At 38.4% G+C, this 71,652-nt stretch overlaps 4 protein-coding genes, 1 non-coding gene and 1 pseudogene across 8 annotated transcripts; 3 read left to right on the plus strand and 3 right to left on the minus strand.

Moving 5' to 3' along the window:
* Positions 1-3,874: 3,874 nt before the first annotated feature.
* On the minus strand, positions 3,875-4,668 carry LOC149401767 (uncharacterized). The gene is made up of 3 exons (XM_089610883.1): positions 4,513-4,668; positions 4,205-4,399; positions 3,875-4,156 (listed from the first exon to the last, which is right to left on the minus strand). Exons 1-3 carry the CDS (start codon positions 4,666-4,668, stop codon positions 3,875-3,877), a joined length of 633 nt encoding a protein of 210 aa, XP_089467009.1.
* A 3,563-nt stretch (positions 4,669-8,231) lies between these two features.
* On the minus strand, positions 8,232-8,699 carry LOC149401768 (uncharacterized). Its single transcript, XM_089610884.1, has one exon. It carries the CDS (start codon positions 8,697-8,699, stop codon positions 8,232-8,234), a length of 468 nt encoding a protein of 155 aa, XP_089467010.1.
* Positions 8,700-21,266: 12,567 nt separating this feature from the next.
* Positions 21,267-25,677, plus strand: LOC149401769 (F-box family protein). Its single transcript, XM_089613670.1, has 6 exons — positions 21,267-21,447; positions 21,964-22,135; positions 23,902-24,297; positions 24,394-24,539; positions 24,748-24,866; positions 25,210-25,677. Exons 2-6 carry the CDS (start codon positions 22,009-22,011, stop codon positions 25,478-25,480), a joined length of 1,059 nt encoding a protein of 352 aa, XP_089469796.1. The 5' UTR covers positions 21,267-21,447; positions 21,964-22,008; the 3' UTR covers positions 25,481-25,677.
* A 5,752-nt stretch (positions 25,678-31,429) lies between these two features.
* Positions 31,430-31,568, plus strand: LOC149401770 (small nucleolar RNA Z247). Its single transcript, XR_016296885.1, has one exon. It is a non-coding gene; the product is annotated as a small nucleolar RNA Z247 (small nucleolar RNA).
* Positions 31,569-36,685: 5,117 nt separating this feature from the next.
* LOC149401771 (uncharacterized) lies at positions 36,686-39,204 on the plus strand (annotated as a pseudogene). The gene is made up of 3 exons (XR_016296371.1): positions 36,686-36,831; positions 38,648-38,918; positions 39,019-39,204. The product of XR_016296371.1 is annotated as an uncharacterized LOC149401771 (transcript).
* Positions 39,205-40,701: 1,497 nt separating this feature from the next.
* LOC149401772 (peroxisomal membrane protein 11C) lies at positions 40,702-43,397 on the minus strand. Of its 3 annotated transcripts, none has more exons than XM_089612461.1 (8): positions 43,168-43,397; positions 42,141-42,346; positions 41,845-41,919; positions 41,669-41,743; positions 41,516-41,596; positions 41,352-41,426; positions 41,079-41,252; positions 40,702-40,981 (listed from the first exon to the last, which is right to left on the minus strand). In XM_089612461.1, exons 2-8 carry the CDS (start codon positions 42,330-42,332, stop codon positions 40,946-40,948), a joined length of 708 nt encoding a protein of 235 aa, XP_089468587.1. In that variant the 5' UTR covers positions 42,333-42,346; positions 43,168-43,397; the 3' UTR covers positions 40,702-40,945. The 3 variants fall into 3 exon arrangements, with proteins under 3 accessions (XP_089468587.1, XP_089468586.1, XP_089468585.1); XM_089612460.1 differs by having other exon boundaries at positions 43,021-43,397; XM_089612459.1 differs by having other exon boundaries at positions 43,142-43,396.
* Between the last annotated feature and the right edge of the window lie 28,255 nt (positions 43,398-71,652).

Below are 71,652 nucleotides of genomic sequence, written 5' to 3' on the forward strand. Positions count from 1 at the left end.
GACCCGCCCACTACGACGAGGCAATGTAGCACTTGGACCAACATTTGTATTTTCTTCTTCATCTCCCACACTCACATCAGTTGTAGGTGGAGATGGTTCCCCTTGGACGTTAGTCTTTGAGGTTGGTCTAATCGTTTCCTCGAGTACAATTGTACTAAGAGGTTTATGTGTTTTAACATAATCATCTTCAAGAAAAGTAGCATGAGTAGAAACGAATGTTTTCTTATCCATAGGAACATAGAATATACCTCCTCTCGTCCATTCTGGATATCCAACAAAGAAACATAAGTTCTTTTTCGGTTCCAGTTTACTTACCTTCTTTTTCAAGATGTGAGCGGGACAACCCTATATATGGAAGTGACGCAAGCTAGGATTAGCTCCATTCCATAATTCCAATGGGGGTTTTGGATATTGATTTAGAAGGAACATGGTTCAAGACGAATACAACAGTTTGCAAAGCATAACCACATAAAGATGTTGAGAGGAAAGAATAGCTAATTTATTTTCAGGGGATATTACATATAAACCATTGTATAAATGAGCATCACATAAAATTCTTCCATCAGAAGAAATACTAATAGCATTTTCATTCATTGACAAAGAATATTTATGTTTTTGTAACTCAGAAACTGAAATAAGGTTTCTACAAACTAAAATAAACTGAATCAAGTATCAGATATTTATTTCAAATCGAAGTCGAACTACTCCTAAAGCTTTAGCTGTGACGGACTCTCCGTTCCCCACTCTAAGTTGTAGTTCATCTCCATTCGATTCCTCCCAAGAATCAAACATCTGTAAAGATGTACAAACATGATTAGTTGTACCCAAATCAATTATCCAGGACGAGAATGAATCCCCAGCATAAAATACCTCTAATACATGTATGTTTGTGAATGGGAAAATACCTCCACAAGACTCTGGGAACAAGTCTATACTTCGTCATCATCATCAGAGATGTAGATGACCAAAGGCTCTCCGACTGCGAGAACATTCTCCATGGGTTGTCTTACCAGAGAGTAATAATGAGATGGGATTGCCACTCCACCAGAGTGCAATCTATAAAGGCACTCGTCTTTTATTAAACCATCACGCTAGGCTATAAGTTCAACTTGGAACTTCTTCATGACATACTTCGGGCCGAGACCACGAAAGTATTCTTTGAAGCCAGCATACTCCTCGGCGAGGGATTCAAGAACAATTTCCACCTGAGTAGTCTCATCTATCTCAGTGCCATAGTAGCCGATCAGATTCAATCTATCGGTCATTGACTTCATGTGGTCGATGGCACACTCTTTGTTCTTCATTTTAGTATCCATAATTTATTTCAATAAGGAATAGTTTGAAGCCATGCCGAAATTAATAAAATACAAGTACATAAATAATTATTCAAAAAGAAAAACATTCATCAATATAGTTTAGGAAATAAAAACATGATTTAATAACCACAGGGAAAAAATACTAATCTCTAAAAAACCCAATTTTTATGTTCCATGATAATTCACCAATAGCCACAGTCCGTTTCACTAAGGTGATGTAACGGAGTGCACCTAGCGAAAATGAGGACCATCTCAGATTAGTAAAGCAATCGTGGTCCATGTACATTCATACTATGCTTACTTACTACCAGTTTTATAGGAATCGTTGGCCATGTGAGACAACCACCGGTCATTTCATACTTGAGTCGACCCAACATTTCAGCAGACAAAGCTTAGCCCGTGCATGCTGGGAAGCCTAGGTCAAGCACGAGATCCACTTTTCTACCTATCATCAGAAACACAATTTTCATATTGGAATGCGCTTAGACCTTCCGAAGGGAACGGACCACCATGTCTAAAAGACCGCCGGTCACGAGGCGAGCAAGACCTAATTCCGTGACCAAATCATGTTGAATAAATAAGAAAGCCTATATCATAAGCGGAAGCGTACTTGATGAATCCATGACGGTTGGTCTTCTAGATCAACACGTATACCCTAAAGAGTCTTTTATTTCTCTCTTGTTTCACTCTGACGACAGGATATCAGAAAGTGACAAATTAGTACGTGTAATCTAGGGACCAGCGCATTTATAGGTAACTATTAGGTTAACCTAGCAGACTTTCTACTTCATCTCATCATAGAAATAAAAACTATAGTAGTCTACACATTAAAGACCCACAACTTATCAGATATATTAAAACTCAATATCCGTATACAAAATTAGATCATTTTAAACGGGCTATCTTTATTGACAGTTCGTAACACATAATTATTTAATATAAGCCCAACGTTGGAATAAGGATCCAATATGGTTGATCAAAGATCCAACAATTAGTCATTATAGTAGTTATATTTTACCAACTTCTAAATTCACGAAGTCTCGTACCTATAATCTATATAGGGATAGAAATTGCCATGTGGACATGGCTTGCTTTCCGTCTTATATATTGAAGTTGATATATTTGTAAGAAGGATTAGTTTTGAAAACATGGATATATAGCTGTTACTTGTCCAATTCAATCTTTGGTTTATAACATTACAAGTCACATGCATGCTTTTCTACACATGTATGTCTGTCTATCTCTGCCACAATTATGTATATGTGACACTATACGCATGTTTCTCAGGCGAGGTTGATATAACTGAATTTATGCGCATTACATCCAAATTGTCGGTGATTATTGTTTATCTAAAGTAAATGTCTAATAAATAATAAATATGATCGCTTGGTATTTAAAAGAATTTACATGAATTTCGCATAAGGTAATTAAATTGATAATTGTAGTATTGTCAAAGCGTTAGTTGGTGGGTATTTATAAGAAGTTCTTTATTTTGTGCTCGTACATGTAGCCAATCAATTATACAAGGGAGTGGTTTACTTTTTTATGTCATAATTTGAGAAGTTGTGGTTAAAATAATATTTTAATTTAATGTATTAATCTATCTATTTAATTATTTTGTGATATGATAATGTTTATTATTATATAATGAGTGAAAATTGTTATATTGGGAATATAAATATGACATATGCTATATGAGTATATAATATATACATATACAACCTTGTTTGGTTAAACGTGTAGAAGTCTTATATCTTTTTTTTTATTTGAAACACCAGCAATTTCATTCAACAGCAATCCCTTAAGATTGCACTGCGCACAAAATGCGTTACATCAGTTAGGGAATAAAACCCAGCAGCATAATTCAAATCAGCGCCCTTACATATATTATGAGCCACTGAGTTTATGCTTCTAGGAACCCAAACGCTTTTAAAAACCTCAAAAGAACCAGTAGCTACTCTAATCTGATCAAAGAGCGGTTCCAAGTTCCAATTCGGACAGCCATCTTCGCTTCCAATGCCGTCTTCGCCGTAATAGAGCTTCTCCAAATCCAAAGCACCTTCCCCGACTCGTCTCTCGCCACCATACCCACCGCAACTCCCGTGCTTTGAAAACTTGCATCGACATTTACTTTAGTCTCACCAGGAAGAGGTTTTTGCCATCTACGTCCGTTAGTGCCCCTTCTATCTTCGTGATCATTTTGCTCAGCCGATTTAATCAGGAGATTCCACCATTCATTGCTGTCATTTCGAATCTCCTGAATTTGCCTTTCCGAGTTCTCCACTCGACCTCTGAAGAGTCGGTCATTTCTCCATCTCCACACTGCCTCAATGATAGTGGCTGAAATCAACAAGAACCATCCCTTCTCGCTACCCAGTTTCTCCGCCTCTTTGTCTCTATCCAGGATGTCCTGTACCCACGTTGTTCCACACTTCTCGCCAACAGCTTCCCAACGGCACCCACAAGACTCCGACATCGAGTAGCGACGCGCATAAGGACAAGTAAAGAACACGTGTTGTATCGTTTAAGCTTCAGTCCCGCAGATTCCACAGGTGATATCAACCATGGGGAAGCAGCAACCTCCACCTGGTCGGAAGACAATTCCTCGCCATTCTCCACAGCAACAATTTTTTATTCTCTAGCAGCTTGGAGTTCCAGATTCTTCGCCACATCTCGTCATTCGGATTGAAGGTCGCTCCCGCCACTGCTCGGTAAGCAGATTTGAGCTCAAATCTTCCTTTCGACGAGCCCAACCACACCAGTCTGTCTTCTTTTGGTTCCTTCAGGATCTTTACTTCCGCTGCGAGCCTTCCTAATTCTGGGCCCAACCAATCAGCCAGCTTCTCATGATTCCACTATCTCAATCTCGGAATTAAGAAATCACTAACCCTTGTTGGCTGCGGCCCCGCTCCCTGCCGCAGATTCCAAACTTCCGCCTCTTGAAGCCAATTTACTCCTATGATTAGGATAGATCTTCCACTTCCGATCAAAAAGCACGAATTGGTCCGAATGATATTTTGGGTTGCCATGATATCCCTCCAGCCTCCCGAGTCACCCTGCCTCAGCTCACATTGGAAGAAGCTCTTGTTCCCACAATATTTATCTTTAAGAATAGTCACCCAAAGAAGTCTTGTATTTGCCGCCATATGCCACCCTAGCTTGCATAGCATCGCCGTGTTGATGTCTTCGAACTTACGGAACCCCAACCCCCCTGCGACTTTGGTTGACATATGTTATTCCAACTAGTGAGCGCTAGGAAGCCTTTTTCTTCATTCTTCCCCGTCCTCCAAAACTTCCTTGTCACTTTGTCAAGTGATTGACAAAAGTATTTCGGTAGCCGGAATGTCGCCATCGCATACACCGGAATACTTTGGATGACCGATTTAACAAGGGTACCTCGGCCTGCCCTCGAGATAGTCTTCGCCATCCATCCTTCGAGTCTTCCGTAGACTTTCTTTTTTAGTTTGGTGAAGCTTGCTCCTCGATTTCTCCCAAGGAATAAGGGGTTCTCGAGGTAATGTATGTCTCGTTTGCATTCCACCATGCCCAACCAACTCGCAATCTCTCTCTGATGGTAGTCTGAGCTATTCGAAGAGAAAATCAGTCCGGATTTTTGAACATTCACACATTGCCCGGACCACTCTTGATACTTTTGGAGACACTTCCACACCACTTTCACTTCGTTTTCGCGGGCCCGACAAAAAAGTATTGTGTCGTCCGTGAACATCAAATGAGAGATATTTATCCCACTCCTACCAATGTTAATACCGTGGAACCCTCATTGTCCCTCTTCCCTCACTAGCAACCTACTCAAGACTTCGGTAGCTAAAATGAATAAATAAGGGGATAAGGGATCTCCTTGACGGAGCCCCCGGGAAGGAGTCTTTTTCTCAAGAGGGCTCCTGTTGAGTAGGATAGTATAGGAGGCCGTGGTGATGCATTTCTCAATGAGCCCTACAAACTTCTCCGAGACCCCAAAGCATCTTAGCACTTGAAGTATGAAGCTCCACTTCATCCTATCATACACTTTACTCATATTTATTTTGATTCCGAGAAGACCACCTAGCCCATTCTTCCTCTTCAACTTTGCCACCACCTCTCTAGCCACGATGGTGTTTTCCGCGATCCACCTCCCGGGCACGAAAGCTGATTGGAACGGCGAAATCATTGCGTCTAAGTGTCTCCGAAGCCTTACCGCGATGATTCGAGTGATAACTTTAAAGCTAAAGTTGCAAAGGCTTATTGGCCTAAAGTTACCAAAAGTCTCCGCTCCTTCCACTTTCGGAATGAGAACCACGTGCGCAAGGTTGATGATCTTGAGAAGTTTCCAATTCCGGAAAAATTCTTGCACAAATTTGACCAACGAATCACCCACGACATCCCAAAACTTCCGGTAAAAGGCCCCTTGTAATCCATCCGGTCCCGGTGCCTTCGTTGCGTTCATGAACCAAACCGTCTTTTTCACCTTTACCTCCGATGGGATCGATGTAAGTCTAACATTATCTTCCTCTCCCAGCATCGGAGTTATCAATTTTTCCAAATCCATAGGAAACTTAGGATTCGAAGAATTGAATAACTCCGTATACTTGAGATTAAGGAACTTGCCAATCTCTTCACGGCTATGAAGGTGCTCCCCCTCATCCGTCATGACTCGGCCTATGTGGTTCCTCTTGCTTCTTACCAAGGCAGCCGTGTGAAAAAATCTCGTATTCCGATCTCCATCCTTCAGCCACATCTCCCTTGATTTTTGCCGCCACACCGACTCCATTTTCCTATTAATATCCAACATCTCAAGGCTCACACTCGCTTCTTCTTCAAGGCTTTCCCTCGAAATCCCCCCGCTTTGCAGCTCCACTAGTCTTGCCTCGCACGCCTTTAGCCTAGCTTTCTCTCTGTTCCATCGCTTCGCTTGCTACGTCTTGAGTTCGCGCGCCACCTCTTTAGTCTTCATGTGCAACTTCCAGCTATGGAACCCCGAGACTTCCATCTTCCAAGCCTTCTCCACCGAATCCCTGCAAAACTCCTCCTCTGCCTAAGCCTCATAGAACCAGAACGGGATCCACCTTCTTTCTTCCTTCAAAAAACAATCAAGTAAAATAGGAGCGTGATCCAACCCGACAATTACTCGATTGCGCACCCCTTCTTTTTCAAACCTCCTAAACCACCCCGGGCTCACTATAGCGCGATCTAGCATTTCCAAAATTCTTTTTTTGACTTCTCTCCCATTGGACCATGTAAACTTCCCCCCTATGGCCCCTAAATCTATACCCCCACTATGAAGAAGAAAGTCTCGTAATATTTTCCTGGATCCCCACGTGACTACTTCCCCCCCAACTTTTTCCTCTGCGGTACCTGTAAGGTTTAAGTCTCCTAAGAGAGCCCAATCTCGTCTAAACGTACCCATTATCCCTCCCAACTCTTCCCGAAACCCCGCTCTGTCATTAGCCCTCGGTGGCCCATAGACTCCCCAAAGATCCCAATCTAACTCCCTACCTCTAACTATACCCCAAATAAAATTAGACACACCCCCCTCCCCCCCCCCCCCCCCCCCCAATAAACAAATACCCCCTGAGGACCCATTAGCTCCACATTTTAATACCTTTCCTCCACCATAAACAAATACCCCCTGAGGACTCATTACACCCACCCACCCCCCCCCCCCCCCCCCCCCCCCCCCCCCCCCCAAATAACCTAGTTTTTCCCTAACCTTTTGCATTCTACCTTCCCCCATTTTAGTTTCCAACAGTAACACTATATCCGGATTGTGATTGCGAATAAGGTTCTGGAGTACCTCATTCGTTTGGTCTCCGTTGAGACCAAAACAGTTCCATGAGAGGACTAACATTTAGGAGGTAGAGGGTTGTTAAGGCCTGCCTCCTCGGCCATGTTAAGAGATAAGGAAGATGAGTTTTCACCAATGTCTCTGGCGCCGCTCCTCCCCGGGCGACCCAGCTCCTTCTTCTCAGACTTACTTCTCCTTCCAGCCACGCCATTCTTCCTCTTCACTTGAACTTTCCTTCTTTTGTCTGTCTCTGCTGTTTCTATTGTGACTCCAGGGTGAAACGTTGATTTTAGCTGGGCAGCAAGTGCTACAACCTCATTTAGACATGTTGCTTCTGCTGTTGGTTTTTCGACATCCTCTTCAGTCCCCTTAGCCACTTTCCACTTCATAGGGTGTTCGGCCATCTCGTCCTGAACACTTTTCCGTTTAGTTCGCGGCCCAATCTCCCCACCCTTCCCATTTTGATGCTTCTCCCATTCTCCACTCTTTATTGGGACTTCTGTTACACATCAGCTAATGGGTCCTGGTCTGCTAGCCCAACTCCACAACTAATACTTCCCTGCTGTTTTATTAGGCCCAAGCCCACTTCTCCCATCATCTCCTCTTTAAACCCTAATTTTTGCCCCTACTCTGCTGCAACGTACGACTCTGTCACCATTACGCTCCTCGGCGACTTTACTTGTCCCAGGTCCGAAGTTGTCGCGCTATTATCTTTCCGCAGAAAAGTCTGACATCCTTCTGCACCTGCCACGTGGCTGATCCTTGGGACCACCCTCATCTCTTTTGTCTCTCCCTGTGTCGCTGCCCTTCCCTGTTCACCGCTCTGATTCGCCGCCAACGATTTCATTCTTGGCATCGTTCTTGCTATCGCCGTGTCTTCCCCTCGCTCATCACTTTTGGTTAGCCTTTTGCTTGACCGATCAACATCTCTAATAATCGTTTGAAACCCCGATGGGCCATGCCGAGTCCGCTCGACGGGAATAGTTCCTTTCTTTGGCCAGAGGTCTTCTGGTAACATCCAGTCTGGCAGGACACCCTCCATTTTCTGGGTTGGCCACCCATTCCACTGCCTCCGGAGCCTTCCCTCTTCCAATCAGGACATCCAGGCCCCTAAAGCAGTTCTTAATAGCCGATTATGCTCTAATCCATCCACCATACATATTTACTTCCGGGGAGTGCTTTACCATAACTTTTTTTCCACGTGTCTTACATTCATCTGTTTCATGCCCCAGGACACCACACTTATGGCAAAGTCTTCCAAGGTTCTCATATTTCCCCTGAATCCAGAGTGGAGCAAGCTCTTCCCTGTCTAGAAAAAAACCTGCGCGTAACCCTTTGCTGATATCCACTTCAACTTTCAGTCGGAGCACGTTGTCATATCCCGCTGAGTATCCAAGGAATCTTTCGAACATGCTAGCCACCTCTTTTGCACTCGCTAGGTTCACGTACCCAGGTGGCAGTGCACATAGGCGGACCCAGAACGACGATTTGTCGAATTGTATTTCATCGATTGTCAACTGAGCTGGCCAATCTTGTAAGATTAGTTGCGCTCCCTTCAATGTCCATGGTCTCCCTTCGAGCACCCTCGCTTTATCTTCCATCTCTCCAAAGAAATATAGTAGGATGCCTGGTTTACTTTCACAAACCAAGGCTTCTTGCATCTCCAAATGCCGCCAAACACTTCGTGTACTCTCCGAGCCCCCATCGGTCTGGTTGTCAGAATCTTCCCCGCCACTAGCAATGGCTCCTCTCTTTCACCGTCAGCATCAACTCTCTCAGTAAGAACGAGGTTCTTCGCCATAAAGGACACCGTCAACCCTATGTCATCCTCCTCATCACCCTTGTTCACGTTCCATGTCTCCTACCCTCTCTCTGTTCCCCCTTAGATATTCACACAACCTCACAGTGTTTCTCCCCAAATTCACAACCTCTCAACCTCACCGTGTTTCCCCGATGGCAACCCCAAACCCTCACTCCTAACTATTCGCAACTAAACTCCTAGAGAGAATAACCACTCATTAAAGACAAAAGTCTCACTCCGATGTTTTGACTAATATTTATGTAGAAGTCTTATATCGTTTACTTTATATTGTTACGTGTATATATATATATATATATACACATATATATATACACACACCGTAAGATATTAAGAGAATGAAATCACCTCAGCAAATAAATTAATGTGTATATGTATAAAGAAGGGTTACGATTTTAGTTGTTAGTTAGAAAATCATAAACGTGGAATTAATATTCTACTTCCATAAATATATATAAGAAAATGAGATATATTAGGTATTTTTCTATATATATATGTCTGTAAATAAAGATATAATATATATATATATATATATATATATATATATCTATATATTAGCTGTTAAGTTAAGTTTAACGTTTTATGTATGCGTGTATGTGTTTATATAAATAAAATCATAATAATAATAATAATAATAATTATAATAATAATAATAATTAATATATTATAAGTAGGAGTAGAATTAGGTTTGGGCTTTTAGGGTTTAATCAAGTCCTATATATAAACATTCAATCTTTTTATTTTCATACTTCCTCTCTGCTCTCCCTCCTCCGTTCCTCTTATTATTTGAAAATTCGTAGCTCTAGTTAGGCAACGCAATCCTAAAAAAAACAAATAGCTATGTATTTTTTCTATCTGGTTCGGATTCAATAAAAAATCGTTTCTTAAAACGCTTACCGTGGTTTCAAAAATCGTTATTTTGCATCGATTCTATTTGAAAAAGCTAGGTTTAAATGTCTCCTATCTAAATCCTTAATCAGATAATTTTTTTATGAAATACATAATATTTTCTGATTATTCTAAAAATAGTACGCAGATCGGTAAAACAGTTTCTCGTCAATTTTTAAAATCATTTTAAAACGCTTAGTATGGATTGTTCGTTCATCTTTTCAACTCGATTCTTTTTGTAAAGTTTTTTCTTTATTATGTCTCATGTTCAAATCAATTATTTTTACGATTTTAGAATGAATATTTATTTTAAAACAGTCGTTTCAAAATTTGGGTGTAGATCTGATTGTTTAGTAAACCCTAAATTTTTATGATTTGTTAATTTCCTTTGTTTCTCAAATTTTCAAACGGATTCTGACTTTGTCGATTCAGAACTTTGTGTTCAAAATAAATATTCCAATTTACTGGAATTTTTGTATATTTTTCCGCAGTAATTTATTTTCTGTCTTTTACCCGAGGGTTAGGGGTATTATTGTAAGTTTTACGCTAGGCCCATTTCTGAATTTTTCCAGCGACCCTCTTCAGTTTTGAGAATAATAACCAGTGGGTATTGAATCAAATTCTTTCTTTGTCCGGTTAGGTCCCGAGTCGTCTAGTATTCCCGACCCATCCACGATCAACGATTGTATTCTCCAAAGCAAATGTGATAATAATCTCACTGCAACACAGATTAGTTCAAAAATAAATTTGATGAACATATTTATGACAGGCTTGTATGTAGTTTTATATACTTAAGTATATGTTTTACTATCTGATGGCATATTTTTTCTTTTGAGGTTTGTTATTTGAGTGAGCTATGATTTGCAAGTTATGAGTTGATGTTAATTATTAGATGTAAATTTAAAGTAGTGATTTATGTCTGGTAAGCTGTGTGATGTTAAGTTAAAGTAAATTTGAGAATGTACATGTTTTATTATTTAGTCATGTTTTTGTATGAGCATATGTATGAATGTTTTTATGTACATGTCATGTATGTATGTAACGTAATTCTCAAAGTGAAAAAGATAAAGATAAGCAAGGGTGTCGTACCGCCTCGAGAGGTTTTAAGGAGAAGTTTCTCGAACCGAGGCTCAAATGGGGAAATTTCTCGGGCCGAGGCCCTAATATGTTTATTAGATAGAGCGAAGTGTGGGACCTTGCAACCACATATCTTCGTCTCTAAAGTGCACACTGAAATAGGTACGAGAACTAAAATTGGATAGAATCAAGAAAAGAAAGATCAAGTCACCGATTAATTTTAAAATACTAAAAATCGGTTCATGCATTGGATTACTCTTTTTATTTTGTGAGCTTAATATTATTCTCGTTGAGCGTTAGCTCATTTCTTCGAATATATATATATATATATATATATATATATATATATATGTCTATGTTGTAGGTAAACAACTTGCAAGGAACTAAGCAGGGCGGACTAGTGGCGTCGATAGCGAGAGGGTTGGGTTATGGTTTTCATTCAAAATAAGTCTTCCGCTACATGTCTTTAAGAAATAAATTTAAAAGTTTTATTTTCAATTATTTCAAAGTTACAAAGTTTCAAATAGTTTTATAATTTGGTTGAGATTTAAATTATGTATTAGGTTTTAGTATTTTTGCTCCAATGTTTAGTTTCAAATTCGTATTTTCAATTTTGGTTAAGTACTTCTCATGAAATGTTTGATATGCCATTTTCATATTTTACTTAAATGTTTTTATTTCTTTTTAATATCTTTAAAATTTTGGTTCGCCTTTATTCGATGTGTTTTAAAAAAAAATTCATTCAAATTTTCTAAAGAATTTTAAAGAAAGTTTAAAAGTAAGATAAGTAAGACGGTCTGAAAACCCTGGTCATCACAGTTAGTTCATTATCTCCATTAGTTTTATGATATAGATGCTTTCTAAGTCGTTTTTCATATAAAAAAAAAAGTTAGTATTAATTTTTCTGTTACGAAATCAGTTTTAAACAGTGCCAAAATCGCACCTTTTAAAAATTGCTACGAATATATTGGTTAATCCAATTTGTTTACAGATTATACTTTCACATGTTATTTACTCATGGTTTAAAATTTAAAATTTTACGAGATGAGTATTATGTATGAATTTATTACGATCCGTGCGCATACTTATTTTTGCTCTTACCTTTTTAAATTAAAGCGTCTTGATTATATAGCTACAAATTTGTTATTAACCTAAGATCTTTACAAGAGCTAGTTCTATATGTTTTTGGTATCTAGTCCAAAGTTTAGAATTTTTGGATGAACACATAATATTTTTGAAATATATTTCGAACATTGCGCAAACTCGTTTCAAAACAGTTTTTGGCTCTTTAAAAGGTTCTATATGATATATTATTCCTTTTGATTTTTATTAAATAATTTGAGAAAAATGTCAAATACGATGAGTATGTGATTTGAATTAGTAGGTTATGTGCTACACAATTGTTATTTTGTGATTTCTTGGATATGTGGAATGATTGATATGGTATGGTATGATAGGTTATAAATGATATGTTATGATGTGAAGAGTTGATGATATAATATGTTATGTTATGTTATGTTACGTGATGATATGTTATAGATTAGAATATTTATAACATGTTCTTATTTCTAGTCATGTTATCATGTATTTGATGAGTGCGTTTTATACGTATAAATCGCTCGTTCCCGGAGTTGAATCGAAGCGAATCCTTAAGTGTTTTTGATATATTTTGTGTTTTTGTTTGTTATTATAAGTTTTCATGATCTAAAAGTGTTTTGAGGGCAATGGAGCAACTTTGGGATGATTTAAAGATTTTTTCGGACGAGTTAGAGCTAATCAAGAAACGTGGCATCTTCTTCTGCATGATTTGAGATTCTGAAGTGACGATTCTGGATAAATTATTTCCATCATTGGCTAGAGCTATCTCTTAGCTTTCCAACGCATATTTATTTGCGAAAATCGGACATCGGAGCAAGAAGATACGGCCGATAAAAAAACAATGCGCGCGTCCGGAAGCATCCTCGCGCCGCGAGGAAAAAAGTGCGCGCCGCGAGGATCTCCAGACACCAGTGCGCGCCGCGAGCATTTGACGCGCGCGTCGCGCGTTCCTTCGGGTTTTGACGGACTTTCTTTCCGTTTTTGATGTTTTTGGGCTATTTGAACCATTCCAAAGGCCCAATATGCTCCGAAAATCACCCATTGACCTATATATTCGACTTTAAGCTCTCAAAAACACATCTTCCCTTTTGTTTAAGTTTCTCTTTTATTGTTTGGTGGTTCTTGAGAGCTTTTGAAAGAGGAAAAATGCGTTCTTCAACGGAATTGACTACCCGACGAGTTCTCCTTCTCCGAATTCATTCGTTCTTCTTTCTTCTCTTCTTTTATTTATTTTATTGCTCTAAATTATTGTTGAACATCAATTTTATTTAATATGAATTCTATTTTGGTTTAAATCTTTATTTTATTGCTTTTAATTATTCTATTATGTTTAGCGTTGATTATGAACACCATTAGAGGCGAAGTTTCTTATGGGTTGCGATGTAGCCGGGATTGATAACGGTTGGGGGGATCGTTAGGGTTAGATAATTATTGTTTGCTTCACTATTATGGATTGCTTGATATGAATTTTTCATTATGCTTTCTAATGCTTGATCACTATTAGAGTTGTTATCTAGGATTGTTTAGCGACTCGAGAGAGAGTAAATAATCGTGCTTTTGTTCATGTCTTCATAGTTTATCCTAGGTTAGAAAATCTAGGCAATTTATGTAATCGTTTGAACTCTTGTTTCATTGCGTGTGATTGTTTTAATAGGATTAGAAGCCGAGAGGATAATAATCCGTCAATTACATAGGTTTGCTAGATCACTCGAGAGAGGCTAGTGAATAATTTTGATAGAGTGAGATTAACATCCATAGGAGTAGATTTTATTGTTCAAACCCGAAACCCCGACATAGTTAGCTCCGGTGAAGTCGTGACCACTACTTTCTCTTCTTGCAAAACTCGTATTTAATTCTCTACCTTAGGTTTTATCATTACTCTTGTTACAAACATCTTCTTAATTTTACTTTGAGTTAATTAGCATCAAGTTCTAGGAAATCGCTGTTTCACTAGTCTCTGTGGGTACGATACTCGAATTTACGTTCTATATTACTTGAGCGACACACGTACGCTTACGTGTGCGAGTTATTTTCGCAACAGTATTTTTATGTCACATGTATGCATGTAACGAAAATAACAAAGTGAAAGGATAAAGATAAGCAAGGGAGTCGTACCGCCTCGAGAGGTACTAATGAGAAGTTTCTCGGGTCGAAGCTCAAATGGGAAAATTTCTCAGGCGAGGCCCTAGTGAGAATTGTTTTCAAAAGTTATAAGTTTAAAAGATGGAACGAAACTATGGGAAGTCGCACCCTCGTAGCTCGTTTTTAAACTGTACACTGAAATATGTAAGACTACCCTAGGGGTACCCCGATCTAAAAGAAATTAGAAGAGAAAGCTTAATATAGTTTGAAAATATTAATAACTCGATCATGCATTGCATTACACTTTTATTTTGTGAGCTTTATATTGTTATCGTTAAGCGTAAGCTCATTTCTCTTAAAACTTTTACGTTTGTGTTGTAGGTAATCACCATACAAAGAATTGAGCAGGGTGGACTGGCGGCATCGATAGTGAGAGGGTTGGGTTGTGGTTCCCATTCATTAAATAAGTCTTCCGCTACACCACTTGGAAATTCCTCACTATGCGTTGCGCAGTCTATATCGCGCGCCGCTCGAAAGATGCACCAAGTCACCGAGCGTCTTGAGCGGAACGCGCACTCTCCACACACAAGGAAGCGCGCCGCGTAACACACCTTGCGTGCCACGCAGAAGGGTAGGCGCGCCACAATGGGGCCCTTGCGCGCCACACGGATATGTTTCCAGCAATTTCCAAGTTGGAATTTTAATGATGATTTCAGACATTTGATCGAATCCAATGGCTCCAAGTGCTCTGAAAATACCCTAAAACACTATATATATTAGACTCTCAAAATTAATTAGTATATGTTTTATTTTAGAGTTTTTTCGATTTGGCTTGTTGTGAGAGAAAATGCGACCAGAGAAGAAGACCACCGCTCGTTGACGATTGACAACCGTGATTCAGGGTTTTATCTTCTATCTCTTTCCCTTGGAACTCCCGTTTATGTTTTATTGTTTTGAGATGGTTTTTATGATTTGTTTTTATTTATTTTGTGTTTCTGTTTTCGTTGACGCCATGAACTGAACCCCTTAAGGGTGATGGCTTAGCATTTTTTTTTTGTTATGGTTGTGGATTCATGTTTAATTGAATGAAGTACTTTTATGTTCATCCTCTTTATCGTTTTATTTAATTTCATGCTTAATGCTCGAGTGAGATTCGTGACCTCATTCATGATTTTTATGATTGACCTGATGCTTCAGAAAAATTAGGTTGATCATGCGTAAGATAAATGTAATATATTCCTAAGTGAGAGATAGTTAGGCTGCTTTGAAATCGTGTGAACACTCTTGTTTGTAATGTTTGTCATATTTTTTAGGGTTTGAGATCGAGAGATAAAAAAAAACCCCAGTATTGACATAGGTTGTTTGATGCTCGAGAGAGATTTAGCAATAAATTTACCTGATTGTGATTAGTGAAGAGAGAGAACCAAAAAATCGTGCGTAGTTCTAGGAATCCCGACCATATGAGAGTTTAGTGAAGTGCTCTTGTCTTCCTCATATCCGTTCACACATCGCTTCTTTTGTGTTTCATTTAATTTCTGCAATCTAGTTGATATCATGTCCTTGTTATTCTTGAGATCTAGTTAGTTTAGTTTCGGTTAAGCATAATCCTCATGGAATCGACTTGTACTTACAATTATATTACTTGAGCTACTACGTGTACTTGCGTATGGAAAAATCGCAACAATAACTTGATTTCCAAATGTGCTGACACATAGTGTTTGAAAACTCAATTTTCCCAAAGGAAACCCAATGGCACATTTATTATTATTATTATTATTATTATTATTATTATTATTATGGTATAACAAGATAGAAAAACTGCATTTCCAAGCTAAACAGATGTTGTAGTGGCCGAATTACGTTCGTAATTTTTCTTAGCGTTAAGTGTCCTACTTTATAGCTCATTAAGTTTTTGAGGAAATAATGGAAAAAGTACATGAAGTTTTACGCTAGATACACTTGGCTACCCATTTTTTTTTCCAGGTAAAATACTTATTGTTCACTTTTAGTTCCACTGTTAAATTTAACGGAATGTCACGTGTCACGATCTAAGAGGGTGTTTTTTTAATACCATTTATATTTGTTTTAAAAAAAAAAAAAAAAAAAAAAAAACTTAGTCTTGATATTAAAATTTAAAATTTAATTATTCATATTTACTAATAACTTATAAGAAAATACTCGTATGAATATTTTAGAAAACTGATTATAAGTTTTTTTTACCAAAATTTAATTTTTATCCCGATTATTTATTTATTTGTATATGAGGACTTTTTTTTTATTTATTTACAAAATACAGTTATATTCTAATAAAAAAAATACCATTTATGTTTTTTTAAACAAAGAAAACTGGATTTTGATTTTAAAATTAAAAATTTACTATTCTTATCTATTTATATATAACTTATATGAAAATACACTCTGAATGTTCTAGAAAACTAATTATAAATATTCCAAATTTATTTTCTAGCTCGATTATTTATTTATTTTTATACTTGGGAATGATTTTTATTTTTATTTTATTTTAAAATCAAAATCAAGTTTTCTTTGTTTTAAAAACAAATATAAATGGTATTTTTTTAATTACAATATAAATAGTATTTTGTAAAAAAAAAAAAAAACAGTAGTGCATTTTACCCACCGAAAAAAATGGGTTGCCAAGTGTATCCAATGTAACAACCTATTAGTAACGGTGGAACTAAAAGTAAACAATAGGTAATTTACTAGTCCAAAAATTGGGTAGCCAAGTGTATCAAACGTAAAACTTTGAATATATTTGCTGCCATTTCCTCTAAGTTTTAAATGCTTTTCTTTATTTATAATCTATTAAACATTGACAAATGTTAATATATATTTGTTACTAAGAGCATCTCCACTGGAGCGCCAAATCCCTGCTATTATAGCGTGAGATGCTCCAGTGGATCTTTATATCGTACGCTATTATAGCGTGTGATGAAAATTCTGAACAGTGCAGCGTTATTTGTAGCGCTGCACTGTTCACTGCCTTATAAGTTTTAAAATTTGCCCAAATACCCAGATTTTATATAATTATTTAATATTGACCCCTAAAATTATTTAATTTATATAAAATTTCTTATTTTGCATAATTTAAAAGACAATAATATTTTAAAATACAACAATGATATTTGCACATTGCAAGAAAATTATAAAATTAAAACGATCATAATAAACTAATACCAAACACAATTACATTAGCAATTTGGAAGAAAATCGAAAAGAAAACTCAAAAGACATTAAAAAAACACAATACAACAAAATAAAATTACAATAAATAAACTAATATTCTGGAAGATTGGTGTCGGATCCCCCGAGACCGATAAAATATTGAGAATATGAATCTGAAGTCGGAGGTGGTGCATGGGATTGCTCCAATAGGAGTTGCGAGAGAAACACCACCAACGAATGTTGAAATGGTGGTGGATGATGGCACACGATTTGAGTAATTCGTTACTCGTTATAGACAAATAAGAGATAAAAATGCACACATCACACTTCGGAATGCATTGATTGAGCACTTGTGGGAAGAGTATTCTAATTCCTAATCATAATTGTTTGTGTTAAAGTTACTTTTATTTGTTGTGTTGTAGTTTGTTTTACTTTATTTTAATTGAGTTGTGTTGTAATTTATTTTATATTAATTGTGTTGTATTTTATTTTTTGTGTTGTAATTTTTACTAAATAAAATTTTATTTTATTTAATGTGTATTTATGTTTATAATTATAATTAATTTATAGAGTAATATTTTACTCATTATCATAATTCTTCTAAGCTATCTAATTAGTAATAATAATAAAAATATAGGGGTAGAAGTATAAATAAGAGATAAAAGGGGATAAAAATAGAGTGAAAAATAGAGTGGGAAATAGAGTTCGGTTTGAGAGAAATCACTGTTTACTGAAAAATAGAGTGATAAATAGAGTGATCGGTTGGAGATGACCTAAGCTGGGATAACATCAACAAAAAAAACAAAAACAAAAATTAGATATTTCGTAATTAAACAAACAAATGAAAATATAAAATGAAATTTGTAAGTAACTAGGCTACATCAAACCTAAGAATTTCATTGCAGCCAACGTTTACGTATTCTTAAATAAATAGCCACGTTGATGAGTTGACACTCAAATCAACGTTTAGAAATGTCTGTATTATCCTCAACGTAGAAGCTTCTGTTATTTCATTTTTTCAAACGAAATATTTTTACATGTAAGTAAGGCCACGTTTATAATTTTTCCTATATAATAGCATTCAATTACTCTCTCTCTCTCTCTCTCTCTCTCTCTCTCTCTCTCTCTCTCTCTCTCTCTCTCAAGATATGGACTTCGAGAGCGGCGGAGTTCTTCGTTGGCTAGCGGAAACACTGTGCATCGAAGGAGAATGTTGAGCGTCGAGGACGTGTGTGCAACCATATTCAGGCTCCAAACGGTGTCGGACCCGTAGGATGTCGTCCGGGGGTCCGACATCTTGTCCGGTCTGTTTTTTAGTTTGTCGTCGCTACTGTCTTTTGATAATCGAGTTCGTCATCACCGTCTTTTGTTCACCATGGAAGTCTCAAAATCCCGTCACAGATCTCTAATATAAAATTAAAAAAAAAAACTTAGGATTTGTTTCATGGTTTTTTTCCCCTAAATATATGTTCCTTTTGTGTTTTTTTTTTTTTTTTCGAAATGAACGTTGAATTTGGTTTAGCTTAGTAGCATTTGTTATTTGGAAATAACTTGAAATATTTGAAAATATAGTTATTAACAATTATTAACAGATATTAACAAAATCTGTCATTCTATGTCAATATGAATGATTATTAACTATGATAAACACTACACAACTAATATGAGAATTCAATTAGTTGTCAAACTGTAAGTGTTATCTTCTAGTAATTACTACAACATGCTACAGCTCATATTGATTATAGTGTAGAGTATTTAATAGAGATATAAGTATTTATTTATCTACACATATTAACAGAATATCGTAATTAACTATTATTAACAGAAATTTACAAAATCTGTACATTGCGTTTAATAGGAAAAATATATTTTTGGTTTTATGATTTTAAAACGCGAAAGTTGATTTTAGCAGGTAGTTCTAAAAAATAGGAACCCATTAATACTTGTTATTAATTGCAAATTAAAAAAAAAAAAATTGATTTTATTAAGTCTATTATCTAGCAGGATTCATTAAAGGGTAATTTAGCCAATTAATTGTATCATTTTAGATCGTGCGGCTATTTATCCAAACGTTTTCAAACAGTTGCTTCATTAAAATAATATTGTTTAAATTGGGATAGCAAACTAGAGCGTCCCTATAAAATTGACCACAAAATGCATGAGTTCCACCGATCGACATAACAATTACAATTTCGATAAAAAAAAAAAAAAAAAAAAAAAAAAGACATAACAATTACAATAATTTTCGGTCAAAAATTGAAAAAAAAATAAAAACATAGAAATCCAACAAAACTAAAATAAACACACTTAAAATACAAAAATCGATCAACTTATGAGACATGCAAAATAATAATAATAATAATAATAATTGACAAACAGTAATTAAAATACGAAAATAGTTTTTGTACGATATCATCATCAATAATTTCATTTATGTTCTAATTAACAAAAAAACTATTCAAAAAACAACAAACAAAATTTTTTATGACCAAAAAACAGGAAAACTATTACCTATTACCTCAGGGCCGGCTAGACCAAATGTGAGGCCTAAAGCGAATTTCTAAAAGTAGGCCTTTTAGAAGAAAGGAAATTTTTTTGGGCCAAAATTTACTCATATTTGTGGGCCTACTTTTACTCAAGCTATAGGTTATTTTTTTACTTAAGCTATAGAGCCAAAAACCTGAGCTTTGTGTGTAGGCCCGCTGTCACTTTTCCTCTTCATGGGGGTCTTTTTGAATTTGGCAGTATTAGGGCTCAGAGATAAATCCCTCCCCCGCCCAGCCTTTTTTTTTTTTTTAATTTCTTCTGACATCCCTGCTCCAAGAGAAGGTGGAACCACTCCCATCAATGTTTTGGGTCTGACCTGCTATAGTTCTTTATCCATTAAACCCGCGGACAACATCTTCCTGCCCTCTTTTTCTGACTCCTCACTCTGATCCTCATCCCCATCAACGGTCATTTCCTTTCTCGGTTTGTTTTGCTTTCTGCTATCCTGACCCACGTCCAGTAGAAAGAAAGCTTTTAGAATTTGTGGGCCTTCTTCATATTTTTGGGCCTTCTTTTAGAAATTCGCTTTTTGTAGTATTGGTCAAAATTTGTAAAAGCATTGATCAAAATTTGTGGGCCTTCTTCATATTTTTGGGCCTAAAGCAAAAGCTTTACTCCCCTTAAGGGTGAGCCGGGTCAGTTACCTAGTAAGACACACATGTAAAGATGGTTCGTTGTTGTTAGTAGTTACATTGTATAAGACGGAAACCCTTTCTCGATGAAGAGGATTTGTAAGGCGATTTTTTTTTTGAGACATAAAAAAAGAAAGAGAAAATAAATGAGTCTTTAAGGCTAGGCCAAAATTTGAATTCATTTCAGCTTCCTATTATGCACTGAATCTGTTTTTTTTTTTTTTTTTTTTAATTTACTGTGGGAACATGGTTTCTAGATTTTTATTTTTATTTTTATTTTTATTTAACGTGTATGTTGAGACAGATTTCGTTAGAATTGAATACTTCCATAATTTACCCTTTAAAATTGGATAGTCAATACGTATAAAATCATTAACAAAAATAAGCATCAATACAGAGAAAAATTTGCCGCTAAAAAAATAAATAAAAGATTGCATAGTAAATCGAATCAATAAAAAATAGCTAATAAATGAGAATGGTTAGTTATTAAAACATAAAGAAATCTTTGGCTATTTCTTAATTACAACATTACCAAGTGACCTTTGACATATCTCTATAAAAATGCATATTTGTAATGATGGGATAAAGAACTCCTAATTTATATTTAAAATTACTTTTTTTTCCCCTTTTTGTTGTAAATTGTAAGTTTGTAACGAGTTGATGATTTGAAAATAAATATTATTAAATACGTCTTTACCGAACGGTCAAATTCTTTTTAAGTTTTAAAATAAAAATGAATATTACTCTTGTAAGAAATTCAATCATTTATTGTATTTATTTGTCACGTAATGTATCTTATCTATAATAAAAGTTAAAACGAAATGACATAAACAAGATGTTATTTTAACGAGTTCCCATCCGCAACTGGGAATTTGCCTTTCCGTTCATGTCCAAATTAACCGATTCCTCTCTCTCTCTCTCTCTCTCTCTCTCTCTCTCTCTCTCTCTGGGGTTTCGTTGTAAAGAGACGGTTTTTATGTATTTTCTCATCAACCAACTGATTCTCTTCTCTCTCAATCGAAGGTATGGAATTTCGTTGTTATCTAATGTCTCTCTATTATTCTTACAGTTCTCTTCGGATGTGTCGAATTTCATTGATTCAAGGCATTTTTTTCCCTTAAGAGCGAACTATCATTTCATTTCTCATGTATAATCGCTTTCGATCTCCATTTTTTTTTGCCTCTTTTGAATGGTTGAGACTTTGAAACCTTAGCGTTATTCCTCGCTTAGGGTCATTTTAACGCTTCGTGTTAAACGTTGTAAAAATCCTCAAATCTGGGCGAAGGAATATTATTTGTTTATTTATAAACATGTTTACTGGCGATGATATTCCTTGAGTGCAGAATTAGAGATTCGAGGTTATAGCTTATATATGATATAAAGAATTACCTGTGTACCTTTGAAAACTTCTGGTAGCTTTGGTATTTTGTGTTTAAAATACTCTTTAAAATGTAAATAATCGTATAAAAAAGATTAAATTTTCATCCACTAATCTATCGAGCTCAAGTTTCCAAATATTTCATATTTTTGTGAAACTAGGTTTTGAAGCTCAGAAACAAGGCCGTGTTTGGTTAATCATTTGCAATGGATACGTGTATGGATTTATTGACTTGGCTTGAGCCCGACATGTTTACGAAGATCCTCGAATGTTTGGATGACCCGGCTGATCTCGTTCGTGTCGGTGCTGTCTCGCAATCCTGGCGCCTTTTTGGTGAGTCATAATAGACGGTACAAGCATTTTCTTCTTTTGCATCCTTGTTTATGAACTTTTTTTTGTAATGTTCTGTGAGCTTGTATCATCTTGTCGTCGACCAGCCTACGAATGTATCTCTATGAAGGGAATGTAGTTTGATCGGATTTTAATCTTTAGGTACGAAGAACAAATGCATATTGTTAGGAATTCAGCCCGAAATTTGACCTATTTGAAAACGAATAAAAATTATAATTAGTTCACTCTCAATGCGAGAGATGCGTCTACTTTGCCGCTGCAAATTTTACTACAACCTTAAAATGGGGAATGATGTTTGCAACTCAACACATATTGGTTTTTGTACTAACAGCCATACATGGATTCGAAACCTTGTGCTGATATATTGACAACTTTCAACAGTTGCTTTGCTCTTGCGTAAAATGTTCGTCTGTGAACATTTTTATACGATTAGAGACCCTAATTCAATCTTACCAGGAAACAATTGCTAAGACATAGGCTAAAAAAACACAACTTTGTAGTGGTTCACGCTCAATACAAGAACGTTTAATTTTTTGTTGCATATTTCACCATGGTCGAACCGGGAAAAATCGAGTTTGACTATTAACCTTTCATACGCGCTACACCGAAAACAGTGCCTCGAAAGAATAAGAAAACCACGACGAACCTATTACAAGCGTATTGAAATTACTTAGCGTGTAATGTATCGTTATCAACTAATAGGTAGAATAACTAGTTGAACAACTAATTTCTTATGCAAGACAAATAAAGCAAGCAATCGATGAATAATAAACTGTTTATAAAGAATTGGTATCCTAGTTCAGTGACAAATCACCTAATCTTGAGGGCGGTGTAAGCCCGGTGGCGAAAAGCAATTTAGTAATGTATTCAGAGTCAAGGACTCGGGTTCTTTAGACTCCATCTCAAAAGACAAATAAAGCAAGCAATCGATGAATAATAAACTGTTTATAAAGAATTGGTATCCTAGTTCAGTGACAAATCACCTAATCTTGAGGGCGGTGTAAGCCCGGTGGCGAAAAGCAATTTAGTAATGTATTCAGAGTCAAGGACTCGGGTTCTTTAGACTCCATCTCAAACTGCCGTCTCCTCCAATTCTCCGATAAACTGCAATTTAAACTCTCTTTAGATCAGAGATCTCTCTCTCTTTTCCACGCGATCCTCTCTCGAAGATCGTCTTAGCAATACGCAAACATACATTACTAAACAACACTTTAACAAATAAAACACATCGGTTGAAGTAATTCTCTAAACTTGTTGTCGATGAAGATCTCCAATGTATAGAGACGGTAAAGAGATAAGTCGGCCGTGTGCGACTAAAAGGATTGTTAACCTGAAACTAAAACCTACGCGAGTTTTATTTAGGTCAATCATAGAATCTTCAGCAAAACAATTCGATTAGGAAATTGTATCTCTCCAAACATATCGGAACTTAAACCAGTATCTTTGGTTCGATTCGTGCGAGAAGGACTTGTGACTTAAGTGACTCAGATCTCTTGAACAAGTAGTTGAATAGAATCTTGAACAACTTATAAAAGTTTTGCCAAACTAAAACTATGCCACAGAGGACTTAACGCGTGTACTTCCCAAAATTCCCCTCATTAAATAACACTTTACATGTTGATCCACTTCAAGTCTACGCATAAGGCTTCATAGCATAGGCAAAAATTAGTCTTTACAGCTCGACACACTAAACTTGAGATTGAGAATGAATGGAATTGATAGGCTATGAAATTATGTTTCTTGTGCAGTGTTGGACAACGACCTCTCTAAGCAGCTCTGCTTGAGGATGTTTCCTCAATTATCGAGAGTTTCTGGGGTTGTTGAAGTAAACCAAACTGAAACAGAAGATGGCATGGAATGGGAAAACAAGGCAAGGGAACACAGGACCTATGCTTCTCTAGCCCGATGCGCTGCAATGAATAGCCCTGAAAATTGCATTTTGGAGGCGATAAGTGCTTCAAGCACAGACAATGATCCTATTGAAAGCATAGTTAATACTCTGGACGCAAGGGAGGTTGTTGCTCAGAGAAACTCATATTGGTCAAGTACAGGACAACGAAATGTCAAGGTTCCCGAAACGCTTGTGTACAAGTTGGTCTCGAATCTCTGTGTGATTAGCGAGTTCAGAATTCGACCTTACCAAGGTATTTTCGCTTCCCTAGCTAACTCTATCGATTCAATGAATTTATTTACAAATTATTTAATGACATAAAAATACTCTATGCTTCTGTTGCGAATAGCTTATTTCCAACCGGGTTTCCCGATATACTCGGCTTCAGCTGTGCGATTCCGAATGGGTCATCTAAAATCCCCTGAGTCTCAAGACAAGTCATGCGACGATAAATTCGTGTGGACCTACACATCACAAGAATTTCCGATGGAACAGGTGCCTCTTAGACCACATCGATTATTTGTTGAGTATATACTTAGTATGCTTTCCACGCACTGTAAAATAACAGGATCATAAATGCTCTTTTGTACCTTGTAATGATATATATTTTTCAGAATTTTATTTAAATGTAGCAGCTTCTGAATTTAAATCCAGTTTCAAGACTTCATAATGTAATATATATATCAAAATGCTTTGTGTGCAGCTAAATCGTGTACAGAAGTTCAAACTTCCAAAACCTGTTCTGTTTATTGGAGGATATCTTCAGATTGAACTCCTCGGGAGAGTACAAAGACAAGAAATCGATGGCTTGTTCTACATATGGTCTGTTCTATCTCCTTTCCTCGTTACTCTTTGGATATGTCCTTTTTTTTGTCCCAATTTACATCGACATCTTTCATTCAAGCTTTGTCGCTCAGCTAGTGGCTCCATTTCATCCCCACAGTTGTATTTGTCTAGACTTCTCTCATGGTTTTATTTAGTTGTGAAAAAAAAATCTTGTTTAATGATAGGAATGCTTTCATTTGATATTGCTAATTACATTTTTATCGAATTTCTTTACTATGCACAATTTATGGTGTAGCCTTTTTTTTCCTTTATTTCTTTGTGTGTGTTTGTTGGGGCTTTCGTTTTCGTAACTAATCCTGAGTCTGTTTTGACGCCGCAGTGTGTCTCATGTTCAAGTTGTGGGCCGTTCGATGGCACCAAAACTTGATGCCCAAGTTATCGACCCTTCTGGGAAGGTTGTTTTGATCAGCGACCTCAAAGCAGAGAATAAAAGGGAAACTATACCAAAGAACAGGTCATTTTCGTCCACAGCAGGTAACCTGGAGAGGCGCGTGAGAACTTTGGAGCAGATTGTGGAGCTTCTGCGCTGGAATGAATTTTATGGGTGGCGTGAAGCAGATGAAGAGTCCGATGAAGAATTTGTTTTATAATTGTGTCTTCATAATTAAGAAATAAATTTGAGTTTATTTTGTAATTGTGTCTTAATAGTGAAGAAATAAATTTGAGTTTGAGATTAATCCTGTTCCAGCTCTGACTCTGATACGGATGCTTGTACTTAGTAGAGTTGATACAACGGTCATGGTTCCTGGTGCAAGTTATTTATACATCTTTCATTTTTTCCAACAAATATTGAGTATGTTTTGTGTTGATGCGATTTCTCGGATAACATTCACGGGACACGTGTCGAGGTGTTGAGCTTGTGACGTGTCTCGTTTTTAGGTTACGAGCGTCGAATCTCCTATGGCTCCGGGAACATATATAGTAACGAGTTAGAATATCTTGTAGCGTCACGATTGCGAAGATGCCTTCGGGAATTCAAGGAGACCGGTGTGGTTTGCCTTGCGATTCGTCTCTTCGTCTCCGTTCTTAGTGTTGTCACAATTCGGTTTTTTGTTTTACCTGTAAAAAATAGAGGAAACGAGCTAGAGGGGGCGTGGAGAATTTATGTATGTCGCTTCAACCTCATTTTTACCTCTATTAATCGAGCTAGAGGGGGCGCAGAAGATTTATGTCCATCGCTCCGGCCTCATTTTTACCTCTAATTTCTTATAATAAAGATGAATCTTGAATTTGCATTGAGTTTATAATTCTCTCTTCTTTTTTTTTTTTTTTTTTTTTTTGTACTTTTGTTCTCTATTTTTTTTTTCTTCCGTTCCTTTTGCTTGAAAGAATGTAGTATTTATAGGCCACATGAGATTTCATTTCCTTTCTTTCCAATAGGCTTCGAGACACTTATATTTTTTTTTAATTTTTTAAACACTCAGCATGGAAGAAACTTGTGATATTGGTTCTTCTTTCATATATGACGTTCAAAGTTTTGTAGGGTAGGCTTTTTTTTTTGTGATATGTAGTGTATGAATATCAAGATTCTGTGTAGAAATGAAGTATTAATTTTAGGGTAAACTAGCAACGTAGCCATTTTGAAACATGGTTTTTGGAATCTAGCCAATGTTTAGTAAATTTTGTAATCTAGCCATTTACTGAAATTTACAGATATAAAATACCTAATTTACCTTTTTTCTTATACTTACTTGATCAAAACACTAGCCCACGTTTGACCGGTTTGAATTGTATACAGCCAATTAATTTGAAATTTTTTCGCAATTTAATAGGAGATTCGGTGATGTAATTAAAAGAGAAAATTTAATGCAATAAATGCACAAAAAATTTACCATAATTAACAGAAATTAACAAATCAGCGGAGATTAACAAAAATTTACAAACATTTACACTGCATTTGCTTACACGGCTATAATTTCAGCAATTTAATTTCAGCTTTTTGAATTCATAATAGGAGATTCGGTGATATAATTAAAAGGGAAAGGAAATATTTATTTGATTGAATAAAGTCAAACAAGATAATGAATACACGTAATTATGATAAAATCCCGTTCAAAATTAGAAAATAAATTTGGAAAACAAAAATACTGTATTAAATGCGTATTAAAGGAAAGGAAAGAAATCGGCTCTACCTGCACATATGTAAATTTACCATAATTAACAGAAATTAACAAAGCTACGGAGATTAACAAAAATTTACGAACATTTACACTGTATTTGCTTACACGGCTATAATGTTCATTAAAGAAAAAAAACGCTCACTAACCAACTTTGTCAAATATAGTTTTTTTTTTAATTCGAAATATAAACCGAATATAACAAATTCGGCTACAAAACCAAGTTTCAAAACGTGGGCTAGTATTTTTTAAACCAAACCAAGGTTAATATAGTAAATACAATCTTACATAAATATGACACGTCATCAAATTTGGCTAGATTCGAAAATTAAATTAAACGTTGGCTAGATTACAATTGCAACGTTTGATGTGGCTTAGATCGACTAATTTTTCTTAATTTTATTGGGCCCCAAGTCAATATAAGCACATGAGGTGTGTAAGGGATTTGGTGTGAGCTAAATTATGTGTGCTATTTTAAACAATTTTTATCAACTTGGCTGACCATATAACAACACCCCCAAGTCTTATGTACGGATATCCGTTCATGAGACTTTCTACAATGCAACATTGTCTTTGTTGAGTACTTGAGTGAGACTTCTTTTGTTTTATCTATTTTTATATTAGAAGGACTCACTCTGATATTCCACGGCCTTTTCTCCCTCTTTATTCTTTTAAATCCTTCTTCCAACAAGTATAAAATTTAGCTTTTGTGATTATCCGGTACTTATTCACTTCACATCCCTTCTTCTCCCTTCTTTTTTTTTTTTTTTTTTTTTTAATATTATTTTCATCGCTCTTTTGTTTTATTGCTTTACGCTTGATCTTTTGGAAGCAAAAACCAGAGAAAAAATAAAAGAAAATAAATTTACCATCTTCATAAATGACTTCCAGCCATCCAAAGGCCGACGGGTCTGTTGCTCCCGATGACGTCGGTCCACATAATTCTCTTGAAGCTTTACCATCGTCACCTCAAAAGTTCTTCACCCACGAAATCTTTACTTCGTTTGAAGAGAACATTGATAATTTTTCCCTCTCTCTGAGTGGAGACATAAACATTCACGAGTTCCTGTTGGAAGGCTTCCAAATGAGTAGGGAAGAGTCGGCTGTCTCTCCTTTGATCGGGGGCTCAACCTTCGATGTCGTTCCTGGTCATGACTCGCGGGCCCGAGACGAGGTCGTCGTCCCTGGAGCCGCATCACGTGGGTCAGGATTTGTTTATCTGAGTGTTCCTAGTCTGAGCAAGGGGAGCCACCGAGTGGCTGGTACCGGTGGAGAATGGTTCTCCGGTGATTCGCAAGGTGGAGGCATTGGAAAAATTCCGGGCGGGATGGATTGTTCTTCTGCTCCTTGCGACCTTCTGGTTGTTAAAGACTCATCGGATGGTATGCCGTTGAGCGGGACGACGTCTTTGGCGGTTGATGTTCCCGCATGTTTCGGGCTCCAACTTGAGCCGCTTGGAGGCACAGGAGGATTAATGGCTTCCAGAGATATGCCGACATTCGTTCACAATGATACTGGGTCGACGGGTCCTCGAAATGCGGTGGTTACGACGCTCGTTGGTGGGGCGACCGACTGGTCAGGATCTTGGAGCGGGTCGAATGCGGCGTTCATCGAGGCAGGGGGTCTGACAGCTCCAACGCTCTCTGCTCACAATTTTCTCGCCTTTAAAGCTTCAAAGGGCGTCGCAGTGATCTCCGAGTCTTCTTCTACAAAGCGGTCGAAGTTTTCGGTGGTGTCTCCAGATCCTCCCGTTGGGTTTTCCGACACGGTGTCGGTTCCGCTTCTTCCTACGTTCCCTGTGGTAAATCAAGATGGTATTACCACTGTGATTATTTTATTGTTCATTTTTATGCCATAACCCCATAAGTTTTGTTTCGTTATGTGTGACTAAACTTTTTTTGTGTGTCAGTGTGGGCTACGTATGTTATTTGTCTCTTGCAGGTACAATGGTTTTCAGGGCCAGGGGCGATTGCGAGCCGGAAGCTCCGGTCAAGGGAAGCCGTCCCGAACCAGGTTTGTCAAAACTTCGTGTCTTAGGGGGTGTTGTGCCAGAGCTGAAGGAGAGGAATGTGGGTTTGAAGAGGAGGAGGGACGATGTTCTGTTTGCAGTCGAGCCCTGTAGTGGTTCTTCCTTAAAAAGGCGGAAGATGGTTCATCGCCGATCGTCATCTATTTTGACGGCGCCTTCGACTCAGGAGTTGCACCCAATAGCTGCTAGGGCAGTGGAGCAAATCAGGATGATTTCTCCACCGGAGATAGCTAAAGTGGATCGGATGCCTGGAGATTCTCTCATTGACGCACTTCCTCGAGATCTTTGTCGGGTCGGACTTTTCTCATTCATGCACGTAGCTCTCCTATATATATATATATATATATATATATATATATATATATATATATATATATATATTTAGTCATGTATCTCGGTGTTCACTACTCAGCGCAACTTCAGCGACTTGTTGAGGGGGTAGAGGGCGACGGCTGTCCTGTTGTCCCTCCAGCAGATGCACAGCGGCTGGCGGCCTTAGATGACTCCAGTGACGAGGATCATGACCCATTTATTGATCTGATGGATGAGAGGAAAAATAAGATTCACTTGTTGAGATCCAAGGGCTGAGATTTAATCCACTAGTGTGACGGTCCTTAAACGACACATCTACAGGCAAGGTTTGTCCACGTCGTACACTTACCGCAAGTGCGGAATGCTCCTACTAAGTGATCAACATTCACTTGTGTTCCACATATATGACTTTAGATAAGGCTTTCCAGGCACATATCATTCATCGACCAAGTTTTAGTTCACCGCCCGATCTCGGACGTCCAACATGCGATTTAGTTTGATACGGAGACTATGGATGTAGTTGTTAGTGATTCTGAATGTTATCAGACCTCAACCCACTAATCATATGATGCTAATAAAGTAACTTTTTATCTTATTTAGTAATCATCATCTTCTAGTGGGCAAATTCCTAACAGTGACGTGTCTCGTTTTTAGGTTACGAGCGTCGAATCTCCTATGGTTCCGGGAACATCGTAACGAGTTAGAAAATCTTGTAGCGTCACGACTGCGAAGATGCCTTCGGGAATTCGACGAGGGCAGTGTGGTTTGCCCTGGGATTCGTCTCTTTGTCTCCGTTCTTAATGTTATCACAATTCGATTTTTTGTTTTGCCTGCAAAAATAGAGGAAACGAGCTAGAGGGGGCGCGGAGAATTTATGTTCGTCGCTCCAGCCTCATTTTTACCTCTATTAATCGAGCTAGAGGGGGCACGGAAGATTTATGTCCATCGCTCCGGCCACATTTTTACCTCTAATTTCTTATAATAAAGATGAATCTTGAATTTGCATTGAGTTTATAATTCTCTTATTTTTTTCTTTCAAATTTGTACTTTTGTTCTCTAATTTATTTTCTTCCGTTCCTTTTGCTTGAAAGAATGTAGTATTTATAGGCCACATGAGATTTCATTCCCTTTCATTCTATTAAGTGATGTAAAACGACAGTGAAAACAAAAGATTAAACTTGACACTGTCGTTTTCATCCTTATTCATTCTCCCGCTCCTCTTTCTCCCAGCCAAGCTCTTCCCGCTCAGACTTGCTTGGACCACTCCACACGTGTCAGCCTCTCTTGTCCTCGTACAAACAGTAGCTCTCCTATTGGTGACTGAGACTTGACAAGGATTGGTATCACAACGGGAATATCCCAGCCAGGCTGTCTTGACAGCTTGCATTCTTATCCCTTCATCTTACTTTCTCTGTATAAAGCTAGTAGGCCTGCGTGCCTTTATGATTATCCATGAATACAATATTACAAGTTGCTTCTTTTATTCAAAAATACTCTGTCCAGCTTTCCTTTATGGTATCAGAGCAATACCAGGAATGACAGACCTACCCACTCCCCTAGAACAAAGCTCTCAGACCGAAGGTCATACCTCCATCCCACAAACACCTCAAACCTACTTCATAAATCCCTCCAACCAATCTCTCACCATTAGACTCTCAGACACAAACTATTTGGTGTGGAGGCAACAAGTTCTCTCCAATGTCAGGGGCTATGGCCTTGAAGGCTTTCTGTTCGGAAAAATACCAAAACCGACAGAGTTTTTTGAAGCATCAGATCCAGCCACCGGACGTGCCATTCAAGGCCAACCCAATGGCGAATACACCATCTGGGTCAGACAGGACCAACTTCTTGCCTCTTGGCTGTTGGCTTCCATGTCAGAATCAGTGCTTGTCAACATGGTGGGCTTTGAAACGGCCAGTGAAATTTGGGACTCACTAGAAAAGTCGTTTGCCTCCCAATCTCGTGCCAGAATCATGCAATACAAGCTCCAACTCCAAACTCTCAAGAAAGGGAGTCTAACCATGAGGGAATATCTCACCAAGATGAAGGCGTACGCCGACGTTCTTGCCGCTGCAGGTCACAAGCTCAGCGAGGACGACCAGATCCTCCACATCCTCTCCGGGCTTGGACATGAGTACGATCCAGTGGTTGTTCCTATCACCTCGAAGACGGAGCCCTTTCCTCTGAAGGATGTTGCAGCACTCCTTCTGAGCTTTGAAACGAGGCTCGACCCTGCCGGAGATATGGTGGCCCCATCTGCTCAGTTCGCTTCCCAGTCGCCTCACCAGCCTCCAAGAAAGACCTCCTTCCAGCAAGGACCACCAAGCAACCCTCAACCGTCAGGCAGAGGCAATCATCGTGGACGAGGGCGTGGAGGCAGAGGCTGGAACAACAACAGCCGTGTCCAGTGCCAGCTATGTGGAAAAATGGGCCACACCGTTCAACGGTGCTTCTACAGGTTTGACTCATCCTTTTCCAGCTCGTCACCAGCGTCACTACGTCAGGCAGGCCCCGATGGTGGATACAACAACAACTCATCTGCCTTCTCGACCAACATCTCTACTTCAATCGACTCCTCCGACAACTCAAGCTGGTTCCCAGACTCTGGAGCCACCAACCACGTGACGAATGACCTCAGTAACCTCAACCTTGGCTCGGAGTACAATGGTGGCAGCAAACTTCTTGTCGGAAATGGTGCAGGTTTGCGTATCTCTCATGTTGGCTCATCTATAGTTTCTTCAAAAAACTCTCCCACCTTTTTACTCTCAAACCTGCTCCATGTACCTCATATCACAAAAAACCTCTTAAGTGTCTCACAATTTGCTCTTGACAATCACGTTTATTTTGAATTTCACCCAAATTTTTGCCTTGTAAAGGACCAAGCCACGGGGGAGGTGCTACTGCGAGGGAGTCTTGATCGGGGTCTGTACCGTTTCCATCTCAACACTCATGATTCTCAAGCCTCGCCACACACCAAATCACCTAGAACTAGTCTCAATCAGTCTTTACCTTCAATCAAAAACACTGGTCTATGTTTATCTAGTGTCTCTAGTCCATCTCTTCCAAAAGAGGCGTTCGAAGCCAATGCTCAATCTTCAATGGACATTTGGCATCGACGCCTTGGACACCCAGCAAGTAAAGTTGTGCAACAAATTCTTCAAAGTTGTAATTTGCTCAAAGAAATGAAAAGTACCTTCCATTTTTGTCAAGCTTGTCACTTGGGAAAGAGTCACAAACAACCCTTTTCTGCATCTACTACTGTTTACAATGAGCCCTTTGCTTTGATCCATTCTGATTTGTGGGGGCCCTCTCCGGTCATTTCTCGGAGCGGTTTCAGATACTATGTAAACTTCATTGATGCTCACTCAAAATACACATGGATTTACCTGCTAAAAACTAAATCTGAAGTATTTGACACTTTCGTTTACTTCAAAAAAATGATTGAAAACCAGTTTAATACAACCATCAAAATGATCCAAAGTGACTGGGGAGGGGAGTACCGGTCACTACAACCCTTCTTCTCCAAACACGGAATCCTCCATAGGCTTTCCTGTCCTCACACGCCTGAGCAAAACGGCACCGCTGAGCGTAAGCATCGTCACATTGTTGAATCCAGCCTTACACTCCTTGCTCAATCCAACCTCCCACTTCGATTTTGGGAAGATGCCTTCACCTCAAGCGTCTTTCTAATCAACAGACTCCCGACAAAGACTCTAAAGCACAAGACCCCCCTCGAAATCCTTCACAAGGTAACACCTAATTACTCTTTTCTCAAGGTCTTTGGTTGCGCTTGCTATCCTCACACTCGACCCTACAACAGTCACAAGCTACAATTCCGGTCCAAACCCTGCACTTTCATCGGCTATAGCAACCAACACAAAGGATACAAGTGTATTGACTCCCAAAACCGCCTCTTCATTTCTCGGGATGTCTCTTTTGATGAAAACACTTTCCCTTTTGCCAACTCCCAAACAGATCTCAATAGTCACCATGTCACAAACTTCTTCCCCTCTCCCTCATTAGTTGTAATCCAACCGCCCACACAACCACCTTCCGCCACCAATCAATCCTTGCCTATCCATGAGCAAACCACTGAGGATACCACTCCTAATCCTTCCCAAGATTTTGTTTCACCATCTACTAACCCCGATGTCCAAGGTGACATCACTGCTTCTTCTCCTTGTGTCCAGGAACAGACTGCGGAGTTCTCACCCACCGAGCAGCCTGGAAACACCCACTGCATGACGACTCGCTCTAAGGCTGGGGTTTTCAAACCCAAGGTCTTCGCTGCTCATCCGCCACTGACCGAACCCCGTGAACCGGAGTCTCTCTCCGAGGCTGCTCAATCTTCCGGCTGGGCAGCAGCAATGAATGAAGAGATTCATGCTCTTCACCGCAATCAAACGTGGTCTCTTGTTGAGGCACCAACCAATCGTCGCATCATCGGCTCTAAATGGGTGTACCGCATCAAGAAACGCGCTGATGGAAGCATATCACGACTCAAAGCCCGTCTCGTCGCTAAGGGCTTTAATCAAGTCGCTGGTCTTGATTTCACCGAGACTTTCTCGCCCGTTGTCAAGCAAACTACGATCCGTGTCATCCTCACGATTGCTCTCGCCTTTGGTTGGCTCACTCGACAACTCGACGTCAACAACGCTTTTCTTAACGGCACCATTGATGAAGAGGTATATATGGCGCAACCCCCCGGCTTTGAAGACCCATCCAAACCTACTCATGTGTGTCGCTTGCATAAAGCTCTTTACGGACTTAAGCAAGCCCCAAGGGCATGGTTTGAAAAACTCCGACTTTGGCTTCTTCAAACTGGCTTCGTCAACTCTCGAGCTGACAACTCGCTGTTCCTTCGCTTCACCAACAATTCCACGGTGTTCTTATTGGTGTACGTAGACGATATTATAGTTGTTGGGAGTTCCTCCTCAGAAATCAACTCTCTCACCGGCCTTCTTCACCAACAATTTGCTCTTAAAGACCTTGGTCCCCTGCATTATTTTCTTGGTGTCGAGGTCACTCCTACAACCACCGGACTTCATCTTAGTCAGTCGGCCTACATCTCGGATCTTCTCAAGCGTGCTGGCATGGACGGTGCTGCTGCCTCGCCTACTCCAATGATCTCGAATCTTCGACTCTCGGCCTACGATGGTGATCCTATTGAGGAGGGCACCAAATACCGTAGCATCGTCGGAGCCTTGCAATACGCCACCATCACACGGCCAGAGATCTCCTACAGCGTTAACAAGCTCAGCCAGTTTATGCACTGCCCCTTGGATCGACATTGGAAGGCTCTCAAGCGTGTTCTTCGATATCTGAAAGGCACCCTTAGCCACGGTCTTCACATGTCTCCGTCAACTGCGCTCAACCTGGTTGGCTTCTCCGATGCCGATTGGGCAACAGACGTTGATGACAGAAAGTCCACAACAGGGCTGTGCATATACTTTGGAGGCAATTTAGTCGCTTGGTCGTCAAAGAAACAAAGCACCGTGTCACGATCCTCCACGGAATCAGAATATAGAGCTCTAGCCTCTACGACCGCTGAACTACTCTGGCTCAAGTCACTTCTTCAGGAACTCAGAATCAAACAACCCAAAACTCCAGTAATTTGGTGTGACAATCTGGGGACAGTTTCTCTCTCCGCCAATCCGGTGTTGCACGCAAGAACGAAACACATAGAGCTTGATCTTTACTTTGTCAGGGAACAGATTGCTCGCAAAACTCTGTGTGTAAACCATGTCCCAGCCACAGACCAAGCCGCAGATATTTTCACGAAGCCTCTCTCTGGAAGCTTTTTTGAGAAACTCAGGAATAAGCTCAAAGTGATACCATTGGGAGCGCTAGAAAATGAGGGGGAATATTAAGTGATGTAAAACGACAGTGAAAACAAAAGATTAAACGTGACACTGTCGTTTTCATCCTTATTCATTCTCCCGCTCCTCTTTCTCCCAGCCAAGCTCTTCCCGCTCAGACTTGCTTGGACCACTCCACACGTGTCAGCCTCTCTTGTCCTCGTACAAACAGTAGCTCTCCTATTGGTGACTGAGACTTGACAAGGATTGGTATCACAACGGGAATATCCCAGCCAGGCTGTCTTGACAGCTTGCATTCTTATCCCTTCATCTTACTTTCTCTGTATAAAGCTAGTAGGCCTGCGTGCCTTTATGATTATCCATGAATACAATATTACAAGTTGCTTCTTTTATTCAAAAATACTCTGTCCAGCTTTCCTTTACATTCCAATAGGATCAGAGACACTTATATTATTTTTTATTTTTTAAACAATCATCATGGAAGAAACTTGTGATATTGGTTCTTCTTTCATATATGACGTTCAAAGTTTTGTAGGGTAGGCTTTTTTGTGATATGTAGTGTATGAATATCAAGATTTTATGTAGAAATGAAGTATTGATTTTATTAGGCTCCAAGTAAATATAAGCACATGAGGTGTGTAAAGAGAGCCGAACAACAACAATCTCAAACACCACTTCCTGATTTCGATTCATATTCGCAATATTTCACCGGTCTTGGAGGATCCGACGCTAATCTCCCCGAGTATTAGTTTATGTATTGTAATTTTATTTTCAATTTTATTTTGTTGTATTGTGTTTTTTTTTCATGTCTTTTTTTTAGTTTTGCATTTCGATGTCGTTGTAATGTTATTTCGTTTCGGTATTAATATTAATGTCATTTTAGTTTTTCCCAAACTTCAAATGTCAATGTTGTATTTTAAAATATTGTGGTCTTTTAAAATATTTAATATATATATATATAATTTTTGAGATAAATATGAAATACTTTTATAAAACAATGATAATTGAGTAAATAACAAAATTTGTAAGGACTAAATAACAAGTGAAAAGTGTTTTTAGCGTGATGAATAGTAGTGCACCATATATAGCGCAAAACAATTATGAAAAGCAGTTCACGCTATATTGGCGTTGTATATAACGGTCGGTTGGAGTGAATGAGAACACCAAATCATACTTATACCGTTCGGGTGGAGTTGCTCTAAAAGATTTGGTGGGAGCTAAATTATGTGTGCTATTTTAAATAATTTTTATCAACTTGGCTTATATATAACAACATTTTGTATCCGCATTTGTCGCCAAAGTCTCCTTATGAATGTTTTTATGGAGCTACTTTTAAGATAATCGCAAAATTCTACTTTCAAAATCAAGAAGGAAAAATAAATGTGGATGCATACAATTCACTACTAAAAATTTATTCGTGATTATACTTTAAAGTTTTAGGTAGCTAATTGAGGTAGTTTGTTTTAAAAATTTCTGCTAGATCATTTCGTTGGCTACAAGTTGAATTAAAATAAAATGTCAAAAGTTGAAATTGAAATTGAAATGATTTAAATCTCAAACGTGGTGGATAAAAATACGTAATGTTAGTCTCTTGTTTTTTAGGAGGATGTCTAGCGAGCGTAGTGTGAAAGTGTAAAACAAACGACCGGAGCTTAACGACGTCGGTAAAGTTCTTCTCTCTCTACTTTCTGCTCTTTAATGTTCAAATATCTATGTGCCATTGTGATTGTAGGGCCGTTTGAACCTGTTTGTGATCAAATATCTTACAACAGTGGTATCAGAGCTACTGATAAGTTTAGGGGTTTTGATTCCAAATCGTTAGTTTTTGTTTCCGGTAAAGAAAATTCTGTGTAAAAACTTCAATTTAGAGTTTCAGTTAAAAAAAAAATTAAGAGTTGGGGTTCTAAGAATTTTTGCTCGTTTACGATATTTGCTTCATCTTTCGCTTTTGGCCTGTGAAGTGTACATCGTGTTTTGTTCTGTTATTCAGCCTTGTGTTCAGTTCTGTCGTATTGTCTATATTTAGGTATTGGTATAGGACTCTGATAAAATATCGTAGTCAAGGTCTGAATTAATATTCTTGGTTTTCTGTTACCTCTGGTTATTCCTTATCTTGAACACATTGTTCAGAAGCATTTGAAGGTGGAAAATCTTGAGCTGCTCATTGACTGGGTTTTAGAATATTGGATAGCTTGTTGCTGAAATAAGTTTGGTAAATATAAGACAAGAAAATCGATTTGTCTCTGAACTTGGAGCAAACCCAGTTCTGGATATCTGCCGCGCAATAAGACCCTACCCAATTCTCAACCCGGGTCTTGAAGAGCATAACGCAATTGGAAGAGATGGTTGAGAAGTACTCATTGATGGAGCCAGAGGACGAGAAGGTTCATGGACGGTCTCAGATTGAATTTCAAAGCCGTTTTCTCCTCCATGGGAGCCAAGCTCGATTACAATGGGTATCCCAAATCATCTTCCGAACCTAACCAGATTGAGTTTTAGAGTTTGTACGTCAATAGTAAAAAAAAACTTACCTTTCTCTTTGCATCTATGCCACAAATAGCTGCGTTTGGTTCAGATTAAAACGCCCTGTTTTTGCTTTTAGAAAAAACTAAACTGCTTATTTGGTGTTTGGCAAAACTGTTTTTACAAAAAACTTCAAAAGCGATTTTAGATTTTGTACATGAGATAGAAAAGCTAGGATTCTTAGCTTTTAGAAAAAGTGTTTTTAAGTTTGGTATATAAATTACTGTAATATCCTCGTACAAAATATTATTTATATATATGTATATAAATAAGTATTAATAATTATTATTTAATTATTAAGAATATGTCTATTTTAGTCTTTTTACTATAATATATTTATTTTACCAAACGCTAAATCAGTTTTTGTTACCAGCAACAACTGTTTTATAAACAGTTTACCAAACACCTTGTCAGTTTTTGAAAAAAACAGTTTTTTTTTTAAACTGAATCTAAAAACACTTTTTTTTAAAACAAAGTTATGCCAAGCAGGCCTTTGTCTTTGTGACGGTACTGGTGTCTTTATCTTCGGTTGGTACTTTTTTCTGGTGTGTGTGTGTGTGTGTGGAAACAAGAGAAGAAGGAAAGAAGAAAAAAAATGTTGAAAACGATGCTTGGCTGTTGCAAAGTGTATGTGTTGGAGACGAGAAACAAAAAGGCAATAGAGTCAATGGAAAGAGCCGCGAAGGCGATATCGAAGGGTCGAGTAGTGAAAAATTGGGAGGACGAGAGTTACAACAGAGTGGAAAAGGCAAAACGCAGGAGAGAACTAACCCAACTCCAGCAAAAGAGGACCATTCGTGATTGCCTTCTGTTACTGTTCGTGTTCTTCCAATCTTATTTACGGCTTTATTATTCCCTACACTGATACATCTCTAATCAGAAATTAAAAAAAAAAAAATTAAAAAAAAATACCCCTATCGTTTGACCTTCGGTTGTTTTATATTGTTCTGAAACTAGAGTCTTAATTCTCATTTGCGCGCCTCTTGACCACTGCCATCACCACCACTGTGTTGTAACTCCGAAACCTCTCTCTCTCTCTCTCTCTCTCTCTCTCTCTCATGGAATCGAAAAAATCGCAAGCCGAGAAGCTGCCAATTGCTGTGACCTCGTGTCGAAAAAGAAGAAAGACGAGGCCTCGTTCTTGGAGGACATCAAGGACCACATCGACGAGTTCATCAATGCTTCAATGGACGAACACAAGACATGCTTCACCAAGACCATCCAAAAGGTTTCTTCTTCTCCTTCGTTTTACCATTTTTTTTTTTGGTCTGTACTCTGTCTTGGCTTGTTTGATTCGAGTGATTAGGGTTATTTTTCGTTTTCTTCAGATGTTTGGAATGTCGATGATTGTTGCCAAGCGGAACTCTGAAGTTGAAGAAGGTGAAAGCTCTCTGCCCCTTAAAACAACTGTTGGAAACTAGGGTTTGGAATTCTGATTTGCTGATACACTCTTGTTTCTTTTTCTTTTCTTTTTATCTCTGTGATATGGCTTAGAACTTAGATCTTCAACTTTGTTGCACTGAATTGTTTCAGGTGACAGCTTGGAATATGACTGTAATGAAATGCTTGGGATTTGGATTATAATTTGATTGCACAAAACCCGTCAATGCAATACATCATACCTGATAATTTTTCACAGGCAATATATATATTGAAATTAAACTTGTTTGGGTTTAGCAAGAATTTGTTGTCTGTTGGTTTTGCAGGATCTGTGTTGTGCAGGTTCGTTCGGTTGCAGGTGGAAAAATGATTAACATCAAGGAAGAAGACTTCTCTGGATCGTATTGTCTTATTCTGATTTAGTTTCTCGAGTGTTATCTATTGTACAAGTTTTTTTTCTTGTACTGGTCTTGATCTGTTTATGATTTCTGTTACTGTTCTGATCTTTGTATTCTTTAATAATATTAAAGATCAGTTGTGATTCTGGTTTGTCAAATATGTCTCTGTTTATTTCTGTAAAGTTTTGTATTTTTTCTGGAATAACAAAGAGATCTGTTTTGATTGCGGAGATCTTTATATTCGTCGACAATATTGAAGATTTGGTTTCTAATTTATTTCTTTCTGAAAGTTCAAGTTAATAAATAACTTTGTACTTCTGTGCTTGTAGTTTAAAGTTTGGATTTGTATTATATCTTGTTCTGCTAGTCTCTTGTGTTCTCTAAGACTCTTTACTGCCTCTTCTCTTACACTGTCTAGAATGGCATCAACTCGCCTTAACGTGGGTTTGTTTGATGGCAATGACTTCGACATTTGGAAGAAGAATATGAGTCTTGCCATCTCACCATAAGGTCCATTGGGCATTGGAGAAAGAACATGAAAATTTGCTGGAAGAGCTAATGAAAAAGAAATCATAAATTGACGAGAACCGAGGAAAAAGAAATCATAAATCAATGAACAAGTATACAATGTGTTGTTCAAGAACCTTTCCGAGAGAGCGATAAGAAAAGTTACTGCACTCAATTTGTGGACCTTGAATCTGTCTAGTATGCCCATATGATTATTTTGAACTCTATTCCAGATTAATCAAGGTGTCAAAGATGGTTATCAATATTCTACTTTGCCTGGTTTTGATAAATTTGTGATGCTCTTAAAACTAGATAACTTGTGCTTCGGAATCAGAATTGACCCGTAGATGAATCAAGTATAATTGTGAGTGATAAAACTACAAATAACGGTACTAACAAGTCCTCTAAGAAAGTTTATTTCCTTTCTTATTTAGGTTAATGTTTACAATCAACTACTAAATATTTATCTAGTGTTTATAGTTACAAATAGCTAATTAGAGTATTATTCCAAAAATTTCTACTAGAATTTTTAGTTGGCCTTTCCAAAGGATGTTTCAGCTACAAACATCGTTTTGAAAATGTCAAAAGTTGAAGCTTAAATGAGGAATGTAGTTGTGAGTAAAGCATTTTATAAACGCCTATATGCATATACCCAAGTCACTATCCATAGCCGAATAAGACCTGTCCATGCTTTTATAAATTTGGATACATTACCACCACAAGAACGACCTATCAAGTGTTCTACTTCCATATAAATACGTAATGTGACTAACAACGGAAAACATAACACCCATACATTATTGTTATTATTATTGCTACTGTAACCAATTAGTATAATTGTACCACAGATACATAAAGCCATTTTACGAAAGGCTTCCATTGCCATAGATTCTGAGTCACAGGCTAATAATTATTACGAGAGAGAAAGAGAAATAGAGCTGGTTCATCTGCGACGAAAACAAACTTTTCTTCAAGCTGCCTTGGACTTCGGCGGTGATGGAAGCAACTGGGTTTCGCACAAAATAACGAATGGTTAACTAAAACTAAAAAAATTTAAACAGTTTTATATCATTATTCAAAACAATTGTCGAACTTTTTTTTACCTGATAACAAGAGATGAGAGAGCTGACAAATCCAAAAGCACCGGTGACACGCGGCGTCACTTTCTTGGGCGCCAGCTGAAGCAGCCCGATCGCAACCACGATATCCATGGAAGCTTTGACCAATGCCAAAGTCCTCTCGTTTGATTTTTTCAGTTTAGCACTGTACTGATCGTTCTGCGATTTCACACACACACAAAAAAAGAACAGGGTCACACTGGGAAACTATATGGCAACATGAACGAGATAAAGAAAGAGTTTGAGGTTTGAACGTACTTCGTACTTATCGGTGTTCCTCAGCTCCTTCTCCAACTTCTTCATCGAAGCTGATAGTCTTCCGAGCTCGCCGACCTAATAGAGAGGTGAGAGAGAAACTTCTTATCAAGCCATACCTACATTGAAAAGAGCAAATAGTGTTTATCCGGAGAAGAAAGTCAAACCTCGACCAAAGTGGTGCATGCAGAAGATCCGAGCCAACAGAAAAGGGATATCCGTCCGAGCAACTCTGTCCGCTCTTTGTTCTATATAACAAAAGATTTGAGAATGATTTGCAAATGCAACATGAAAAAAAAAGTTGGAAATGAATTGAGTACCTTGTAAATTCCGGTTCTACCAAGCCAGACAAATTGATCGAGAAATAGAAAAGTTGACAGCAACGCATTTTTCGACTGCACAAACCCATGTGAGGTTAAAAAAAAACTAGATATAAGAGAGTAACCACGGAGAGACAAAGTACCGAGAATATATATATATATATACATAGACACACCTTTCCAAGAAGAACAAGTGGAAGAGGAGATCCTTGAGGAACTGGACTAATAAGACCATGGAGATCATTCACAAACTGCATCGAAACATTGCAATCAATAAAAATGAATTCAGAAACGTATTAGGCTAAGATAACCAAGGTTCAAGAAATTTTCCATAAAGCTGATATTCATTGATCAGATTCACTTCTTAAAGTCTCCCAAAGAACGAAAGATGTAACGAATCGTTAAAGCCAGGGGAATCGTCAAATGTACGACGTCTTCTTAGTAAGAAACTCAAGATTTGTATAAAGGTAACCTTAAAAAGCCGGAAAACTTTCCTAGCGAGGCTAGTCGATTTGTCGACATTCTGAGCAGTACCGGGTTCTCCGTTACTCAAGAATTTTGAGCCGTACTGAATGGCTCTGCAAATCTTATCTCTGGCTTCGGCTTTATTCAGATACAAGACTACAAGACCAAGCTCTGCCCTCGTGGCGTCCAAAGTACTCATCTTCTATCTTTAATCTATTATAAATTCACATAGTATAAGAAAAAAACTTGAGTCATCATAATTTATACAAACAAGAATCACTTCATTCACATCTCAACCGAAATTGACTACAAGCAGTCTAAACTCTCCAAATCTTTAATAACATTAACATGTGAAGCTAAGATTGATAACAAAACCTGAGGTACAGATACAGACAAAAACTGAAAAATGAAAAAGGAAGTCTTTTAAACGAGCTAGGATAACAAAAACTATAAACAAGCTAAAGGATAAAAAGCCATGAACAATCCCTCCAAATATAATTTAAGAAACTAATATTCCATAATCACAATTTGAATTATATATGAACACCTATTCTTTGTAAGAACGTTACGGCATCAGTAAGTCAAAATACGATACAAGCGAAATTCCACGGCGATCAAAATCAATACAGGGAGTAGCAATGCATCTCAAATCAGGTATTGAAGAAACAAAGAGCAATAAACCCCCAAAAAAGAATCACTCGGAACCCTAGATCGCTTTCGCTTCTTCTCTCCAGAACTTTACAACGCGCGAAACTCGTAATAACACTTGAAAAAATATAATTCAAAAATCAACGAACAACTTAGATCAACACCAATTGAGATATACCCAAGAAAAAAAGCAGCATCGAATTCGAATCACAAGAGGAAAACAAAATCTGGGTGTTTACCGAGAAAAGACAGCGAAAAAGAAATCCGTGAGAAGTGGCAAATCTCACGAGAGCACTTAATCAACACAAGAAGCAGAGAAACTGAATTGTGAGTTGGATATTTAAAAGAAAAAAAGGTTACCGGAATGAGTGTTAATGAAATCTTGCCTCGAAAACCGCAAAGCTCTTGAGAAGAGATAGGGGAGAAAATGGCTGAGCTCAGCTGTATTGGTCTATATGTTCGTTGGTTTTTAAAAATTATATAAAAATTATTATTATTATTACATAAACACTGCTCTCTGATATACCGGAGATAAGGGCTTGTTTGGTCCTCTGTTTTTCGAGGCAAACCAATATCCTTATTCAAGCAAAAAAAAAAAAAAAAAACTATAAATATCCTTGGAAAAAAAAAACGAGTTTTTGGTGTACATCACAAAATGGTATTGAGCCTTGGATTGTCGTTATCTTACACGAAGCACAGTTTTATATTAATTTATTTCGGGATTTAAAACTATATCAATTTTTTTTAAAGTAAGCTTAGATAAATGCTTGCTAACTTAATTTCAACGGAAAATACATAGAAATATTGCAAATTTCCATTGACTAATAATAATCGCCAAGTAGGTGATTTAGATAAACCGTCAAAGATTATTCCATGTCATCACTTATCCAAAAGAGTTTTGGATAAAGAAGTAAGAAGAATTTGTTGTTCTTAATATATATATATATATATACTGCAACTAGTCAATACATTAATTTTTAAAAAAATTTAATTAAAATTTTATTTTATTTAGACTATGTCAATGTAGATTAAATTAAATTAATTAAAACTGCTAATTTAATTTATTTGAGTCTGATGGGCTATTTTCTTAATAAAATGAAATTTTGATTATTTTTTAAAAAGAGGTGTGCTATTGAGCTATTCCCCTAATTGTCTTCAATAATAATCAAACTAATTGAAGTTGCTTTACTTTAGATTTCTTCATTTTTTTATGACTTTTAGATTTCTTTACTAGTCGGGTCACATGTGACCCATATAGCCAATATTGATTTAAAAATATTGGAGTAGAAGAAAATTCGAAGAGAGAAACCTTAGAATTACATAACAATGAGAAGCTAGAATTCTCAAACTTCCTTTCATGATTACTTCGAATCCGAACAACCTTCTCAATGATTTCACTTTTTTGACGCTGCAGACAATGACACAAGACTTCAAACACAGTAAATATGTCTGACTTCTCACGAATAAAATCAACTCAAGTGTATATGTAGTAATCATCTACACAGACAAAAACATATATTTCTTCCCTCCAATAAATTCCACTTGCATTGGACTCATAAGATCCATGTAGAGCAATTCAAGTATACGAGAAGTAGTAAGATGTTGCACCATCCTGTGAGATGTCTTGACCTACTTTCTGACTTGACAAACACCACAGATTTTTTCTTCTTCAATCTTGAGCTCAGGGATACCGACAATATTCTCCTCAAAGATAATCGCCCTCATTCTTCTCAAGTTCGGATGATCGGGTTTTTGATGCCACAACTTGATTTCTTCAACCTTCTAAATAAGACAAGGTTAATTCATGGAGTCTTAGACATGGGTCCATATGTAGCAATTATCTGAGGACTTGACTCCCTTAATTAGCTCAACCTATTGTTTATCATAAACAATACATTCGTTGCGAGTAAAGTTAACAAGAAGTTATTGATCGCAGAGTTGATTAATACTTATGAGATTAGCAGTAAAACCATCAACCAACAAAACATCCTTCAAACACGGACGACCAAGATAATGTAGTTACCTTTGCTAAGGATTTTACCTCAACCACCATCACCGTGGGTAACATAGCTATTAGAATTGGTCTTCAGGTTGACAAGAAATTTATTCTCATCGGTCGTGTGGCGAAAGCATTCACAATCAAAGTTCCAGTCTTTTCTAGAGAGATTTGTGTGGATATCGCACTTGTACGGAGATAAAATTTATAACTTACTCTTATATTGTGGCTTCTTGTTGATAATCTCTTACTCTAATAGCATTCTGGTATTTGCAATTGTTATTAGGTGGAAAATAATCAAAGGGGGAGACATCGTTGAAAAACCTGGTGTGACATTTCCCAATGGATTGCAAATCGAAATTTTAGAGAAAGCAATAGTTGAGTAGTAACTTGGAGCATCTCTAATGCATATGCTAAATTTGGTGTAATTTTTTCACACCAAATTTGATAAAAACTTTTATACCAAATATTTTTTTTTCAATGGTATTATAATATATCTTACTGTAAAGAGAATATTCTGATAATATACCTTTTTATTAGGTTTTTTAATCTAAGATGCTTGTAGATTAAGTGTATTAATTTTATTAGTTATTTGTAATGTCTAATTACATATATAAAAATATAATTTTATTTTATTTATTAATTATGTGTAACATATAGTATAAATCAACAATAATTATTTAAAAATAAAAAATGTAATTAATAAAAGTGAAAATTAATTTCATTACATAGATAATACAACATTTTTTAGAAAATAAATAAAAAAACATTAAAAAGCTTAAATGTGAAATTATTAATTAATTTCATTACATAAATAATACAACATTTTTTAATTATTAGGTTAATTTAAGCGGTATTGAAAAAATTTATTTGGAATATAAACAAAGCTCCAAATATTTAAGAACATATTGATTAAATCTAGATTAATTGAAATATGTACTTTTAATTCAAGATTATAAATTAATTAGATTAAAATAATGATTAAATATTTAGTGTAATCTTTACATCAAATGAAAGTGTTACACTAAATTTTGTTGAACACTATTCATTTGGCGTAAAAATTACACAAAATATAGAGTTTTTGAGTTTTTAATCATTGAAGAGCTTTTACTCTATTTATAGAGTTTTTGTGCAATGCATTGGAGATGTTGCTAGTGCAATGATAATTAAGTATGAAAGCCAACTTTGTAATGATAATTATCTCTTTTTGTTGGGTGTTGATTTAAATATTTATAAAAATTACATGAAAATTTTATATTTATATTTATTAGCTGCAAAATATCCCTTATGGTTTGGTTAATTAGTCTCTCATAGTGTTAAAGGCTAAAATTTAGTCAATTGTGTAAACATATTATGAAACCACTCTTGATGAACATACTAAGAGAAAAATGGCATTTAGAGGCGGGAATTTCCGCCTCTAAAGATTATATCTCCGCCTCTAAAATGACTTTAGAGGCGGATTCTGAAACATAATTTGTTGTCCCTAAAAACGCAACTCTAAAGGTCTAGAAGGCCGAAACATAGAGGCGAAATTTCACCTCTAAGTCCGCCTCTAATGCTTGTATTAGGATGAATTTAGAGGCGGAAATCTATTGCTAGTATATTTTCCGCCAAATGGAGGGATGGATTTCAGAGGCGGAGTTACGCTTCTAATACAATTCCCGCCATTATGAAATCATTGGCAGGAAATCCATTAGAGGCGGATTTTGGCCCCTAAATATTTGTTATATTTTTATTTTATTTTATTTATAATTGCATAAAATTTAATTAAAAAAGTCTATGATGGTAAACACATTCAAATTATAAATAAACTCGTTTCTAACTTGATCATAAAATTGTCGTACACAACAACATAAATGCAATGCTAACAATTTTAAATATGCATAACTTAAAATTTATGAGTAAGAAAACCAAAGAAATTAATAAAAAAAAATTAATTATTCAAAAAGTACCAAATATGTAGAACAATCAGAATGAAATATTTTTCAGATTCCTTAAACATATACTTATAGAAAAAAAAAACTATAGAACATCCTTCACGTTTAAGCAATTACTTGATGAAAAATCAATATTGATAAATGAAGATTGAATATAAATCACTAACATACACAAGCCCTCATAGAAGAATTGCAGAGACATGAATATATTTAAATTAGTGGAAGCTTCTTTGTCCAAGCTAAAGTACTATGTGTTTCTGGAAACTCACTGGATGCTATTTTTTCTTTTAAATCACCATAAAAGTGCAATAGGTTCGTTCCTGATATAGTAATCATACATTAAGTTTCTGATCTCAAATACAAGAATAGCGCGAGAGTCGGAGAGTTAACAAAAACCAACCATGCCATAAAACAAATGGGGGAGAAGGCATTGAGGGCTGTCTAGTATTTCCCGAGGAGACAGAGTGAATAAAAATGAAAATCCCCAAGTGTAATCGTGAAACAAATTTGATAAAAGAAAGAGTGTATAAAATTAAGATTTAGGCAAGAGATAAACAGTTTAAAACAAGCAGTCTAAATAACTCAAATCGCTGCTTATTATTTATGCAAATAACTCAAATTAAAAAAATCGAAAAGAAAATTGACAATCTAGAGGTTTTGCATTCAGAAATTGAAATACTCATAATCGGGGGGAGAAAGATGACGTAGCTTTGGAGGGACGACGGCGGCGGGGCTGTGGAGGGATGACGGCGGCGGGGCTATGGAGGGACGATGGTGGCGGGGCTGTGGAAGGGCGAAGGTGGTCAGAAAAAGAGGGAGAAGATCGAGAGGGTCAGACGAGATTCTAAGAAATATATGTGAGATAGTTAGAGGCGGTCAGCATACCTGATGACGTTGAAGAAGAGGGTGACGGTGACGGCAACAGTGACGACGAGGGTGGAGAGATTAAATTGATGGAGGGAGAGTGATAGAGGAGAAGGTAAGGCAGAGAAGAAGAAGATGAGACGGAGAAGAGAACGTGAGAGCCAGCGAGTGAGTTTTTTTTTCGAGTGCTAAGGTGATCGATTTATATATGTCCATTGTTGATGTCGACTTTTTAGATCGATCAACAATCACAAATGAAAAGCGAAATGATAGAATATTTTAAAGGGGTTTAGAAAGATGTCGTATAAGAAACAATTCAATTATAAAGAACTATAATAATATACGAATATTAATTAATTTTATTTATTTAGAGAAGGTTACAAATGGACGAGGTGACGAACTCAACGGATCGAACTCAAGATCGTGAATATAATAATACAAAATAGAATTAATCGAAAACTGAGATGTAGAACTTGCATGTGCGAAAATCGTCATCTCCTCTTCTATTTATACGCGAGATGGAACCTTCTGGTCGAAGACACGTGTTATTCGATCCACATTCCTCGCCAAGGCTGAAGTCTTCCGAGGTCCGGTCTTCGCGGCGTGGTCTGCTCTTTGATTGACCGATCCTTCTGACCCGGAAGATGTAGCCGAGCTGGAGTTCTTCATTGGGCCGGAAAGCGTTGTTGGACTTGGGCCGATCTACCGAGAGCGAACTAGGCCCATAACTGATTTTGTGGGCCGGTCTTCAACTGGATTATGGGCTTTCGTCGGGCCAAAATCCATCCGAAATAATATTAAATATTTGATTTTTTATACCCCCATAATTAGCCCCCAAATATTTTGAAAATATTTTCGAATATTTTGAAAATATTCAACGCTAAAAATTCGAATTGTTCCGAATAAAAAGGGGGAAATCGAAGATTTGGGACCACGTGGCGTCATGTGAGAGCACGTCTTCTTTACACGTGACGTGTTGTAACCGTGTTTCGTAAGTCGAAGTCGAAGAGTCGGAGAATCTGTTATCTTTTGCAGATATCGAGGGAAATATCTTAGATTTGATTCGATTTGATTTCCGAGATCATTAGATTTTTTCGGGATTTTGGGTAATTATGAAACATATAAATAAGCGGATTGAAGAGTCGCTTCTTTTCATTTATATTCTCATCATCCGTGGTTAAAAAGGTAATTCTTCCTCTCTAACTTCTCGCTTTCTTTCTGACTTCGAGTTCTCTCTCTAAGTTCTTTAGCTTTCTTGCACTTCGGCTATTATCGACCGTCAGTTCGACTAGCGAACTCAAACGTATTCATAGATTTAAACACTTCATCCGTAGAACACATTAGAACTAGATGTCGAACTCAGGACTTCGTCCATCGGGGTCTCAACCTCTAGGGAACGAGGATATTTTATTACCCTCTGCTGTGACCTCGACCGACCTTAGGAGGATCCGTGAAAAATACCAGATTCCCCAGAAATTAATATCCTTCTTCCTCCTCCTGGGGCTACAGCTGATACCGTAGTGGAGGGTTTTTGCTGCATATATGAGATCTGGCTAGAGAAATGTGGGCTGAGGTTTCCTATTCACCCTCTCATGTTCGACTTCGCCCAGACTCTAGGGTTGACTCTTCCCCAAATGTGCCCAAACTTCGTTAGGATGGTAATGGGCCTGATAGTCATGGCCTACGAGGAAAATATCGAACTCACTTTGATGGATTTAGTCCGTCTTTGTGTGGTTAAGGCGAATTCGAAACACGATCCGAAGTGTTTCTACCTTTCGAAAGCCGCAGGCAAGGGTGTGATCTCGGGTCTACCCTCGAAGGACAAATTTTGGGGGAGGCGATACTTTTACTTCGCCGTGAATGAGCATTCACTCGGGGACCGAGCTCGTTCTTTCTCTTCAAAATGGGCGAGCTCGCCGAGTATGCATAAGAATTCAGTTCGCTTGCATTTATATTCTGCATAGTGAAATATATACTCATTATTTATTTATTTATATATATATATATATATATATATATATATATATTGTAGAGAAAATCAAAGCGCCATCTCAGGGGGTCGAGTTCGCCGAGAAGTTGACGCTGGTGCAATTGGGTGAAACAGAGTGGTCGAGCTTCACTCCATTCAGATTCATATCGGCCAGAGTTTGGCCTTTCCCACCAAATTTCTCAGAGCACCTAGAGGAAGGTTAGTTTGACGATTTCGACATTATCTTCTCTATTCTTAATTTTGATTATTATTTATTAGTCTGCTTCGACTTCGGCCCCGATTCCAGCTATTCCTGCGGATACTCCCGAGGTCGAAGTGACCGGGGTTCGCCTAGTATCCGAGATCCCGGTTGTCTTGGTGCCTTCTGACGGGGTACCTGAAACAGCCGAGGACGCTCCAGCAGGCGTCCAGGGAGCCGATGTTCCTGTGGCCGAGGAAGATCAAGTCCCCGGGACTGAGGACGACTCCCATGAGGGGGCCGAGAGGGTTCGAGTCCCCGAGAGGGCCGAGGTTGCGGGCGCGGCCAAGAAAAGGAATATGCCCGCGAACCGAGTCCCTGAGAGGGGTGCTTTCGGGGAGAGGAAGAAGAAGAAGAAAGATAAATCTCCCGAACTCGTTGGCCGGGACAGGGAAGAGCCCGCCCTTGAGGCTCCCGTGACCGCGGTGACCAGGGCGGACAAAGGCAAAGCCGCAGCTGAGGGAGCAAGTCTTCCTCAAAGTCAAGGTCTGGGGGCCGAGATGACTCCGCCCCATCTGCATTCCAAAAAAGGAAACATGTCGTCAACTTCCACTACGCGCGGGATCACCTGTTGTGCGACGACATTTACTCCTCGGCGGGGCTTCTTCGTCAGGTGACGTTTTCCGGGATGGAGCTCCCAAAGGTTCCTGAGGTCGCCGAAGCAGACTGGTATAGGATGATGGCATCGGCCATAACTGAGGTAAGTTTTTTTTTATATTTTCTGTATATACCCGATATGTTATATTTGTGAAAAATGATTATTTTCTGTTATGACCGAACTTATGAGAGTTAGGTTGATTTCAGTTGTCCACCCAACTGAACCGAGGTGTTTTTCGCTATGAAAAGCGCCTTCACGACGCCAAGGTCGAGCAGGAGAAGCTCGCCGAGGTTCAGAAGGGGACGGAGTCTCTCCAGACCGAGCTCCAGGGGATGAACGGCAAGATCTCACCCTCCAGGACGATCTTCTGGCTAAGGATGCCCTACTGGAGAAGTCTTACCGTAAGGTCGAGCGCCTCAATGGCAAATTTCAATACTTGTCTGTCGACCTCGACGACAAGAAGGAGAAAATCAAAGGGTGGGCGGCTCGCTCTGGGAGTTTTGAAAGAGAGAAGACGAGGCTAGCGGTCGACCTGGAGGTTAGGGACAAGGAGTTGAAAGATGCTCTGGAAGAGATCGCCCGGATGAAGAGGACGATGAAGGCGAAGCGGGACCGGGCTGTGCTCGCGGCGAGGAAGGCGACCTCGCTGAAATATCGCGAGCAGATACTCAAGCATCGAGCATAGAATGAGAAGATGGATGAGACCGTCCTCATCCTGAAAAAGCTCGAGCAGTGCCGGGGGAACAAAGAGTTTATCTCGGAGGCACCGAAGGGCGAGATCTCGGACTGGACCGCCGAGATGAAAGATACTGAGGACGACATTGCTCAGTATGAAACCGATTACGCGGCCATCTCCATTCTTGATATCGAGGATGTACCGTTTACTCCTTACTCGGACCGAACCCCCGCCGACGCCCTCGCGCCCGAGGTCGAACTCGTTGAAGTCCTCAACGAGCACGGCTCGATGCTCGACCGAACTGACGAGGTTCTCAACTCGATTTTGGAGGGTAACGAGGAAGCGGCGGTGCTTACTCCTATCCCCGAGCATCGAGACGTCGAGGTCGGTCCTAGTGACCAAGCCTGAGCCGACAGTCGTCTTTTTTCTTTGAAGTGTTTATTTTTTTTTGGGGGCCCGTGTGATTTGGGCGAAGTTTTTATTGCTTTCGATACAATTATACGGGGCTTCGGTACCCCTATTTTATTTGAATTTATGTCATTATTTTATGCAACTTAGATTTTTAATTTTGCCAATTTTTTAGCTCGCCAAAATCTATTATGAATGCATGGATGTTTATTCTTTTATTCAGTCCGTCCGACCGATCTGAATATCATTATTTTGTTTGTTCCTGAGACAGGTCGGATTAGTATAATCTGTTAGTCTTTTAGGTCGCTTGTATTCGGCCAAAAAAAATATTTAAAAGTTTCAGATGATTTTGCTAAGTTATTTAGATCTTCATGGAACTAAAAGGTTTCCCTTAGGTCGAGGTGTGGAATTGGTTCGTCGTTCAAAATCTGTTTAGTTGTCCGGAATATTGCTGGTCTTAAGCGTTTTCCTTTAGATTTGAAGCCGAAGTCCGTAATTAAATTTGGTGAAAATTTTAAGTCTTTTAGATCGTCGTGGACCTAAAAAGTTTCCGTTTATATTTCCGGACGAGGTCGATCCACGTGGGTGCGATCTCTGATGACGCTGTGAGATGTCGGCTCTCGCCAGAGTCGTCGTGAGGCGTTTGCACTGCTAGCCTAGTCCGAGGTCGGGGTCATTGGCCGAGGTGCGAGCTCCTGGCTCAAGAAGGTGGGGGGACTGTGCCTTTGTGGTAAGAGGCTGCCTACGTACCCTTATGCAGGGATCAAGTCGGACGTAGTTCAATTCTTACTGGTTTCAACAGTAGTATTTTTTGAGGTTCGAGACGTTCCATGATCTTAAAACCGGGATTCCGTTGAGTGTTTCAAGTTCATAAACGCCGGGATAGGTTACTCTGGTGACCCTATAGGGGCCTTCCCATTTTGCCCCGAGTTTTCCGCCGTTTGCCTCAGCAGTGTTTTGGAAGATTTTTCGGAGGACCAAGTCCCCTACATCGAATCTCCTTGTATTAACATCTTTGTTGTAGAATCTAGTGATGGATTGCCTATAACGGGATAACCGTGATAGGGCTGAATCTCGCTTTTCCTCCACTAGGTCTAAGGCATCGCATAGAGCCTCGTCATTTTTTGGCTCATCCTCAGGTGCGTATTTTACCCTAAGGGTTTACACCTGATGCTCAATTGGGATGACAGATTCGACTCCATGGACGAGGGAAAACGGAGTTTCCCCTGTCGACTTCCGCGGGCTGGTTCGGTATGCCCATAGCACGCCTGGCAGTTCTTCTGCCCACCGCCCTTTCTTGGCATCGAGCCTTTTCCTTATGGAGTCAACTATGGTCTTATTTGTTGCTTCCGCGTGCCCATTTCCTTGAGGATATCGTGGTGTCGACATTCTTACCTCAATGTTGTTGGAATTGATCTAGGGTTTAAGAAAAAGTTTAACGCTTCGCAAAGCGGCGGAATTTTAAAAATTTTCTTTTCAAGTAAAAACAGTTTTTTACTAACCTAGACAAAGAGCAAGTACATATAAATAAAAACTATTATGAGCTAATAAGTTTACTAACCTTTCTTGAAGCTTGAACTTTGAGAAGCTTTTGGAAAGTTGCAACGCTCGTCTCCTCGCAGCACGTCTCTCTTTCTTTCCTCGGCAACTCGAGAAACCACGATGATTTCTATCACTAAATCACTAGAAATAAAAGGAATCAGTGAGTGGGCACTTTTAAACACTACGACTTAAGAACGAGTCTTGAAGTCGCAGAGCTAAACTCTAGGTCAAATGAGGACCTAGGTGCCAAAACAATAAAACGAAATTGAATAGAGAGAGAGAGGGGGGATCGGCCAAGGTTCTAGAGAGAGAGTCTCTCAAATCTCTAAAACTTTGGAATTGGAAAACAATGAGAATGAGGGCCCTATTTATAGGAGATGGATTACCTTCAATAAGGTAGTTTCCTCTTCTACAAAATATCACATATTCATGAGCAAAAAACTAGTTTCCTCTTTACCCATGTTGGGCGCCCAACTCATGCCATTAAAGGCATGGATTTGTTTCCTCATTTGTTTCCCTCTAGCCTTGGCCGAAAATATCTATTGCTTCTAAAAGCAATTTGTTTCCTCTTTTTGTTTTGGCAAATATCTTGATACATTTATGCACAAAATATTCTCTCTTGCTTTGGGTATTATGGGCGCCTATCACCATCTAGAATGGGCTTCTAGAAGCTTTTCAATTTTGTTCATAACAACATGAAAAAGGCCCATTAAGAATTTTCAATAAAATTCTTATGAAATGAAATTAATTCACAAGGCCCAATAATCAAGTCATGGCCGAGTGACATTAAGTCATCAAATGAACTTGTCAAAAAATTTATTGACATTCATTTCATCCTTTGTCTCAAAAGACAAAAATACCCTTTTGACTATTTTCGTTCTTGTTTTGACTTAGCTTCCAGTTTAACTATTCCTAATCGATGTGATTCGTGACAGTGACCTCATGGATCCAAATGAACAAAGCTTGAGCTGTTGTCAATGGTGCCCACAAGAAGAGTAGTAGTGTCTATTTATGTACATTTGATGTCATATAGTCTTACGAAGACTCTTGCTTGTAATTGCTTATTCATTAATAATAAAGTTGAAACGTTCATTCAATCTTCCTTGTCTGAAGCTTTATGATAAAACCATAGTCTTTTAGTCCATAAACAAACTAAACAACTTACGAAGAGACAAATGTAGATTTGCATGAATAAACTCTTCGTAGTTTGCTTAAAACGATATATTCGCAATCTTAGGGTCAAAGGACTATTGACCTCAGTATGATTGTTAGAAGAATCTATGATGTCTGGTTATGAGGCATTGAGAGTTGGGGACTCTATAGTTCTTCTAGGTATCTTCCGAAGGTACTGAATTGACCAGTGCACTTCTAGAGACAATATAAGAACAAACCATTTAACCTCTTATGTCTCGAAGTCACTATGTATGAATTGCATCATGCTTACCTTAATCCTGAAATGAGACATGCCATTTCACACCTTAGTATTCTCATTTGAGAAAGTCAGAGTTCGGACTCACTATGTCATTCCGAACAGGGCCTATTGGTGAAGTACTAAGTTGTGAGTATGTCATGAGTAAGTTTGTGAAGTTCTCATAGATATGGAATTCATGTACAAGATTGCTGAAATGCAATGTATGTCACCTCATGCTTTGTTCCTTGGAGTGTGAATAAATGAACTGGCCAGTGTCCAAATTGAGTCCTGACTCTTTTGGATGAAACAATGTGACTTGTTAGCTCCTCGTCAATACATTGTTTCTAACTTATTCACAAGCGACAAAGGAGTTGAGGAAATAACAACTAGAAGGGTAAAATGGTAATTTAGTAAATCCCGACTAGCTGATGACATTCATGAAGGGTAGCATAGATAATATTCAGTGGATCCGCTCATTATAATTAGGTGAATTCTTGAGTAGAAAATAAATTCATTTGAACCGAGAGATTTTCAGTGTCAGCTCTTTAGTGGAGTCAGTTGGCATTAAGCTAAACTTGGAAAAGGTTTGTGAACTTTTGAGTCCAAGTGTTTAGCTAAAGCTTTGTTCATTTGGGTCCATGAGGTCACTGTCACGAATCACATCGATAGGAATAGTTAAACTGGAAGCTAAGTCAAAACAAGAACGAAAATTGTCAAAAGGGTAATTTTGTCTTTTTGGACATGGCATGAAATGAATGTCAATAAATTTTTTTGACAATGTCATATGATGACATATTATATCACACGGCCATAACATGTTTATTGGGCCTTGTGAATTAATTTCATTTCATAGAATTTTACTTGAAAATTCTTAATGGGCTTTTCTTATGTTGTCATGAACAATTAAAGAAAAACCTAGAAAGCCTTTTTAGAAGGCTTTTGGCCGTCCAACCCAAGTGAATGGGAGACCAAATTTCGTGCAGCCCTTAGTGTGAAAGAGAGATTATTTTGTGCATTAATGTATTTAGATACTTGCCAAAAGAAAAAGAGGAAACAAATTTCCTCTAAGAGGAATCAAGATGGGCGCCCAAGTAGAGTCAAAAGAGGAAACAAATATGAGGATATCTTGGATCCTCTTTGGCCGTGTGAATAAGGAGAAGAAAAGGAAATTGGCTCATGAATATGTGATATTCTATAGAAGAGGAAACTACCTTATTGAAGGTGAGACCTCTCCTATAAATAGGAGCCTTATTCTTCACATTTCATTCATTCCAAGTTTTAGAGATTGAGAGCTTCTCTCTCTAGCTTGGCCGCCCCTCTCCTCTCTCTCTCTATTCAATTTCGATTTTTGTTTTGGCACCTAGGTCCTCATTTGACCTAGAGTTTAGCTCTGCGACTTCAAGACTCGTTCTTAAGTCGTAGTGTTTAAAAGTGCCCACTCACTGATTCCTTTATTTCGAGTGATTTAGTGATAGAAACTTTCGTGGTTGCTCGAGGTGCCGAGGAAAGAAAGAGAGACGTGCTGCGAGGGGAGACGAGCGTTGCAAACTTTCCACAAGCTTCTTCAAAGTTCAAGCTTCAAGAAAGGTTAGTAAACTTCTAGCTCATATTGGTTTTTAATTACATGTACTTGCACTTGTCTAGGTTAGTAAAAACTGTTTTACTTGTAAAAGAAAATTTTTAAAATTCCGCCGCTTACCGAAGCGTTAATTATTTTCTCAAACCCTAGATCGATTCCAACAAATGGTATCAGAGCTATGGTCAAAGATTAGCATGTACATGTTTTTAAAATTATGAGCTTGAAAATCGTTTTCGAAAGTTTACTAATTTTGTGACAAGTTAGAATTGTTATCTTAGATTTTTTTTAATTTATTGCTCTTGCCTTCAAATTAAAAAGCATGTTGATTTTCTATGAGTTTGGGATGTTTTTAAAACACATTAGAATCAGTTCTAAAAGTTTTTAATTTTTTTATATTAAAAAACGTGTTTTAAAGGTTTGAGAAATTTCGAGTAAAATTTTGTGACTAGTTATATTGTCTTGCTAGTTTCGTTTATTTACTTGAATCGTTTTATGCATGTTGTTATTTCTTTTATTCTATGTTATTACCCTGATAATAAAACACAAATAAAAGCTTTAAACAACATCTTAAAACGTTCCGTTACACTTGATTCTTTTTCGCACCTAAAAAGGACCAAAGTTTTAATTTATTTCTTTTTCTTCGAGCTGGAGTAAACCCGCATTAAAAGTGGCATAACTCTCTGCTCAGAAATCGAAATTTAATGATTCTTGAATAAAATTAAAGCTCTGTCTGTCCTCTGTCCAATGCCACCGGTTTCGGCTAAAAAGGACATCGGAGACGCCAGATATGGCGATTTTACTCTGAGGTGCGCGGCTGTCTGAAACTCCAGTTTTTAGAAATCCGGATTTTCAAACCCCACTACCATGAGTTATAGAACTCTAATGAGAAAATTTTCTTGAGCAAAAATGTTTTTCATATGATTATAAACATGATGTGTAAGATTAAAATGTTTTGATTTTTGAAAGTTTAATTGAAATTGAATTTTTACAAAACTAGTTTGAATTTTGAAAAACCGTTTTCACTTTCAAACTTGAAAAATATTTTGTCATCCAAATCAAATAAATTTTCAAAATGTTTTCAAAACTATATCTATATCACATATGTTCAAAATCTATATGCTCTTGAAAATTTGAGTGGGAGGTCTCCTTGTAGACAAGCCGAAAAATAAAAAGATGTGTAATCTCAAACTTTCAAGTGTTCGAGTGAGTTGAAGTTCACACTTCCCTCACGCACTTTCCCGAAATAGAAAATAGGAAAAGATCGAGTATGTACCTTGTGCCTTTATGCACTAATACTACTCTGAACATGTCGATCTAGGATTCTCTTCTAGTTGTCCGCTCTGTCGCTCTCTAACTAGGAAATTTGTTTCCGAAATTACAAGAGTCGATGAACCAACTCCAAAAACTAAGTGGGAGGGTTATATTCGTTGTTTGTAACCCGCGATCCCCAACACTAGTGAAAGATGCAATAACGTGGGACTAAGAGCCGCTCTTGCGACCCTCACTTAAATGTGAGTACTCCAAGGCGTTATTGCTTCGATCATTGCTCAATGAGCTACGTCCGAGAGTGATGCAATGATGGCAAGGCCTCCCCTTGGGGGATTGTTTTTCAAAGCTGATCTTTTGGACTAAGTGGTTGGTTGCACGCTTAGGCTCAATCCCTAGTATCCTCCCTTGAGGCTCTGCGAAAGGATGTGAGTGATCAAACCAATTTAAAAGGTGGCTAGTCAAAATAGATGTATTGACATCTTGGCTTAGCATTAATGATGTGTCATTTACTTATAAATGGAGATTTTTTGCGGCCTTCTCTTGAGGGAGTAAATTATCGTTTAGTTTATAACACCTTTGGATTTTATAAAAGTCTTAATAAAACTTAAATCCTAAACCAAAGACTAATCATAAACTTGTTTCAACTTACATAGGCAATATGTCTCTCAACCATCTCTCAATCTTTCTTTCCTCGATCAAACTCGAAAACAAAAACTACGTAGATTCGAAACGTAACCTCGACATAATACCTACCGTTAACAAGCACAAATGGGTACTCACCACCCCGTGTCCCCCTCTGACGAATGATGATTCAACTCAAGAGGACAATGACACCTTAGCGGCCTGGCTTCGATCCGATGAGATTGTGAGGTGCTATATCTTGGCATCTATGAACAATATGCTGAAAGAGCAACATCGTGACATCGAGACTGCCGCTGACATGCTCTACAATCTCCTTGAGATGTTTGGAGGGCAAAGGCGTCAAACAAGGCTACAAGCAGTCCGACAGTTTATGAACTGTCATATGCAGGCTAGGACTCCTGTTGGAGACTTTATGATATTGATCATTAGTCATCTGAGTAAAATGGAAATCCTAGGATCTGAGATTGATGGGAAGAATGTCATAGATGTGATCTTAGAAACTCTCCCCGCATCTCTTGATACCTTCAAGATGAACTACTCCATTAACAAGCTAGAGTACACCGTTACCAAGCTTATGGAGGAACTTCACACTGCTGTAGGTTTCACTAAGAGAAAGAGGAATCAAGGAGAGGCACATGCTACTGAGCAAAAAGCCTCCGCCTCTGGGACTACGAAGAGACCTTACAAGGCCGATAAAAAGAACTGTCCCGCCTATCTCAAAGCAAAGGAACATAGTATTGTACTAGTTACCGAAGCATGCTTAGTAGCTGATAATGTATCAATGTGGATTCTTGACTCCGCTGCTACTAACCATATTTGCTGTTCCTTGAATGGTTTCAAGAAAACCAAAAGCTTAGAGGAAGGCGAGTTCTGTTTTAAATGGGGTGATGGGAGCCTGGTGTCTGCGAAGGCTGTGGGATCCGTGACGCTGTCTTTTGAAGACCGCACTTTAAACTTGAATAATGTTTATTTTGTTCCTACCTTTGGGAAGAACTTAATATCCGTTGCTCGTCTTCATGAGCAAGATTATTGTTTAAAGTTCATTAAGAATGGAATTCGTATTTCGTTTCCTGATAATTCTTTTGCCACTGATGCATGTATGAAGAAAGCTCTTTTTTACATCTATCCCACTCAACCTTCTCTTTTAGACATCGAAATAGATAACGATCTAATTAGGGAGCCAAAGAGGATCAAACTTTCTGAATCCTCCGATCTAACAAAATCAACATACCTCTGGCACTTAAGACTTGGTCATACCAGTGCAGATGGGATTAAGAGACTTGTGAGGGATGGTCCACTCCAAGCCTCTGCAATAGGTTCACTACCTACTTGTGAATCCTGCATAGAAGGAAAAATGACTAAGCGACCTTTCTCCGATAAGGGTCGAAGAGCCACTGAGTTGCTGGAACTAATACATTCTGATGTATGTGGTCCGCTCAACCAACAGGCACGTGGAGGATACGAATACTTCGTTACCTTCACTGATGATTACTCAAGATATGGGTTTGTCTATTTGCTTAAACACAAATCCGAGACCTTTAACGTATTTAAGGTCTTTATGGCTTTAGTGGAAAAGCAAACTGGCAAAGTGATCAAAACCCTTCGATCTGATCGAGGTGGTGAGTATATGTCTGGAGAGTTCGATGACTTTCTTAAAGAAGAAGGTATCGCTTCTCAGCTTACCGCACCTGGCACACCTCAACAAAACGGAGTGTCAGAGAGAAGAAACCGAACTCTTATGGAGATGGTTAGATCGATGATGAGTTACTCATCACTCCCGCTTTCCTTTTGGGGATATGCCCTCGAAACAGCCGCCTACATTCTGAACCAAGTTCCATCTAAAATGGTTCCTGGTACTCCTTATGAGAGATGGACTGGCCGTAAAGTGAATCTTGGCCGCATCCGAATTTGGGGTTGCCCTGCACACGTGCTGAGGCAAAAGACTAGCAAGTTGGCTAGTAGGTCAGAATTGTGCCTGTTTGTAGGATATCCGAAGGAAACCAAAGGTTTTACTTTCTATAGTCCCGAGGACGATAAGACTTTCGTTAGCACGAATGCTCGTTTCCTTGAGGAGGACTTTATGAAGGATGCGAAACCTAGAAGCAAAATTGTGCTTGAAGAAAAGTTGGGTGAGGAAGCTTCTACCTCATCTGTAAGAACTGTTCTTACCCCAACTGAAACACAACCTAACTCATCAGAATCTCGTCAAGTAGTACTTAGACGTAGTGGGAGGGCTACTCAAAAGCCTGACAGGTACATGTCTTATGGAGACTCTCTTGTAGCCGTCTCCGACATGGATGACCCTGTTTCCTATAGCCAAGCGATGGCTTGTTCTGAATCAAACCTTTGGCTTGACGCCATGAAAGTTGAAATGCACTCGATGTATGTCAACAAAGTCTGGAAACTTGTAGACCTTCCTGAAGGGATTAAACCCGTAGGGTGTAAGTGGATATACAAGAAGAAAAGGGGTCCTGATGGGAACGTCGAGACGTTCAAAGCACGACTTGTGGCGAAGGGTTATACCCAACAAGAAGGGATTGACTATGAAGAAACCTTCTCGCCAGTCGCGATGCTTAAATCCATCCGCATACTCCTATCCATAGCTGCAGCTCTCGACTATGAGATCTGGCAAATGGATGTCAAGACAGCCTTTCTGAATGGCAATCTTGACGAGCGCATTTACATGGCTCAACCAGACGGTTTCGTGGATAAAGGTCAAGAGACCAAGGTTTGTGAGTTGCTTAAATCCATTTATGGACTAAAGCAAGCATCTAGGTCATGGAATATTAGATTCGATGAAACTGTAAAGAGCTTTGGCTTTGAACAGTCAATAGATGAGCCTTGTGTTTACAAGTTAATAAACGAAGGTAAAGTTGTGTTTCTGGTACTATATGTCGATGATATACTACTCATTGGTAATGACGTGGGTAAGTTATCTGAGGTTAAGGTCTGGCTAGCAAAGCAATTCGATATGAAGGATCTAGGAGAAGCCGCGTACATTCTGGGAATCCAAATCTTTCGAGATAGGAAAAACTGGACCCTATCGCTCTCTCAAGCATCTTATATTGATAAGGTGATGGATCGCTTCTCGATGCAAGACTGCAAGAGGGGTCAAACACCCTTTAGGCATGGAGTTTCACTCTCTAAGGACCAGTCTCCCAAGACTGCACAAGAGATTAAAGACAGGAGGAAAATTCCTTACGCCTCTGCCGTAGGAAGCCTCATGTATGCTATGCTTTGCACAAGAACTGATATATGTTTCGCCGTTGGCGTAGTTAGTCGTTTCCAATCCAACCCTGGACCCGAGCACTGGATTGCTATTAAGCATGTTCTTAAGTATCTTCGAAGAACTAGGAACTTGATGCTTACATACTCAGGTACTGACCTGACTATGACGGGATATACCGACTCCGATTTTCAAGCGGACAAGGATTCCAGGAAATCCACTTCGGGATCTGTGTTCATCCTTAATGGTGGAGTTGTTGTGTGGAGAAGTATTAAGCAATCTTGCATTGCTGACTCCACAATGGAAGCAGAATATGTGGCTGCTTGTGAAGCATCCAAAGAGGCTGTATGGCTTAGAAAATTCCTTAAGTATTTGGAAGTTGTTCCGAACGTCGACGAGCCCATGACCCTTTATTGTGATAATAGTGGGGCTGTCGCTAACTCAAAGGAACCTCGAAGCCATAAGCGCTCTACACATATTGAGAGGAAATACCATTTGATTCAAGAGATCGCGCAACGCGGAGACGTGGAGGTGAAGTAGATCTCTGGCAGATCTATTCACCAAGGCCCTAGCGAACACGGTCTTCGACCAATTTCGAGAGGGATTAGGCATATAGGACTACTCACATCTTCTTTGAGTCAAGTGGGAGTTTGTTGTCAATGGTGCCCACAAGAAGAGTAGTAGTGTCTATTTATGTACATTTGATGTCATATAGTCTTACGAAGACTCTTGCTTGTAATTGCTTATTCATTAATAATAAAGTTGAAACGTTCATTCAATCTTCCTTGTCTGAAGCTTTATGATAAAACCATAGTCTTTTAGTCCATAAACAAACTAAACAACTTACGAAGAGACAAATGTAGATTTGCATGAACAAACTCTTCGTAGTTTGCTTAAAACGATATATTCGCAATCTTAGGGTCAAAGGACTATTGACCTCAGTATGATTGTTAGAAGAATCTAGGATGTCTGGTTATGAGGCATTGAGAGTTGGGGACTCTATAGTTCTTCTAGGTATCTTCCGAAGGTACTGAATTGACCAGTGCACTTCTAGAGACAATATAAGAACAAACCATTTAACCTCTTATGTCTCGAAGTCACTATGTATGAATTGCATCATGCTTACCTTAATCCTGAAATGAGACATGCCATTTCACACCTTAGTATTCTCATTTGAGAAAGTCAGAGTTCGGACTCACTATGTCATTCCGAACAGGGCCTATTGGTGAAGTACTAAGTTGTGAGTATGTCATGAGTAAGTTTGTGAAGTTCTCATAGATATGGAATTCATGTACAAGATTGCTGAAATGCAATGTATGTCACCTCATGCTTTGTTCCTTGGAGTGTGAATAAATGAACTGGCCAGTGTCCAAATTGAGTCCTGACTCTTTTGGATGAAACAATGTGACTTGTTAGCTCCTCGTCAATACATTGTTTCTAACTTATTCACAAGCGACAAAGGAGTTGAGGAAATAACAACTAGAAGGGTAAAATGGTAATTTAGTAAATCCCGACTAGCTGATGACATTCATGAAGGGTAGCATAGATAATATTCAGTGGATCCGCTCATTATAATTAGGTGAATTCTTGAGTAGAAAATAAATTCATTTGAACCGAGAGATTTTCAGTGTCAGCTCTTTAGTGGAGTCAGTTGGCATTAAGCTAAACTTGGAAAAGGTTTGTGAACTTTTGAGTCCAAGTGTTTAGCTAAAGCTTTGTTCATTTGGGTCCATGAGGTCACTGTCACGAATCACATCGATAGGAATAGTTAAACTGGAAGCTAAGTCAAAACAAGAACGAAAATTGTCAAAAGGGTAATTTTGTCTTTTTGGACATGGCATGAAATGAATGTCAATAAATTTTTTTGACAATGTCATATGATGACATATTATATCACACGGCCATAACATGTTTATTGGGCCTTGTGAATTAATTTCATTTCATAGAATTTTACTTGAAAATTCTTAATGGGCTTTTCTTATGTTGTCATGAACAATTAAAGAAAAACCTAGAAAGCCTTTTTAGAAGGCTTTTGGCCGTCCAACCCAAGTGAATGGGAGACCAAATTTCGTGCAGCCCTTAGTGTGAAAGAGAGATTATTTTGTGCATTAATGTATTTAGATACTTGCCAAAAGAAAAAGATGAAACAAATTTCCTCTAAGAGGAATCAAGATGGGCGCCCAAGTAGAGTCAAAAGAGGAAACAAATATGAGGATATCTTGGATCCTCTTTGGCCGTGTGAATAAGGAGAAGAAAAGGAAATTGGCTCATGAATATGTGATATTCTATAGAAGAGGAAACTACCTTATTGAAGGTGAGACCTCTCCTATAAATAGGAGCCTTATTCTTCACATTTCATTCATTCCAAGTTTTAGAGATTGAGAGCTTCTCTCTCTAGCTTGGCCGCCCCTCTCCTCTCTCTCTCTATTCAATTTCGATTTTTGTTTTGGCACCTAGGTCCTCATTTGACCTAGAGTTTAGCTCTGCGACTTCAAGACTCGTTCTTAAGTCGTAGTGTTTAAAAGTGCCCACTCACTGATTCCTTTATTTCGAGTGATTTAGTGATAGAAACTTTCGTGGTTGCTCGAGGTGCCGAGGAAAGAAAGAGAGACGTGCTGCGAGGGGAGACGAGCGTTGCAAACTTTCCACAAGCTTCTTCAAAGTTCAAGCTTCAAGAAAGGTTAGTAAACTTCTAGCTCATATTGGTTTTTAATTACATGTACTTGCACTTGTCTAGGTTAGTAAAAACTGTTTTACTTGTAAAAGAAAATTTTTAAAATTCCGCCGCTTACCGAAGCGTTAATTATTTTCTCAAACCCTAGATCGATTCCAACATGAGCTAATATACTTGGACTCAAAAGTTCACAAACCTTTTCCAAGTTTAGCTTAATGCCAACTGACTCCACTAAAGAGCTGACACTGAAAATCTCTCGGTTCAAATGAATTTATTTTCTACTCAAGAATTCACCTAATTATAATGAGCGGATCCACTGAATATTATCTATGCTACCCTTCATGAATGTCATCAGCTAGTCGGGATTTACTAAATTACCATTTTACCCTTCTAGTTGTTATTTCCTCAACTCCTTTGTCGCTTGTGAATAAGTTAGAAACAATGTATTGACGAGGAGCTAACAAGTCACATTGTTTCATCCAAAAGAGTCAGGACTCAATTTGGACACTGGCCAGTTCATTTATTCACACTCCAAGGAACAAAGCATGAGGTGACATACATTGCATTTCAGCAATCTTGTACATGAATTCCATATCTATGAGAACTTCACAAACTTACTCATGACATACTCACAACTTAGTACTTCACCAATAGGCCCTGTTCGGAATGACATAGTGAGTCCGAACTCTGACTTTCTCAAATGAGAATACTAAGGTGTGAAATGGCATGTCTCATTTCAGGATTAAGGTAAGCATGATGCAATTCATACATAGTGACTTCGAGACATAAGAGGTTAAATGGTTTGTTCTTATATTGTCTCTAGAAGTGCACTGGTCAATTCAGTACCTTCGGAAGATACCTAGAAGAACTATAGAGTCCCCAACTCTCAATGCCTCATAACCAGACATCCTAGATTCTTCTAACAATCATACTAAGGTCAATAGTCCTTTGACCCTTAGATTGCGAATATATCGTTTTAAGCAAACTACGAAGAGTTTGTTCATGCAAATCTACATTTGTCTCTTCGTAAGTTGTTTAGTTTGTTTATGGACTAAAGACTAAAGTTTTATCATAAAGCTTCAGACAAGGAAGATTGAATGAACGTTTCAACTTTTTATTAATGAATAAGCAATTACAAGCAAGAGTCTTCATGAGACTTTATTACATCAAATGTACAATATAAAGATTACAACTCTTCTTGTGGGCACCATTGACAAAAAAACTCCCACTTGACTCAAAGAAGATGTGTGTAGTCCTTCATACCTAATCCCTCTCGATGTTGGTCGAAGACCTTGTTCTCTAGGGCCTTTGTGAATGGATCTGCTAGGTCGTCCACCGTTGAGATCTTCTTCACTTCCACGTCTCCGCGCTGCACGATCTCTCGAATCAAATGGTATTTCCTCTCAATATGCTTAGAGCGCTTATGGCTTCGAGGTTCCTTTGAGTTAGCGACAGCCCCACTATTATCACAATAAAGGGTCATGGGCTCGTCGACATTTGGAACAACTTCCAAATACTTAAGGAATTTTCTAAGCCATACAGCCTCTTTGGATGCTTCACAAGCAGCCACATATTCTGCTTCCATTGTGGAGTCAGCAATGCAAGATTGCTTAATACTCCTCCACACAACAGCTCCACCATTAAGGATGAACACAGATCCCGAAGTGGATTTCCTGGAATCCTTATCCGCTTGAAAATCGGAGTCAGTATATCCCGTCATAGTCAGGTCAGTACCTGAGTATGTAAGCATCAAGTTCCTAGTTCTTCGAAGATACTTAAGAACATGCTTAACAGCAATCCAGTGCTCGGGTCCAGGGTTGGATTGGAAATGGATGACTACGCCAACGGCGAAACAGATGTCAGGTCTAGTGCAAAGCATAGCATACATGAGGCTTCCTACGACAGAGGCATAAGGAATTTTCCTCATGTCTTCAATCTCTTGTGCAGTCTTGGGAGACTGGTCCTTAGAGAGTGAAAATCCATGCCTAAAGGGTGTTTGACCCTTCTTGGAGTCTTGCATCGAGAAGCGATCCATCACCTTATCAATATAAGATGCTTGAGAGAGCGACAGGGTCCGGTTTTTCCTATCTCGAAAGATTTGGATCCCCAGAATGTACGCGGCTTCTCCTAGATCCTTCATATCGAATTGCTTTGCCAGCCAGACCTTAACCTCAGATAACTTACCCACGTCACTACCAATGAGTAGTATATCATCGACATATAGTACCAGAAACACAACTTTTCCTTCGTGTATTAACTTGTAAACACAAGGCTCATCTATTGACTGCTCAAAGCCGAAGCTTTTCACAGTTTCATCGAATCTGATATTCCATGACCTAGATGCTCGCTTTAGTCCATAAATGGACTTAAGCAACTCACAAACCTTGGTCTCTTGACTTTCTTCCACGAAACCGTCTGGTTGAGCCATGTAAATGCGCTCGTCAAGATTGCCATTCAGGAAGGCTGTCTTGACATCCATTTGCCAGATCTCATAGTCGAGAGCTGCAGCTATGGATAGAAGTATGCGGATGGATTTAAGCATCGCGACTGGCGAGAAGGTTTCTTCATAGTCAATCCCTTCTTGTTGGGTATAACCCTTCGCCACAAGTCGTGCTTTGAACGTCTCGACGTTCCCATCAGGTCCCTTTTTCTTCTTGTATATCCACTTACACCCTACGGTTTTAATCCCTTCAGGAAGGTCTACAAGTTTCCAGACTTTGTTGATATACATCGAGTGCATTTCAACTTTCATGGCGTCAAGCCAAAGGTTTGATTCAGAACAAGCCATCGCTTGGCTATAGGAAACAGGATCATCCATGTCGGAGACGGCTACGAGAGAGTCTCCATAAGACATGTACATGTCAGGCTTTTGAGTAGCCCTCCCACTACGTCGAAGTACTACTTGACGAGATTCTGATGAGTTAGGTTGTGTTTCAGTTGGGGTAAGAACAGTTCTTACAGATGAGGTAGAAGCTTCCTCACCCAACTTTTCTTCAAGCACAATTTTGCTTCTAGGTTTTGCATCCTTCATAAAGTCCTCCTCAAGGAAACGAGCATTCGTGCTAACGAATATCGTCCTCGGGACTATAGAAGATGAAACCCATGGTTTCCTTTGGATATCCCACAAACAAGCACAATTCTGACCAACTAGCCAACTTGCTAGTCTTTTGCCTTAGCACATGTGCAGGGCAACCCCAAATTCGGATGTGGCCCAAACTTACTTTACGGCTAGTCCATCTTTCATAAGGAGTACCAGGAACCGTTTTAGACGGAACTTCGTTCAGAATATAAGCGGCTGTTTCGAGGGCATATCCCCAAAAGGAAAGAGGGAGTGATGAGTAACTCATCATTGATCTAACCATCTCCATAAGAGTTCGGTTTCTTCTCTCTGACACTCCGTTTTGTTGAGGTGTGCCAGGTGCGGTAAGCTGAGAAGCGATACTTTCTTCTTTAAGAAAGTCATTGAACTCTCCAGACATATACTCACCACCTCGATCAGATCGAAGGGTTTTGATCACTTTGCCAGTTTGCTTTTCCACTAAAGCCCTAAAGACCTTAAATACGTTAAAGGTCTCGGATTTGAGTTTGAGCAAATAGACAAACCCATATCGTGAGTAATCATCTGTGAAGGTAACGAAGTATTCGTATCCTCCACGTGCCTGTTGGCTGAGCGGACCACATAGATCAGAATGTACTAGCTCCAGCAACTCAGTGGCTCTTCGACCCTTATCGGAGAAAGGTCGCTTAGTCATTTTTCCTTCTATGCAGGATTCACAAGTAGGTAGTGAGCCTATTGCAGAGGCTTGGAGTGGACCGTCCCTCACAAGTCTCTTAATCCTATCTAGACTGATATGACCAAGTCTTAAGTGCCATAGGTATGTTGATTTTGTTAGATCGGAGGATTCAGAAAGTTTGATCCTCTTTGGCTCCCTAATAAGATCATTATCTATTTCGGTGTCTAAAAGAGAAGGTTGAGTGGGATAGATGTAGAAAAGAGCATTCTGCATACATGCATCAGTGACAAAAGAATTATCAGAAAACGAAGTACGAATTCCATTCTTAATGAACTTTAAACAATAATCTTGCTCAAGAAGACGAGCAACGGATATTAAGTTCTTCCCAAAGGTAGGAACAAAATAAACATTATTCAAGTTTAAAGTGCGATCTTCAAAAGACAGCATCACGGATCCCACAGCCTTCGCAGACACCAGTCTCCCATCACCCATTTGAAACAGAACTCGCCTTCCTCTAAGCTTTTGGTTTTCTTGAAACCATTCAAGGAACAACAAATATGGTTAGTAGCAGCGGAGTCAAGAATCCACGTTGATACATTATCAGCTACTAAGCATGCCTCGGTAACTAGTACAATACCATGTTCCTTTGCTTTGAGATAGGCGGGACAGTTCTTTTTATCGGCCTTGTAAGGTCCCTTCTCAGTTCTAGAGGCGGAGGCTTTGTGCTCAGTAGCATGTGCCTCTCCTTGATTCCTTTTTCTCTTCGTGAGACCTACAGCAGTGTGAAGTTCCTCCATAAGCTTGGTAACAGTGTACTCTAGCTTGTTAATGGAGTAGTTCATCTTGGAGGTATCAAGAGATGTGGGGAGAGTTTCTAAGATCATATCTATGACACTCTTCCTATCAATCTCAGATCCTAGGATTTCCATTTTATTCATGCGACAGTTCATAAACTGTCGGACTGCTTGTTACCTTGTTTGACGCCTTTGCCCTCCAAACATCTCAAGGAGATTGTTGAGCATGTCGGCGGTAGTCTCGATGTCGCGATGTTGTTGTTGCAACACATTGTTCATTGATGCTAAGATATAGCACCTCACAATCTCATCGGAGCAGAGCCAGGCCGCCAAGGCGTCTTTGTCCTCTTGAGTCGAATCATCATTCGTTTGAGGATGACACGGGGTGGTGAGTACCCATTTGTGCTTGTTAACGGTAACTATTATGTCGAGGTTATGTTTCGAATCTACGTAGTTTTTGTTTTCGAGTTTGTTCGAGGAAAGGATGTTTGCGAGACATGTTGCTTAATGAAGTTGAAACAAGTTTATGATTTAGTCTTTGGTTTATGATTTAAGTTTGTTTAAGACTTGATAAAATCCAAATGTGTTATAAACCAAACGACAATTTACTCCCTCAAGAGAAGGTCGCAAAAAATCTCCATTTATAAGTAAATGACACATCATTAATGCTTAGCCAAGATGTCAATACATCAATTTTGACTAGCCACCTTTTAAATTGGTTTGATCACTCACATCCTTTCGCAGAGCCTCAAGGGAGGATTACTAGGGATTGAGCCTAAGTGTGCAACCAACCACTTAGTCCAAAAGATCAACTTTGAAAACCAATCCCCCAAGGGGAGGCCTTGTCATCATCGTCTCACTCTCGGACGTAGCTCATTGAGCAATGATCGAAGCAAGAACGCCTTGGAGTACTCCCATTTAAGTGAGGGTCGCAAGAGCGGCTCTTAGTCCCACGTTAATTGCTTCTTTCATTAGTGTTGGGGATCGCGGGTTACAAACAACAAGTATAACCCTCCCACTTAGTTTTTGGAGTTGGTTCATCGACTCTTATAAGTTCGGAAACGGATTTCCTAGTTAGAGAGCGATAGAGCGGACAACTAGAAGAGAATCCTAGATCGACATGTTCAGAGCAGTGTTAGTGCATAAAGGCACAAGGTACATACTCGATCTTTTCCTATTTTCTATTTCGGGAAACTGCGTGAGGGAAGTGTGAACTTCAACTCACTCGAACACTTGAAAGTTTGAGATTACATATCTTTTTATTTTTCGGCTTGTCTACAAGGAGACCTCCCACTCAAATTTTCAAGAGCATATAGATTTTGAACATATGTGATATAGATATAGTTTTGAAAATATTTTGAAAATTTATTTGATTTGGATGACAAAATATTTTTCAAGTTTCAAAGTGAAAACGGTTTTTCAAAATTCAAACTAGTTTTGTAAAAATTCAATTTCAATTAAACTTTCAAAAATCAAAACATTTTAATCTTACACATCATGTTTATAAAAAAAAAACATTTTTGCTCAAGAAATTTTTCTCATTAGAGTTCTAAAACTCATGGTAGTGGGGCTGAAAATCCGGAATTCTAAAAAACTGGAGTTTCGGAACAGCCGCGCACCTCGGAGTAAAATCAACATAACTGGCTGCTCCGATGTCCTTTTGACCTGAAACAGGTGGCATTGGACAGAGGACAGACAGAGCTTTAATTTGATTTAAGAATCATTAAATTTCGATTTCTGAGTAGAGAGTTATGCCACTTATACTGCAGGTTTTCTCCAGCTCGAAGAAAAAGAAATAATTAAAGCTTGGTCCTTTTTTAGGTGCGAAAAAGAATCGAGTGTAACGGAACGTTTTAGGATGTTGTTAAAGCTTTTATTGGTGTTTTATTAGCAAGGTAATAACATGGTATAAAAGAAATAACAACAAGCATAAAACGATTCAAGTAAAAATAAGAAACTAGTAAGACAAGAAAACTAGTCACAAAATTTTACTCGAAATTTCTCAAACCTTTAAAACACGTTTTTCAATATAAAAAATTAAAAACTTTTAGAACTGATTCTAATGTGTTTTAATAACATCCCAAACTCATAGAAAATCAACATGATTTTTAATTTAAAGGCAAGAGCAATAAATTAAAAAAAAAATCTAAGATAACAATTCTAACTAGTCACAAAATTAGTAAACTTTCGAAAACGATTTTCAAGCTCATATTTTTAAATACATGTACATGCATATCTTTGACCATGGCTCTGATACCATTTGTTGGAATTGATCTAGGGTTTAAGAAAAAGTTTAACGCTTCGCAAAGCGGCGGAATTTTAAAAATTTTCTTTTCAAGTAAAAACAGTTTTTTACTAACCTAGACAAAGAGCAAGTACATATAAATAAAAACTATTATGAGCTAAGAAGTTTACTAACCTTTCTTGAAGCTTGAACTTTGAGAAGCTTTTGGAAAGTTGCAACGCTCGTCTCCTCGCAGTACGTCTCTCTTTCTTTCCTCGGCAACTCGAGCAACCACGATGATTTCTATCACTAAATCACTCGAAATAAAAGGAATCAGTGAGTGGGCACTTTTAAACACTACAACTTAAGAACGAGTCTTGAAGTCGCAGAGCTAAACTCTAGGTCAAATGAGGACCTAGGTGCCAAAACAATAAAACAAAATTGAATAGAGAGAGAGAGAGGGGATCGGCCAAGGTTCTAGAGAGAGAGTCTCTCAAATCTCTAAAACTTTGGAATTGGAAAACAATGAGAATGAGGGCCCTATTTATAGGAGAGGGATTACCTTCAATAAGGTAGTTTCCTCTTCTATAAAATATCACATATTCATGAGCAAAAAACTAGTTTCCTCTTTACCCATGTTGGGCGCCCAACTCATGCCATTAAAGGCTTGGATTTGTTTCCTCATTTGTTTCCCTCTAGCCTTGGCCGAAAATATCTATTGCTTCTAAAAGCAATTTGTTTCCTCTTTTTTTTTGGCAAGTATCTTGATACATTTATGCACAAAATATTCTCTCTTGCTTTGGGTATTATGGGCGCCTATCACCATCTAGAAGTGCACTGGTCAATTCAGTACCTTCGGAAGATACCTAGAAGAACTATAGAGTCTCCAACTCTCAATGCCTCATAACCAGACATCATAGATTCTTCTAACAATCATACTAAGGTCAATAGTCCTTTGACCCTTAGATTGCGAATATATCGTTTTAAGCAAACTACGAAGAGTTTGTTCATGCAAATCTACATTTGTCTCTTCGTAAGTTGTTTAGTTTGTTTATGGACTAAAGACTAA

Source organism: Urtica dioica, chromosome 4 (genome assembly GCF_054948205.1).
Source record: "Urtica dioica subsp. dioica isolate 48M chromosome 4, U.dioica_male_clone48M_v1_H2, whole genome shotgun sequence".
Classification (NCBI taxonomy): domain Eukaryota; kingdom Viridiplantae; phylum Streptophyta; class Magnoliopsida; order Rosales; family Urticaceae; genus Urtica; species Urtica dioica.

Excerpts from the sequence above, each read along its gene's own strand:
- LOC149401772 (XM_089612461.1), bottom strand. The coding sequence starts at position 42,332 with ATGAGTACTTTGGACGCCACGAGGGCAGAGCTTGGTCTTGTAGTCTTG. Across the intron at positions 41,920-42,140 it reads AAGTTTTCCGGCTTTTTAAG|TTTGTGAATGATCTCCATGG; the intron begins GTTACCTTTATA and ends GTTTCGATGCAG. Across the intron at positions 41,253-41,351 it reads GGAACACCGATAAGTACGAA|AACGATCAGTACAGTGCTAA; the intron begins GTACGTTCAAAC and ends GTGAAATCGCAG.
- LOC149401767 (XM_089610883.1), bottom strand. The coding sequence starts at position 4,668 with ATGGCGACATTCCGGCTACCGAAATACTTTTGTCAATCACTTGACAAA. Across the intron at positions 4,400-4,512 it reads CGCAGGGGGGTTGGGGTTCC|AGCTTCTTCCAATGTGAGCT; the intron begins GTAAGTTCGAAG and ends TGTGGGAACAAG. Across the intron at positions 4,157-4,204 it reads CGGGGCCGCAGCCAACAAGG|CTGGCTGATTGGTTGGGCCC; the intron begins GTTAGTGATTTC and ends AATCATGAGAAG.
- LOC149401769 (XM_089613670.1), top strand. The coding sequence starts at position 22,009 with ATGGATACGTGTATGGATTTATTGACTTGGCTTGAGCCCGACATGTTT. Across the intron at positions 22,136-23,901 it reads GCAATCCTGGCGCCTTTTTG|TGTTGGACAACGACCTCTCT; the intron begins GTGAGTCATAAT and ends TTTCTTGTGCAG. Across the intron at positions 24,298-24,393 it reads CAGAATTCGACCTTACCAAG|CTTATTTCCAACCGGGTTTC; the intron begins GTATTTTCGCTT and ends TGTTGCGAATAG.
- LOC149401768 (XM_089610884.1), bottom strand. The coding sequence starts at position 8,699 with ATGGAAGATAAAGCGAGGGTGCTCGAAGGGAGACCATGGACATTGAAG.